This window comes from Armigeres subalbatus, chromosome 3 (assembly GCF_024139115.2).
Source record: "Armigeres subalbatus isolate Guangzhou_Male chromosome 3, GZ_Asu_2, whole genome shotgun sequence".
In the NCBI taxonomy this organism is placed as follows: domain Eukaryota; kingdom Metazoa; phylum Arthropoda; class Insecta; order Diptera; family Culicidae; genus Armigeres; species Armigeres subalbatus.
This window is the reverse complement of record NC_085141.1, coordinates 35,585,524-35,646,471: the sequence shown is the minus strand read 5'-3', so window position 1 is coordinate 35,646,471 and position 60,948 is coordinate 35,585,524. Positions and strand designations below refer to the sequence as shown.

The window sequence follows — 60,948 nt, the reverse complement described above, 5'->3', positions numbered from 1 at the left end:
GTACATAACTACTTTGCTTACAGACTCAACGACAGACGACATGAAACTGCTAAATGTTTGTAGTGTTGGTTGTGGAAAATTTACTAAATGCTGAGCCCATTGCATTTTCACACCGGTAGGTAGCTTCTCCACCAGTTCTTGTAAAAGAACGGGATTGGATAGATGGGTTCGCTGATCAGCGGCGATGAGATGGCTGACTAAATTTCTGACAGCCATACCGAAATCGATGAGGGTCTCTAACCGCTCCGACTTCGGGGCTGGGGCATCACGGGCAGTCTTGATTAGCTTACTAATTATCACTTCTGGACGCCCATAAAGTGTTTGCAACGTGCGAATAACCTCCGGTACCGAATCTGGATCAAGCAGGTTGTACCGCACCGATTTCAGTGCATTGCCTTTAATGCAGCGTTGCAGTCGTGCGAGGTTCTCCACTCGAGTGTATCCGCACGCAAACGTACTGTTCCGGAAATTACTAATGAATAACGGCCACTCTTCTGGGTCACCGTAGAAGTCCGGAAGGTCTCTGGGCATCACCTGTCTTGCCGCAAGTTGTTCTGGTGATGGTCGGTGTACCTCCAAAGGCAATTGATCTGCAACTTGACTGGGACAGTTTAACTGTTGTTGCTGTGGAGTACTGGCTAAACCAATATCAGCTGAGCGCGCGAATCTACTGCGCTGCTGCTCGTTTATACGCTGACCTTGGAAAGGGTCCGATGAATTGAAATCGTGAGTGTTACTAACCGGAATTGTTTTCTCAGGGACTCTAATCTGATTCCTGTCGGACTGGGCTAACGGTTCTGGACTGTCTCGCCCTACGCGATTAATTTTGGGAGCTGCTCCTTTCGACGCATCTCGCAATGGCCACAATGGATGTGGCTCTAAATTACGTTGCTGCAACTCCAAACGACATGTCCGAAGTTGATCTTGAAGATCCTGCATTGCCTGACGATCGTTTATTGACTCTTCTCGACATTTCTGAAGCTGCGATTTGAGTAGACTGATATCATCTGTTGCTAGTTTTCTTGCTTCAGCTTCTACTCGTTTCAGGTTTCGCTTGATAACAACTGCTCGCTTTGGTACAATCCTGTCCTTTAATTGGAAGTCATCAGCTGATCGATCTGTTGCTCCGATCGCTGGCATGGAGAGACTGAGTGGCTCTTTGGTTTTGATTGCATCTATAGCAGTTTGTTGTTCCCCAGGCAAACGATCGTCTCTGTTTACATTGGTAGGTATGTTCGCACGAACGGATGAAGTCTTCGTGCCAGTGAGCGTATTACGTTCAGGGAGCGACGCTGCTACTTGGCCTACCCACTCGGTTACGAGCTTCTCTCGATCTCGAGCTTCAATCTCCTCGATCCTGCTACGAACACTGCGAGTCTCAGCTTCTTCTTCCAACGCACACTGCTCCAGTAGATCATACTTAGCTTTTACGAATTCCTGTTCCATGTTGATCTCCAATTGCTTTTTACGTAGCTCTTTCTCTTCTGCCAACCGTTGAAGGCTGATCTCTAGCAGAGCTCTACGGTTCGAGGACGTCGTATGGTTTGAGGTAGATCGCGGCGGGGGAATGGGCAAACATTTGTTGCATATCCACCTAGAGTGATCTGCCACAGATGCGTCGACCTTAGCACACGAGAAATGCCACCAAGCAGTGCATTTATCACACTGTACGATATCGTCGGCCGTATCAGGACGATCGCATCCAGCGCAGGTGTAGGAGTCTTCATTAGATGAGCTTGTTTTCGACATTTGTGACGAAATTCTTAAAGTTTTGTTCGGGAATAACAAAACCGTTCTTTTAGCGTGATGCTTTAAGCTAGAATTTTATTATATTTTAGTAAATCTATTTTACTATCGAATGATTAACTCACAATTTCGGTTCGATTGTTTGGTAACTCTATCCCTCGAACAAACTTGCATTCACTGTAGGGTTATGATCTAATTCAATAACGAGTATAACTTTATGATACACTTTAAACGGCTCTTCAGATTTTACTGGGATTGCTATAGAAATATAGTATGATCTTTAGTAATTAACAGTTTCACTATGATCATCGTCTAACCTGCTCAGTTGGATACAACATGCAAAATATCTCCCTCTAATCTGATATTGAATTCAATTGATTGATCCTTCATCCGAATATTTAGCACTTGGATTATATCGATAACGGAAACTTTACTTTTATATAAAAATGCTATTTTAACTAGCTAATAAGATTTTCTCGAATAACATACACCATGCATGTGGTCACAGTATTGCTCGAACTATCTATCTGCCGTTGTCTGGATGTAGTTGTCTATCGCTACGCTTTCGTCCCTATCATAGTCTCGTAGTATTAGACATCAGTTGGCATGGTTGCCAGATGCGGGGTAACGTCTCCAACAGGTAAATTTAATTTTTGGTGACTTGGTTCAAGTTGATGCTGTAAAGTATCTCCTAAACATATATGTATGGGAAAATTAAATTTGACTAAATTTTTTATCGGGAAAGATTCGGAAAGAACTGATATCATGCATTGAAATATATATTTTATCTACTTAACAGTGGTCAGTTTGGCGAATTCCGCCTTGCTGCACCAAAGCGGATAATTTACTGTTTCAAGGTTAGAACTAAGACGCTACTGTGGCTGCAGATCCTAAGTCATGGGCTTCCGTAAGTCTTTGGATAGCATAGCATATGTCGGATAACTATTTAAATTTCAAAATGAATTCAGCGTTACAAAATTACTGTTGCTAAATTTTAAGCGCAATCGTAGGTTTAGTCGAGCATTTGTATGGGGGACCACCACTGCGCGACGGCACATTGCCATTCCTTCTTTTAAGGTTCCCCCAAACACACGCGACGCGACAGTAGCTATCGCTTGGCGACAGCGATTCTGTCGCCGTTGGTATGGAAGCGTATATAGAACATTGCTTGCAGCGACCAAACGATGGAATCGCGGCGACTAGTTGTCGCCGTCGCGGCGATGAAATCGCTTAGGTTTGGGGGAGCCTTTAGGCGCATTCGTACGGAAGAGCGTTGAACGTGTTGAACAATGCACGATGCTTTTTGAAATTGCTACATGAGGATTATTTACAGGCTGTTATATAGGGTATTTGTGCTTTTCTTAGCGCTTGATAGGGCAACCGTAACCTGAGGGTTTCTTATTAATATTTCACATTATTATACACATATGTTTATTTAAGTTTGGATGTAATTATGTTATTATAATTTTGCATTGATTTCCTCGCATAATAGTGAATCTACTTTTATCTCCAATAAATGAACAGCATATCCAAGCGATTTCAATAGTTTATATATTAGAGCATCATTACTGGGTGCGAGTGTTTTGATCACCCTCGCTGCCTCGCTGCTCTAGCATTTCAGTTTAGTCACTCTTTTTCGACCGGTGCCGCTATTTTCGGTTATCATTTTGGTGGCTGCATTCCGTACCGGTGACGTTTAATACAGTCAAACCTCCATGAGTCGATGTTCTATGACTCGATATCGACTCATGGAAGCAAATTATGCCATACTGAAAAATATTTTCTGGGTTACTGTGATCAGTGGTGCAATTTATCAACATTGCCTGCTGGGTGTGATTCTTTTGTTTTGTATTTTTCTCTGCTCCTCTTTGCCTATGACGGTGCCTTTCAGTCAGCAAGGCAAAGCAGGAGTAGCTTAGCAAACTCGGTTTGCCAACAGCGGGCTGAAGCTGATGATCATTCGGCACAAATTTCCTGTCATTGTCTTTCAAGTGATAGTATTCACCCATGCATTTATATAGGGCCGTCGCATTCACGCAGCAGCGAGTGAACTGAATGGACTGTCACTGCGGGCTACGTGTGCAATGAGAAGAGAGGTCTTTTGTTTAGTTTATCTTTGATTGTTGCTGCTAATCATTTTCAGTTTTCACTGCTAGGAAGTGAGTGTGAAGAGGAAATGGTATCAATATCCAACAAATTTCAGTCACTGAGACTGACAATTCGCACCACTGACTGTGATGGTCCCTTTAATAGGCTGACCATACGTACCGTATTTAACGGGACAGTCCCGTTTTTCAGACCTTTTTGTGCTGTCCCGCCGTAATCTAAAAAATCCTCAATTTGTCCCGTTTTTTCATTGATCCTTAGAATTTGGCTAATTTGGCAGTGGCTTGAAAGGAACCGGTAACTTGGTAGTGTCGGATCCACGAAATAATAAGAACTCAAATCATATTATTCAACTCGCACTTTATTCCGTACTAGCGCCTACGATGCTGTCGCAGTCGACTCTCGATTCCAACTCTTACTTGGCATGAATTGTTGCCAGTCTTCTTTATTTATCGTTCTACATTAATGTTGTTTCTTAAAGGGCCTAGTTGTCCCGACATCCCCCCTATTCTTTCAAGTCCCAAACTGCATCCGTGTGATACTCATTTAGATATGTCGGCCTCCTCTGCGTCCTTGTTGGTCGGGTATTGTTGCCAGAAGACTTGATGTCAATAGCCGCATCTTGGCTGAAAGCGTTTGTATTTTTCTCTGTCAACAGTTCCGCTGGACAACTTTTGGATGACGTGTTCCCTAGCAAACGTTTCAGGTGTGCAACATTTCGGTGTACTACGCGATTCGATTTCAGCGACCGTAAGGTGGCATCTGAACCATCCAACCCTGTAATTTCGTATTCCTCCGAGGCAAACGTGGAAGATAGTTTGTTTTCCTTAACCATTCGTTTACAAACAACCACGTCTCCCACTCTTAATTCAGATGGTTTAGCTTGACGACGTGTATTCGCATACTCCGCATCTTTGAGCTTTCTTTCCCAGTCTCGATCTCTAATCGCTTCTTGCTCTGTTCGTAGTGTAGCATCGTTGAATGTTGGAAGTTTGTCTCGCATTGTCCGTCCGAACATAAGCGTTGATGGCGCCACTCCTGTTGACGTATGAGGGGTTGAATTGTACATCAACAAAAACGTTCGTAAGTCCCAAATCCAATCCTGACTGTCAGTTTCTTGACTTATTTTGAGATGCTTAAGTATAGTTTTATTTGCCCTTTCAACCTCGCCGTTTGCTTGCGGCCAATAAGGTGTCGTCTTCAACAACGAAATGCCGTACTCTGCACAAAATGACTTGAACTCATCACTGGTAAACTGTGGTCCATTGTCGGATCTGATGCTTTCGGGCACCCCGAATCTACTGAATGTCTCATGTAAGACCTGAATAGTACGCTTGGCTGTTATTGTTCTCATGACAATTGCCTCTGTAAATCTACTATAATAGTCGACTATCACAAACAATGAATGACCGGAAGGTAGGGGCCCCATGAAATCGACAGCTATATCTGCCCAAGGCTTTTCCGGCATTTTTACACGTTTCAAGGGCTCCGGTGCTCCGAGGCAGGACACCAATGTGCATTCCTTGCATCGCTTCACGTAAGACTCGATCTGTTTGTCCATTTGCGGCCACCAAACCTTCTGTCGCAATCGTCGTTTCATCGCTGCCATTCCTGGGTGTGCCTCATGCGCCAAAGTAATAACACGATCTTGTAGCCGTATAGGGATGACTAGTCGATTACTCCTCAAGAGCACTCCGTCGACGGCGCATAACTCATTCATATAAGGCTTGAACTCCTTCGCGATGAGATCTCGATTTCCATCTTGTAATGCCTCCAGAACTTTTTGAACGGTTTCGTCGTCTTTCGACTCCTTAGTGACTTGTTCAAGCGTTACTGCAATTGGAACTCCCTCTGAAACAATGTTCCTAATGTACCCTTCGGTCGTATCATCAAACGTGGTATTCTCTTGTGCGCACAATCTTGATAGCGCGTCGGCTATATTGTCGGTTCCTGGAATGTGCTCTACTTTGAATGTATATGCTTGAATTCTGAGAACCCAACGCTCAATTCGGGCACAAGGTTTTGATCTAGGGCTGAATAGAAATTTCAAGGCTTTGCAGTCCGTCAATAACGTGAACTTTATGCCTAAAAGGTACAATCGAAATTTTTCTACTCCCCAGACTAACGATAATGCTTCGCGTTCTGTTTGGAAGTATTTTTTCTCTAATTCGGTCAGCGCTTTACTGGCATAGGCAATAACCCTGTGTCTTCCTTGGGAGTCTACTTGTGAAAGCACTGCTCCGAGTCCAGATGGACTAGCATCGGTAATTAGTCTAGTTTCGTCCTTCGGATTGAAAAATCCCAAATGATGCATTTGACTAATTTCATCTTTAATCTTCTGGAAAGCAGAGGATTGTTCAAGAGTCCACTCAAAGTTCCCTTTAGAGCGGAGTAGCTCCCTTAGCGATTCTGTTAAAGAGGCTAGATTTGGAACAAATCTTCCGACGTAGCAAACCAACCCAAGAAAGCTTCTTAGCTCGGATAAATTGTTTGGCTGCCGAAAATTTTGTATTGCTGCTATTCTACTTTCAGTTGGTTTTACACCTTGCGTGGACAGCTCATGACCGAGGAACTCCAAGCAATCAACGTTGTATAAGCATTTCTCTTCATTGAGTAGGATCCCGTATTCTGAAAATCTCTCAAGTAGGGCAGCCAGTCGTCGGTCATGCTCTTCATTCGTGCTGCCGTGAACAATTGCGTCGTCCAGATATACTATTACCCCATCTAAACCTGCAACAACAGACTCCATCACCTTCTGAAAGAGCTCTGGTGCACAACTTACTCCGAACATAAGCCGCTTATACCTAGATAAATAATACTGGTTAGGTGAATAGGTATATAAAGAACAAAAGATTTTTTTCTGACAGTCTATAACCGTTTGTGTGTTTCTTTTATTTAGTCAATATGTCTACCTGAAAAGTCCCTTCTTGGTAATAAACGTGGTGATTGGTGTTGAGCGCTCCGATATTTCGACCTGATGATAGGCGTCTTTGATGTCAATTTTTGAAAATCGTACGGCCCCGCACACAGATCCAAGCAGCTCGTCCACAAGGGGTAATGGGTGTGACTCGCGCAGCACAGCTTCGTTGGCTCTGCGCATGTCAATGCACAAACGAATTTCACCAGAGTCCTTCATCACTGGCACAACAGGTGATACCCAAGCGGATGGGCCTGGTTCCGGCTCAATGATGTCCATTTCCAATAGGGAACGCAGCTTTTCCTCTATTTTTGATTCCCAAGCAATCGGAGGCCTTCTGTACGATTGTTGTACTGGTTGGATGTTGTTATCGATTGGTATCTCGATAACCACCCCTCGGATTTTAGGGAATGGCGATGTTGCGATTGATTCGACTGTATCCACATTGTATCCAACTTTCAGTACATTCAGGGATTTCGCTGTGTGGTCTCCAAGTAAACAGCGTTGGCCATCTTCGACCACATAGAATTTGGCAATCGTCTTATTCTGACCTGCTTCTATCTCCGCATTGAATGTTCCGGTAATTTTCATGGGTTGCTTACTGGCATAACCAACGAGTGATCTGTCTGCTTTTGCAGTCATGTCTATTACATTTACCTTAGCTTCTTTCAATTGTTCCCATATGGTTTGAGTGATAATGTTCGCGTCCGAACCTGAGTCGATGGTCATGGGTACCTGAACTCCTCCAATTTTGAATGTAAAGACATTTCCTCCCATAGCGTAGAAAACATAATCCTTCGATTGACCTTTCTCAATTTCCTCAGATACCGCACGGACCTTCTTCGCCTTAGGACATGAAGCGGGAACGTCCAATCGACGCTTCAAACCCCCGTTGCTGTAACAACGTTTCGCCCAGTGCCCAATCTTCCCACAAGCAGCACACTTTGTCTGTTTAGCCGGGCATTCATTGCTTCCATGGGTATGCCCTCGACGTCCACAACCATAACAGATGAATCGATTGTTAGGCTGATGTCTGGGTTGATAGCCAGATTGGCGCTTGAATGATTGCGCTGTGTTTCGGAAAGATCGATTTAATACCGTATACACATTCTGTTCCTGACGCTCAATAGGCCGGCTCAATTTCTTCGATTGGTGGTATGACTCTGCCATGCTTGTACCCAAAGAGATCACTTCGTCCAATGTGCGATCCTTCTGCAACAATTTTGTGCGTAACTCTTCAGAAATACATCCCTGGGCAATCCTGTCGGCGATGAGCTCATCCACCACGACCGGATCGTAATTACATCTCGCAATCTGTTTTCGCAACCGCATGATAAAATCCGTGAATCTTTCACCAGATTGTTGCGTAATCTGATGAAACAGGTGTCGTTCATACGTCTTACGGCGGAAAGGCTCAAAGTATTCGTCAAGGCACCTTATGGCCACGTCGTAGTAAGGCGGGTCGATTGCAACGTGGGGTACTTGATCTATTCCTGGTAGGTGACGAATCAATCCTTGCAGACCTGGTCCACCGAGATAGGCCAGCTGCGCTCGTTTATCTGATTGTTTCTCTATGCCTTGGGCTACGAAAAACGACTCTAAATCCAGTTTCCAAACTTCCCACTCGGTTGGCAACTGGCTGGTGTCAGTAGTGACATCGAAAGGCTTAATCCTGCTTTGCAAAGCCATCCTGTGAAATTTATTATTTTTGTTTATCTCAACTCAAAGTATTATAATTCATCAACCTCTCAAATATTGTTTTGATGTGCATTACTCAAAGATATCCTTTAAAATTAATTACAATTTCATATTTTTCATAGATTTATTTATTTATACATGGCAGTTAATTCATATTGATATGTAGAATAATTGTGGGGGCAGCAGGGACTATGTCCAAGGGCTTGACGATCCCTCCCCAGGCCATCTGCGAGTTGTGGCGCCTGCCTAGGATGTGGTGGGGTTTGACAGTGGGCCCTGTTAAACCTCTATAAAAAGCTGCATGTATCCGCAAGTAGGCTCCGCCAAAGCGACCGTGTGCCGCTCAAAGCGCACAAGCCCAAGTCCTGGTGTTAGGTGGGACGCTAAACAGCCCTGACACGATGGCCCTCCGGCGAGACAGGAGGTTTGCGCAGGCCCAATAAGCCGCCTAGAAAACCAATAATTACGAACAATATAAGAGATAATGCGACTCGATATAATCGGCAAAGACCTAGGCGACGAATAAAGGATCACGATTGGAAGCTTGGAATATGGAACTGCAAGTCGCTAGGTTTCGCAGGTTGCGACAGGATGATCTACGATGAATTACATCCCCGCAACTTCGACGTCGTGGCGCTGCAGGAGATTTGCTGGACAGGACAGAAAGTGTGGAAAAGCGGGCATCGGGCGGCTACCTTCTACCAAAGCTGTGGCACCACCAACGAACTGGGAACCGGCTTCATAGTGCTGGGTAAGATGCGCCAACGCGTGATTGGGTGGCAGCCAATCAACGCAAGGATGTGCAAGCTGAGGATTAAAGGCCGTTTCTTCAACTATAGCATCATCAACGTGCACTGCCCACACGAAGGGAGACCCGACGACGAGAAAGAAGCGTTCTACGCACAGCTGGAGCAGACATACGATGGATGCCCACTGCGGGACGTCAAAATCGTCATCGGTGACATGAACGCGCAGGTAGGAAGGGAGGAAATGTTTAGACCGGTCATCGGACCGGATAGTCTGCACACCGTATCGAATGACAACGGCCAACGATGCATAAACTTCGCAGCCTCCCGCGGAATGGTAGTCCGAAGCACCTTCTTTCCCCGCAAAAATATCCACAAGGCCACATGGAGATCACCTAACCAAGAAACGGAAAACCAAATCGACCACGTTCTAATCGACGGTAAATTCTTCTCCGACATCACGAACGTCCGCACTTACCGCAGTGCGAATATTGGATCCGACCACTACCTCGTTGCAGTATGCCTGCGCTCAAAACTCTCGACGGTGTACAACACGCGCCGAAGTCGGACGCCACGGCTTAATATTGGGCGGCTACAAGACGGTAGACTAGCCCAAGAATACGCGCAGCAGCTGGAAGTGGCACTCCCAACGGAAGAGCAGTTAGGCGCAGCGTCTCTTGAAGATGGCTGGAGAGATATTCGATCCGCCATTGGTAGCACCGCAACCGCTGCACTTGGCACGGTGCCCCCGGATCAGAGAAACGACTGGTATGACGGCGAATGTGAGCAGTTAGTAGAAGAGAAGAATGCAGCATGGGCGAGATTGCTGCAACACCGCACGAGGGCGAACGAGGCACGATATAAACAGGCGCGGAACAGACAAAACTCGATTTTCCGGAGAAAAAAGCGTCAGCAGGAAAATCGAGACCGTGAAGGGACGGAGCAACTGTACCGCGCTAATAACACACGAAAGTTCTATGAGAAGTTAAACCGTTCACGTAAGGGCCACGTGCCACAGCCCGATATGTGTAAGGACATAAACGGGAACCTTCTTACGAACGAGCGTGAGGTGATCCAAAGGTGGCGGCAGCACTACGAAGAGCACCTGAATGGCGATGTGGCAGACGAAGATGGCGGTATGGTGATGGACCTGGGGGAACGCGCGCAGGACATAATTCTACCGGCTCCGGATCTCCAAGAAATCCAGGAGGAGATTGGCCGGCTGAAGAACAACAAAGCCCCTGGGGTTGACCAACTACCAGGAGAGCTATTTAAACACGGTGGTGAGGCACTGGCTAGAGCGCTGCACTGGGTCATTACCAAGATTTGGGAGGAAGAAGTTTTGCCGCAGGAGTGGATGGAAGGTGTCGTGTGTCCCATCTACAAAAGGGCGATAAGCTGGATTGCAGCAACTACCGCGCAATCACATTGCTAAACGCCGCCTACAAGGTACTCTCCCAAATTTTATGCCGTCGACTAGCACCAATTGCAAGGGAGTTCGTGGGGCAGTACCAGGCGGGTTTTATGGGCGAACGCTCCACCACGGACCAGGTGTTCGCCATTCGCCAAGTACTGCAGAAGTGCCGCGAATACAACGTGCCCACACATCATCTATTCATCGACTTCAAAGCCGCATATGATACAATCGATCGGGACCAGCTATGGCAACTTATGCACGAAAACGGATTTCCGGATAAACTGACACGGTTGATCATAGCGACGATGGATCGGGTGATGTGCGTAGTTCGAGTTTCAGGGGCATTCTCGAGTCCCTTCGAAACCCGCAGAGGGTTACGGCAAGGTGATGGTCTTTCGTGTCTGCTATTCAACATCGCTTTGGAAGGGGTAATACGAAGAGCAAGGATCAACACGAGTGGTACAATTTTCAATAAGTCCGTCCAGTTATTTGGCTTCGCCGACGACATAGATATTATGGCACGAAACTTTGAGAAGATGGAGGAAGCCTACATCAGACTGAAGAGGGAAGCCAAGCGGATCGGACTAGTCATCAACACGTCGAAGACGAAGTACATGATAGGAAGAGGTTCAAGAGAAGACAATGTGAGCCACCCACCGCGAGTTGGCATCGGTGGTGACGAAATCGAGGTGGTAGAAGAATTTGTGTACTTGGGCTCACTGGTGACTGCCGAAAATGATACCAGCAGAGAAATTCGGAGACGTATAGTGGCTGGAAATCGTACATACTCGAATAGATCGAATAGAGTTCGCCGCCGTACCAAACTGACAATCTACAAAACGCTCATTAGACCGGTAGTCCTCTACGGACACGAGACCTGGACGATGCTCGTGGAGGACCAACGCGCACTCGGAGTTTTCGAAAGGAAAGTGCTGCGTACCATCTATGGTGGGGTGCAGATGGCGGACGGTACGTGGAGGAGGCGAATGAACCACGAGTTGCATCAGCTGTTGGGAGAACCATCCATCGTTCACACCGCGAAAATCGGACGACTGCGGTGGGCCGGGCACGTAGCCAGAATGTCGGACAATAACCCGGTGAAAATGGTTCTCGACAACGATCCGACGGGTACAAGAAGGCGAGGTGCGCAGCGGGCAAGGTGGATCGATCAGGTGGAAGATGACTTGCGGACCCTCCGTAGACTGCGTGGCTGGCGACGGGTAGCCATGGACCGAGCCGAATGGAGAAGACTCTTATATACCGCACAGGCCACTTCGGCCTTAGTCTGAATAAATAAATAAAATGTAGAATAATTGTATTGGACTTACCCTTGAAAATCATGCAAATGCTCAAAAAAATCATTTGTGATACATTTGTACTGATGTACCTGCACCAACAACATCTATTGGAAATGCTCCAACTAGTCGATGCCAGTTTTATATACTTTACCGTGTTTACGTTTTAATAATACGCATTTTTATCCTAAGGGTACATAACCCCTATTTTGTGAGTACATAACTACCTAATGGCTCCCGGGTACACAACCTCTCAACATTTCACACTTGGTACATAACCATAAACACCTACAATTGGCTTACGCTCTTAGTTACTCCAGATACATAATCTCACTACTATATCTTTGTTCCACTTTTTTCAATTTGGTAACATAACCTCATTTTCTTTCTTTTAATCCACAATCCATTAGCATTTTTTTGTTCGGGTACATAACCTCTTTTTTTTTCATGTAGATATACACATTTTCATTTTACATTTGGAACACGATCTTATTCGTTCTCTAACCTCAACCCATTTTGCTTCTGGTACTACACGGTATCACGTTTTTTCCTATATGGTAACATAACCTCATTTGTTTTCGTTTGGTACACAACCATCAACATTTTTTCGCTTGGGTACATTATCCCATTCTCTTTTGTTCGAAACACAAACACTTCAGTATATATATACATATATATACATTTTGACTTTCACCTATCCCCATCACATCTCTCTATATTTCGCTCCTCTGTTTCAACATCGCAACACATTGTCTATCGCTGAACCTTCATTTTGTCAATTGGTACACAACCAATACTAGTACAATACTTTTGACGGCTTTGGGCACAAGACCATTCCACTGTATATAACCCGTATTCCTTTTCAATTTTGTAATGGTACATAACCTTACTTTTATTCCTCGATTCACTTGCTCATTTGGTACAAACCCCATATCTCTTTCGTTTTAACAGGAGTACACAACTACCGAAACATACTTTTTTCTTCATGAATTCTTGGCTGAATTCATTTTTTTTCTCGAAACACTACTACCAACACCATACATGCATTCCATATTCCAACTATTTTTGTACTTCACCTCCATTTTGTTTTCTTGATTATTTGAATATACTTCATTTCAACGTTGAGAATGCACATCAATAATATTTGTTATAGGAATATTTTTGTTCTCTTTTATTTCACTTACGTTCGCACTTCACGCCGTTCACCTTTGCTCCCAGATAATTTTCTTCCGCAATGCCAAAATGGCGTTCACTTCCAACCCAATGAAAACTGAGTACCGTCGCTAAATATGCACTGACTTTTACGAAACCGAATTACTTTCGCGATGTTTTATCCCGTCGTCGCCAAATATGTCGGATCCACGAAATAATAAGAACTCAAATCATATTATTCAACTCGCACTTTATTCCGTACTAGCGCCTACGATGCTGTCGCAGTCGACTCTCGATTCCAACTCTTACTTGGCATGAATTGTTGCCAGTCTTCTTTATTTATCGTTCTACATTAATGTTGTTTCTTAAAGGGCCTAGTTGTCCCCGACAGGTAGGCAAAAATATCCTGAAAATCAGGTCACGTCTCAACGTCAATAAAAATAAGCGCAAGGCCGACATTCTAAATCCCAGATTAAGTTTATTTTATTTATTTTTCAATCTTGAGAGGTAGGTAATTCTATTTTATTTTTTAAATCTGCTTTATCACATATTTTTTAATCCTTTGATACTTTTCGAAAGATTAAGAATTATTCAAAGTCTAAGGCGGTTTCAAACCAAGGGAAAACTCGGTCTTCCCGCACTTTAACCTTCCGGGACTCGCTCATGCAGTCCCGCTTCAATTGTAAACGAGGAGCGTGCTTTTTCGAAGGTTTTGTACTTTTTACAACGACGCGAGTCCCGAGGGTTAAGGCTGGTTTACAGATCAGAAGCTTGTCTGCAAATTTTGCTTCCATATGGGCGAGATTCATGGGATTCCGTTGGTAGAAAATTAGAATTTCGGCCTAATTTAAAACACAATCCGGTGGAAATCTCCAAGAGTCCGAGCTGCCCGTATAAAAATGTACCATAGAGCTTATCGAACAAACAATACATGTTCCATTTATTCTATGGTAAACAATAAATTCAATGGTATGCGTATTGTTTTGAAATTTAATATCAAAATTGTATTACTGTTTTACAGTGAGTTTATAGTACAATATATGGTAACAATTTATACTAATGTATTTCTAATGTATTGTAACAGATTTGCTTAGTATCTAATTTTGATGTTTTTAATTTAGTCTGATGTGTTACTAAAGAAAACTAGATCCAATATGTATTCCCGGTGAAGGCCGTTTAGTATATAATCCAAGCACAGATCCTCGCACAGATTCCCGCACAGAATAGTAATGAGATCAATATTATTACCATGTTTAAGTTATTCAAAAACTTTGGAAAATCTTTCTGTCGAATTTTGGTGTATTTTAAATAAGAGATTTTCATAACCATCCTTCCTCCCTCCCCGCGCATTGAAAGTTCATAGGAATATTTTCAGTATCTTAACATGTAAGCGCATACTCGTTTTGGCTAATATGTGCTTTAGAAAATTTCACACAGTTGTTATCTCTTTTTGAAATAATAATATCATCCGAAGCTATCATCGGAAAATGATATTTAAAGTAAGCTATTATCCCACCCAACTCATAGTTATTTTACAAGATCCAAAGTAATAGCGTGAATATTATCATGTTATTATTGTACCTAACATTTGTAAAAACGACATGTATTCCCTTCAGGCTCTTCAAATCCTTCTACAGAACATTATTGATTAGCTTTGTGCAAGCGCAATGATGAAGTTTTCTTCGAAATAGCATTGCAATAATTGGTTTTATGCCGAGAATAAGAGTCCCTGCCGGAATTGCCAATCGTTATCATTCGGTAGTGGTACCTATTCTCAAAGTATTATATGATGGAATAACTATGTCGTTATCTTTGCCGTCATCCTTGGAGTTTTTACTCATAATACAGATAATAAAAAAACACACCTTTACAGGAGAATTTTCGGAATCGTAAATCCACCTGACGGTTCGTCAGCATTTGGCCATCAGAAATAGTGATGGAATTAACATCCTACAATCGATTAAACATAATTTAATATTTTTATCTCTGACGCTCGATTGGGCAAGTGCATTGAACAAGTTCTTTGACTGGTACGTGAATTTAACATCTGAAAAACTCTATAATTCACTTCAATTGAACCAATATTAAAAACGTTCAACTTGGCTACTCAATTTAATTCAACAGAACTATTCAAATCACTTGCCCATTCTAAAACATTACATACCTGAGAAACATCTTCGCTGCCAACTCAATCCCCTCTAACGATCTCTCATGGACCAGTGAGGAAAGACACAGGGACACACACAACACTACAAACCATCATTGGTTCGAAACGCAAAATTTAAATAAATGCAAAAAAATAAAGAATGTAAACATGTCAAAATATTATTTTTGGCGGAATCAACTTTTAGTTCTGCTTTACCGACCTCGCATCCAACACTGGAAGAAAAATGTGAAATATGTCACACATTTTTTTCCAGCTTGTAATATTTCATACAATAGAAAAACATTATAGTCTATAGTTTTTCAAATAAAAATGTATGGAAAAATGCTAAATTTTGTATTGTTACGATGCTTAACCACCCGTATATTCTATTACGAAAACTTCGATTACGATTCATTGAATGGTTCATTACAATAAATCGTATTGTGATTCTACAGTTATGCCAACATTAAAATTTAATGGAAACCTATTGTTTTCAATAGTAATGTTACATTACGTTATATAGTTTTTGTATTATATTTTTTATTCGGGTGTAAAGCAGTCTACCAAATTAGCCAGGATCTGTTTTACTTTTAGCGACGAAATTGCATGAGTCTCGCCTTTTTGGAAGCACAAGGGGACAAAATAAACATTGGCGTAAATAAGGGGGGCCGGGGGGGGGGATTGGCCCTCTCCAGACCTACTTGTGGCCCTCCAGAAAATTTTGAATAGTAATTCCAACTTAGTCAGTTTTTATTTCATTTACATATTTCCTACATATTTCTTAATTTTGATTATGAATTCTATAAACATATTTTTTGTTGCGTTATCACATCTATGACCATTTATTCTGCAAAGCATCGAAATATTTAAGTTGGAGCTCCGGGAACATTTTCTCGATTTTTAAGCTAAAATCAATGCCGCTTCTATTTCAGTTGCTAGCTTAAAATAATAAATTTGTTCTGCATTCGTTTGACTAGTATCCTGGTCGCAGAAACATAAAAACATAATTGTATTAAGATATAAATATTCCTGTTCTATTAAACTACCATCCACTTCAAAAAAGACTGAAGCAACTACATCAAAATGAGCACATGTACATACACAAATCCGGTCAATGAAATTTCGAACGACCATTCTTTCGAAAATCTTCGAGTTAACCGCAAGGTATGCCGCAGTTGATCAAATTCCTATGGAGCTTTTTGCTCTCGCTATATAATTCTGGCACAGAAAAATATAAAATTATAAAACTTAAGAATCTTTGTTACAATGACATAAAAATCAATAACGCATTCCATTGAAAGTACAGTAGACGTTCGATAACTGCTAGTCATATAACTGCAATGCTTTTTAACTGCAATTCGATAGTTGCAACAGTTTTGCAGTTATCGGACCGCTAAACTTCAAACTGATGTCAGACTCAATAACAGTTGCATTGCGCTGCACATTTAGATGCACTTTTATTGCATCTGACGTCGATTAACAACCGTTTGACGTCTAGAATGCATTGCAGTTATCGAACGGCATTCGTTAACTGAAAAGTAAACATTTTGCAGTTATCGAACGGCTACTGTATTAGGACAAAACTTAGGCAACCTTCGCACTCACAACAGAGATTGCATTAAAGAAATATTTTTATAATCCTCAAAAGATCTTGTTCCATTTAATTTTTTGGCGATTTCATAAGGATCATCGGAAAACTCTTTTGTGCCTGCTTTAGTTAAAATTTGTCTTTTAGGATAAAAAAAAATAGATTTAGAAACCGTTCGTATCAGAAAACATTTCTTTTGCAGCACAATTCAGATCGATTTGATTGCTTCTCAAGTCTCTTTGATTTTTGCAGAGAAATCTCTCACCTATTCAGACTCTGACTAACTCTGACTCATGGAATTTATGACTCATAAAATTCCAAATTTGTGTTCATCTGTACTTAACTATTTCAGCACATAGCATACATTTTGGAATTGCATGAATACTTATATTGATTATGACAACATTTCGTGGAATTTATTCCATATCTAAAGAGTTCCAAAAAAAATCGAGATCTTTATGCATTAAGTAATCATGGAAATGCTTGAAAACTTTCAGAAATATACTCATATCGAATTTCATTTACAGATAATTTGAAGAAGATTCTTGAATCTTAGATTACACACTTAACCACATTTAGTAACATGGAGAAGACAAGTTGACACAGACACAGCGTTTTGAAGCAATCACAGCATCATTGGAAATCAATTGTATTATTCGCGATTTTTTTATGTTAGTTCTAGGACGAATGAGCGATAAACTTAGTCAAACAATTTCTATTGCAATCCATGCGCACAGTGCATCGCCTTTGAAAATTACATCCCACCAGCTGGTGCCATGGCCCCCCCTAGACCGAGACTCTAGTTACGCCTATGAAAATAAATGGACAAGATTCCCAAGATATGAGGCTACTACTTTTACCGTCATTTAAATCAATTTCGATCACACGGTTTTTTGACATGTCCCGTTCTGCAAGTGCGTTTGTCCCGTTTTTTCACCGAAATGATCTGGTCAGCCTACCCTTTAAAAAGTTTTCCAAAGATTTGCTATTCCTCATCTCGATATTTCCATGAGTCGATGGTCCCTTCAATATCGACTCATGGAGGTTTGACTGTAGTTCATCAAATAGCAGCGCTGTTATCGCGCTACCAAATTTGATCACCTGTCAGCTGCGCTACTGTTTTAGCAGCGCGTTTAGTAGCGACCGGTAAAGTGTCAAGTAATGATACTGCGCTGCCAAACGGCTTATACTCACCACGGCATTTTGTTCTAAGGTAATGTATTGAAACTGTATATTTTAATAACCAACGAGAAAAATTAATATTTTCTTTTCTCGATCCATTAATACTTCTAGTATAGGAAACGATACCCTAGCAGGATAAATTGTGTTGCTTATAGAGGCAATGAATATATGCCCAATTCGATGATTTATATCTGTACCTATCTTCTCACATGTTATGTGTATCGATGGTACAGTGGTATAGTAACCGCTTCCCGTTTCAGAGGTCACGAGTTCGAATCCAGAGCAGAGCATTTTGCTTTTTTTTTGCACGTTAAAACAGTTTTTTGGTCATAACTCCGAAACGCAAAGTTCGATCGATCTAATTTTAAATAGGAACCAATGGGACTGCATTCCGCGTCGAATGCAACTTGTTGCGAGCAAATCGGATGATGCTAAATGCCCAAAAACGTGTCTCACATTTTGTGGTTTTGCGGTTTTGGAGCAGTTATATAGCCTTTCCGTATACTTAGTATACGAGAAGGGCAAAAAACATCACCTTCATCCAGTGCTGCCGAAAATTTACAACCCTGAATGGCAGTGGCTAATTTTCTAACCGCCGCTTCCACATCCAGGCGCTACCGTATATGCGTAAATAGCCAGCATGAGTTAACCGCCAAAAATTTGTATGGCGAAGGACATCTAACGCGGGTTTTCTCAAAATTAGGAACTTTTATAAAAACTATTTGATACCGGTTATGAAGGATGGTTTTCGCTACTATGCCTACCAAATATTTTTTCGATTAAGGTACTTAATTTTGAGAAATCGAACTATAGATGCCTTTAGCCATACTGATTTCAGAAAGTTAACTCATAGTGTGCCGCTGTAAGCATGCTCAAAGCAGGAAATTCATTGAACCCTGCTTTCCTCAACTAGAACAGCAATGAAATCTTCTTCTTCTTCTTCTTCTTATTGGCATTACATCCCCACACTGGGACAGAGCCGCCTCGGAGCTTAGTGTTCGTTAAGCACTTCTACAGTTATTAACTGCGAGGTTTCTAAGCCAAGTTACCATTTTTGCATTCGTATATCATGAGGCTAACACGATGATACTTTTATGCCCAAGGAAGTCGAGACAATTTCCAATCCGAAAATTGCCTAGACCGGCACCGGGAATCGAACCCAGCCACCCTCAGCATGGTCTTGCTTTGAAGCCGCGCGTCTTACCGCACGGCTAAGGAGGGCCCCAGCAATGAAATCTACACTCTGAGAAAAATCTATACTAAATAGATTAAAAGTCATTCTAACTGGCTATTCGCCTGGTTGACCCCGTGTTAGTATAAATACAATATAAACGAGCTTAGTATAACTTTGAATTATGTTGACACAGTATACTTTCAAGCAATCCACATGCTTTAGGTGGATTCTGCTGTAGCATTTTTTTTTAGTTAAGTAAATGAAGACGTAACGAAAACACATACAAACACACCAAACAAATACTTTATTTTTAAATTTGATTACAATTGTAAATGAATGATTTAAAGCTTGCCAGTTGCTCGGCCAGTTGAGCCGTAAATATCCTGCAGGGGTAAACTCTGCTAGGAAACCATTTGGCACCGCACCTCAAAATTGTACACAAGCCAGCACAGGAGTCAAAGCAGCAATCGCCGTAGGTTTCTCCGGGTACTTCTAACTCCATCAGTGGTCGTCTTTCGGAAATTGCACTACTCAACATCGTTCTAGGATTCTTTCGTCTAAAAACCTGGAAGTATTTTTATTGAATAAAATTAATATTTATTTGTTGTCTAAGTTGTAAATACATACCAACTCAGTAGGATGATTGGGATATCAAAAACTGTTGCAGAACAATATTGCCTGCACATATCATAAAATGCATCTATGATCTTTTCCGCTTCGTGAGGACGTTTGGTTCATGGAGTTGCTCCCTCGGTTGCTCCATAGATATACACAATCTGAGACATATTTGCTTCCGTTGATCGCCATCTTCGGTGAATTTAGGCGGAACATGAGAGATGGAATAAATTCCAGCATTAGGTTAATACACTTGAAGCTTAGTAAATAATGTTACCTTTTTTCCGGTATAGCTATCCGGCGTCTTTTTAGTGTTCCTTTATAGAGAAATTACACAAGAAGTTTGCAGTAAATTTTATTTTCGTGATGCCATCTAGAACAAATCACGTTTTCACAAAATGATTGTTTTCAATCCACAATGATACATGACAAGATTTAAACTATGCAAATCATTAAAAGAATTTCTTTTAACCTCAGCTAGTATAAATTTTAATCTAATGATAGCTTAAAGTTGAAATATATCAAAAAAGTATTAAATCTAATCTAACTACGATTTTCTTTATTTCTGAGTGTACCTGATCTATACAAAATGTTGAATAATATGTTAGAAACATGCTTTTGAACTAAAATCTAGAATCTAAAGGTTTGGAAACCTTCGTTTGAGAGGCATGGCCTTTGTTTAGAATGAGAGGCATTTTTTTAGAAAAGCTCTATTGTTTCGTTGCAAGAGATTTAGAAGCAACTTTCTACGCTTCTCGGAAGGCTTCTTCAGAACAGCACGAATGCCTCCTTTCAAGATGTTCAGAAGTCTTCTTTCGAAAGGCCTGTGCTGTGTCTGTGTCTACCTTGTTTCAAAAAGCTCGAAAGGATCCTTTCAAGAGGTTCGGAAGCCTTCTTTTTAAAAAGCTCGGAAGCTTCCTTTCAAGAGGCTCGGATGCCTTCTTTCAAGAGGCTGGGAAGCCTCCTTTCAAGAGGCTCGGAAGCCTCCTTTCAAGAGGCTCGGAAGCCTCCTTTCAAGAGGCTCGGAAGCCTCCTTTCAAGAGGCTCGGAAGCCTCCTTTCAAGAGGCTCGAAGCCTCCTTTCAAGAGGCTCGAAGCCTCCTTTCAAGAGGCTCGGAAGCCTCCTTTCAAGAGGCTCGGAAGCCTCCTTTCAAGATGCAACGGAAGCCTTCTTTTAAGTGGCTCAAAAGCCGCCATTCAAGAGGCTAAGAAGCCTTTCATCAAGAGCTGCGGAAGCCTACTTTCGAGAGATTCAGAAGCTCCCTTCAAGAGGTTCGGAAGCCTCGCTTCAAAGGGCTCGGAATTATTCTTACAAAAGGCTTGGAAGCCTACTTTCAAGAGGGGGTACCTCAATTAATGTAAAAGTTTGAAGGGGTACCTCTCAAGAAAAAGGTTGAGAACCGCTGTATTAGTCGAAATTTTATATTTATTTCTTTATTGGCAATTTTCTATTTTTTTTTGAAAATTTTATACACCTTCTCTTGAATATTCCTCAGAGTGAACCAACCCTGGTTATCGGACCGTTAAGCTTCAAAACGGTGACAAAGTTGATGACAGCTGCATTCCGCTGCACAATTCGATGCACTTTTGTTGTATCTTACGTCGACAGACAATCGTTTGACGTCTAGAATGCATTGCAGTTATCGAACGTCTAGTGTATTTATTTGTTTAAATACACTTGGAGTAGCCTCACAAAACTTCAGTGAACTTTGTTAAATCATTCCCACAATCCACTGGAATAACGTGGTGGGGCCCTCCTTAGCCGTGCGGTAAGACGCGCGGCTACAAAGCAAGACCATGCTGAGCTCGATTCCCGCTGCCGGTCTAGACAATTTTTGGATTGGAAATTGTTTCGACTTCCCTGGGCATAAAAGTATCATCGTGTTAGCCTCATGATATACGAATGCAAAAATGGTAACTTGGCTTAGGAACCTCGCAGCTAATAACTGTGGAAGTACTTAATGAACACTAAGCTGCGAGGCGGCTCTGTCCCAGTGTGGGGATGTAATGCCAATAAGAAGAAGAAAAAGGACGGGTGATAATCGGTGGGTTAGATGTAAAGGTATCTTAAAAATCCGGTGTTCCTATAAATGTGAGACACAGATTCGTCAGATTCTATTCGCAATACATGCAAGACCTAACTGCTAAACATTATTCCTTTTTTTCAGATACATAATGGCCATGGAAAGTACGAAGGTTGGAACCTACGAAAGTAAGGATGACACAGGGGAACATGGGTTCCATTACCAACGTGGCCTTGCATATGGGTCACTTTTAAAGCTGATTCGTAAAAAATACAGCTTTGACTTTTATTACGAGAGGCAAGATGCAGACAAGTTTGACGACCTTACGGTTACAGTCAAACAAAGCGAAACCGTACAGGGGTACTTTGTACAAGTGAAGCATGCGTCTAAAGAAGGATCAACAATCGAGTACAGCCAGTTATTCCCCGACCATAATGATAAAAGCACTAACAGCGATTTCAGTATGTTCAAATATTTCAAATCATATCTCATATTGCAAAAAATGGATCCACGTGAGAAACAATTGATCATATTCACAAATAATACTTTGAGAGAGACGGTTGAACTAAAGAAATTGGTATCATTTTCCGTTGGCAACACTGACAAGATAATGAATGAAGTTCTGCAAATAGTTCCAGCTGGAAGACAGGCGACATTTAAGCCCACTGCAGAGGCCTGCAAGCTGCTCAAGGACTATATCAACAAGGAATTTCTGGCAATAAAGAAATTCATAGTCGATCTTTTCGGGAATGCAACAGATTTAGTTGTGTTGGATAATCATAAACACCTTCTGCATCGGATTCTCAGTCAGACGTTGAATTCTGTAGCCTTTATTGACGGTTTCGATGAGCATAACGCAAACGAAGACGTATTAAAAATTTTAATGCAATCAAACTAGATCTAGATGTCAGTAGTGTTAAGATCTCTCCGAAAAAAGAAATATTCAAGAAATGGCCCGACGTGGATAAAGATTTCTTACCGCTTAAAGAATCAATAACAGACTTATGCCTTAAGGGAAATGTGTCGAAGTTGTTGGTAAATTATAAAGCCGCCTTGATGAATATCATTGAAAAATCAAGACAAACACTGTGTTTTGCGAAATCTTTTATTGACCATAGTAATATATGCAAGACTCTGGAAGGCAAACTGAAATCATTGGAAGGTGTGGAAGTTAAACCAAATGAGATGTTTCTTAATGAGAAAAAGGTCAATCACAAAAACTTGCCTAAGGAAGAGAAAGAATTTACAAATCTCGTAGATGCTCTGGTGGAACTATTTGAGAAAGGAACTGTAAAAGATATTTTAAAACAGTATCGAATTCCACTGTGTCAAGTATTGGAAATATCTGGAAAAGATAAATACAAGTTCAAAAAATCTTTTATAATGTCAAGTATTTTGTGCCAGCAATTGGAAAAAATTCATGAACCTAAATGAAAAGGAAATTACTCTTGAAGAAGCTTTTTGATAATCGTAAAACAAAGATACGTATAATACCCGAGAATAAGGATGAGATTGAACATCTCGCAACCGCTATAGAAGAAGTATTTGAAACAGGAACTATTAATGAGACACTAAATAAATATAAAACTTTTCTTAAAAGCGTTCTAGCTGAAAAGAGGGCAACGAATCATTTCGATTTTCAAAATCCTTTTACGAACATTATGAACTATATAAAATATCTGAATACTTAACGCGAGTAGAAGTTATTCCGGAAGAGATGTTCCTAGATAAGAATTTTCCGGACAAAGGCAATGAGTTTGATTCACTCACAAATGCCATAACGCGATTTTTCAATGATAAAACTGTGGATTATGTACTAAAAAAATACAAATCTGAAATGACGTTGATTATTGAAAAGTCTGGAAATAATTTTAAGTTTACTTCATCATTCATAGCTGGTAGTAAATTATGCAGAGTTTTAGAAAGTGAGATGGGTGAATTGGACGGTGAGGAAGCGAAAAATTCAACAAAAATATTATTGGATGGAAAAGAATCGAAATTCAAAAGCATTCCGACTGATGAAGCCGAGTTCAACTCATTTAAAGATGCACTAAAAAAAATGTTTGAAACCGGTGCGGTGGCTGAAATTTTGGAAAAATATAAATCGGCGCTTTATCAAGTTTTGGAAAAGACGGATAATAAACATGGGCTGAAGTTCAGGAAAACATTCATTGCCAGCAATAGACTATGCAAGGCGTTAGAAAAACAGTTACGGAGTTTGGAGAAAATTTCTGTCACTACAGACACAGACCTTTTCGATGAGAACAGCTTGCCGTCTGAATCTAGGCAATTTGAAGACTTAAAGAATGCTATCGAGGATCTATTCAAAACAGGAAAGGTTGCTGATATATTGAAGGAATATAAAGTGGCACTAAATAATGTCCTTGAAAAAACCGAAGATGGAAAAAAACTGAGATTCAAAACAAATACGAACATCGTTTTATGCAAACTTCTTGAAATTGATCTGAAAAGCTTAAGTAAAGTTAGAATCACTGTACCGTTATCGCTGTTGGATGCCAAGAACTCCAAATTGAAAATTTTTCCAACTGTTGACAGCAACATTATTTCACTCCGAAACGCTGTTCAAAGTTTATGGAAAAATGGCAGCGTTGGTAAAGTTTTGCTCAAGTATCAAACTCCTTTGCAAGAAATTTTGGTAAAAAATTATGATGGATCAATAAAGCTTGCCTCAAGTTTTAAAAATCGAAATGATAATCAAAGCATCAGATTATTGTTCGAATTATTGAAGGCGGATTCTATCGACATGAATTTGGAAGTTAAGCCACAAAGACTATTATTCAAAACTTTGCCTTCTTCTCTCGACCATGTAAATCGACTTAAAAATTCTCTCGTGGAGTTTTTCAAAACAGGCGCCGTAGACGATGTGCTGATCGATTACCAAGTCGGTTTGAAAGATATTCTGAAGCCTTGTTATGAAATTAAATTTTCAAAATCTTTCTCTGAACCCAGCGAAGAATTTGAATTGCTTCACAAACAGTTGCAGAATGACAATATTGATTATTTGGATAGAAGTTTGTCAGTATTTGTGAAAAATCGAATATTAGATGAAAAACTTCTGGTCTAAGAAAAATGCCGTTTTTTGCGGAGAAATCAGACATAGAATCTTTTTTCAAACAGTTTGTCTTGTTGCACAGTCAACCACATGATCTGAACCCGTTCGTGGTTGATGAACTTTTCTTATGTATGAAACCATGGATGAGAACGGACGTGTTTGGAAACTTAAGAAAAGAGGACGGAGAGCGAGCATTCAAAACATTTGAAGAAAGTTTCAAGGAAGCATTAAAAAATGGAACAGAAAAAAATGAAAACAATGTTTTGAGCGAGAGATCGCTTGATGTTTTCCAAAAGCAGTTACAAGATGACTTTGAGAAAGTATATCCGGAGTTGAAAGCACATAAACAGTTGTACATCACCAGACAAGTTACTTACAACTACCCGCGTTCTTTAGGGAGAACGGACGCAGAAACCGAAATCGTAAGTGATCAGTCATTGAAGACATATAAAATCAAATTTAACAACATATTAGATACTTTTTTAAAATCGAATATGAAATATATCGAAATTGCTGATAAACAACTGGTGATCGATTTGAACGACAAGCTTAAAGAATATCAGTGCTTTATTTTGACAGCTGAACCTGGAATGGGGAAAACGATGTTTCTGCATTACGTCGCTCTCGAAATGCAGAAAGAGAACAACATGGGAACGGTACTTCTCGTTGATTTGAATAAAATACAAAACTTGAGTGAAAAAGCAAAAGATAATGTGCTGAATATACTCGAACCAATTTTATCTCCTACAAACTTCAAACGTATTCGGAATGTCATGAATGAATCAACGAAAAACGAACCAATCACGATTTTTTTTGATGCCTTCGATGAAATCCATGAAGTCAACAGGGATATTGTCATAGACCTGTTCAAAGCTCTTTTTCAATCGAAGAGCTTACGACTAATAATCTGTGGAAGAAAACATATTGAGCAGATTCTGACAGAAGGATTCAACACATTTGAATGGAAACCAGTTATGTTATCAATACGTCCTATGGGAGATGAAACCCGAAAACTTATGATGAAAAAAATCTGGAATGTGTCTGACGATAATCTGTTTAACGAATATTCTGAAAGATTGCTTGGCAAAACTAAAGTCCTTATTCCGCTGTGTAACTACCAATGACGCCCATGCGTCTGTGGCATGGACGTCCTTACGTCCCGAGCCAGCTCACCTCTTATAACCTCTCAGGGTCGGCACAACGTGCTGGGGAAAGACTCACCTGTATAAATTTTCGCTCTCAACCTGAAAATAACTTTTCTTTCGGCGCATGCAATAACTTAATCGTTAAATTTGAGATTAACACCAAACCCAAGAAAAAGCTATATTTATTCTCAATCTAGTGATTTTATTTAAGAACAGAACTAATTCGACTCACTCACTGCCCGAAGATTTCACCTACTTGTATCGTTGTCGTCGTCACCAAGACTGTCACGGTTCCGGCCACCGTTCTTCCGTCGCGCTCTGGAACACTGCTTCTCTGGATCGCTTCAACCGTCGCAGGGCTGGTGTTCGATTATCGAACTCGGTGGTGCCAGGTCGTTTGTTAACGTACGACCAGTTCAGCGCATCTGGGAAGGCTTCACAATTCACTTCACTTTTCTTCGGGAGGAATTAAACCTAGCATGCAGTGCGACACCTTGTCTAACCGGTCAAAACTCGCGGACAATTCCCACTCGTGTCGACTTAAACGTACAAACCGGAAGACGACCTCTTCGACTAACTGGCCTCAACGTTAGCTATTAGGAGGACCAGGAATGCCACTAGGTGGCCACTAAAAGCACAACTTGCACTACACTTTTAATGTCTGTGGCATGCTAGGTATTTTAGAAGTAGTCACACTACTAAAACGTCTTTTGTGAATCTACTATCTATATATTTCACTATCGGATAAAACTTTCCGAGCGAGTAAACGTGGGTCAATAATCACCGGTAAAGAAAACGGATTCACACTTGCTGAACACTGTATATTAAAATACTTGGCACCGTATATCTTGGCTTCCCAGGATCTAAGAGCTCCATGTGGGGGACGCTTGTCCCTTATATAGCTTCTAGGTACCACTATCAGCTCATCAGTATCGATCATGCGATTTTTTGGGTTCTTTCCATCCATATCATTTTGGGTAGGGTGTGATAGTGAGGCGCGTGAGCTTGCCTCCACGAATACTCTCGTGGTCCAGTGGGGTGGCTGTGCTTGGATACATATCGAGCAGTGGAGCCTATCTACGAGAGCAATATTCAATCTTCTCTAACGATATCTCTCAATCTAGTACTTCAATTAAATTCTGGTTAGGGTCGTTGGTGAAATTGTGGCAATAAAGCAAAATTTTATTATATAATACAAGTGTAGTTATTGCATGTAATTTACATTTACTGTCACTAGTATATTTCTTTAGGCAAAACTTACACCAAAATAAAGTATTTTGGGTTGTAGCATTTTGAAAATGTTACAGCTGTTGGACAAAATCTTGGCTGAACTTTTTAGAGAGAGGTTCAAAAAGTTTTGTGGCAAAGCCAAGGAGGATCAGGAAAAAGAATTAAACGAACTCGAACGAAATCGATTTGATCAGGTAACAATTTATGAAATGTTCTTTAACACGATTTTTAGAACGAATGCACCAGTTGCAATATATGATGAAATCAGCTCTTTATATGATTCATGCGTTCATGGCAGCTTCGATGAACATTTATTACTGGCAATCAAAACACTTGACGTAACGGAACTGGATAAGAAGTTCAAAAATGTTGGAAACCGAAGAAAATATGACAATTTCCGCCAAAAATGTTTCAAAGCCTCTGAGAAGTCCATTCTCATAGAAATTGTCAACAAAGAAATTAAATTTACTCATCAGTCTTTTGGAGAATTTTTGATTGCAAAATATTTATTCGACAATCTTTACGATCACAAGACCTTCTTGTCAGATATATTTCGCCGGAACGAAAATATAAAAACCTATACCATGATGATGATTGAAAATCATACTGTTAGAAGTATCGACAAAAACGATCAAGAGAAACAAATATGGTTCCAAGATCTTGGCGAGCTTTTCGAAGAATGTAATCAAATAGCATTATTTGCGTGTGAGAGCAGTTGCTTTGAGTTGGTGAAATTTTTTCCTTGGAAAATATAAAACACAATCAGAGAATTTTGTCGGATACGATGAAATGCTTCATGTGGCGATTGGCAATGGAAGCTTAGGCATTTGCAGCCTTCTAATAAATGATTACAAGTTTGATGTCGACAAACCACTAAATGGTAACCCTCCAATCTGTGTATTCAACGTACTTGAAAGAATTATTGATCTGAATTTAGGAAAGGAAGTCAAACCTTTGTATCCTTTGTTCCTTGCCGCTGTGAAAGGTCAAAATGAAATTGTGGAGTTGTTGATCGAAAAAGGTACAAACATTGAACTATCGACGAATAAAGGCCATACGGCAATGCATGTCGCGGCCCTAAGTGGAAAAGTGGATGTTTTGAGAACTTTGATTGATAAAAAAGCCAAAATTGATGTACATGATGAAATCGGTGTGACGCCTCTGCACTGTGCCACTCAAGAAGGTCACAACGATGCAGTGGTATTGTTGATCCGCGAAGGTGCTAACATCGAGCTATCGAGGAAAGATGGCAGAACGGCAATGCATGTCGCTGCCTTCAATGGAAAAGTGGATGTTTTGAGCACTTTGATTGATAAAAAGGCAAAAATTGATGCACATGATGAAAATGGTGTGACGCCTCTGCACTGTGCCGCTCAAGAAGGTCACAACGATGCAGTGGTATTGTTGATCCGCGAAGGTGCTAACATCGAGCTATCGACGAAAGAAGGCGGAACGGCAATGCATGTCGCTGCCCTAAGTGGAAACGTGGATGTTTTGAGAACTCTGATTGATAAAAAAGCCAAAATTGATGCACAAACTGAAAATGGTGGTACGCCTCTGCACTGTGCCGCTCAAGAAGGTCACAACGATGCAGTGGTATTGTTGATCCGCGAAGGTGCTAACATCGAGCTATCGACGAAAGATGGCAGAACGGCAATGCATGTCGCTGCTTTCAAAGGAAGAGTGGATGTTTTGAGCACTTTGATTGATAAAAAGGCAAAAATTGATGCACAAACTGAAAATGGTGTGACGCCTCTGCACTTTGCCGCTCAAGAAGGTCACAACGATGCAGTGGTATTGTTGATCCGCGAAGGTGCTAGCATCGAGCTATCGACGAAAGATGGCAGAACGGCAATGCATGTCGCTGCTTTCAAAGGAAGAGTGGATGTTTTGAGCACTTTGATTGAAAAAAAGGCAAAAATTTATGCACAAACTGAAAATGGTGTGACGCCTCTGCACTTTGCCGCTCAAAAAGGTCACAACGATGCAGTGGTATTGTTGATCCGCAAAGGTGCTAACATCGAGCTATCGGGGAAAGATGGCAGAACGGCAATGCATTCCGCTGCCTTCAATGGAAGAGTGGATGTTTTGAGCACTTTGATTGATAAAAAGGCAAAAATTGATGCACATGATGAAAATGGTTGGACGCCTCTGCACTGTGCCGCTCAAGAAGGTCACAACGATGCAGTGGTATTGTTGATCCGCGAAGGTGCTAACATCGAGCTATCAGCGAAAGATGGCGGAACGGCAATGCATTCCGCTGCCTTCCATGGAAGAGTGGATGTCTTGAGCACTTTGATTGATAAAAAGGCAAAAATTGATGCACATGATGAAAATGGTGTGACGCCTCTGCACTGTGCCGCTCAAGAAGGTCACAACGATGCAGTGGTATTGTTGATCCGCGAAGGTGCTAACATCGAGCTATCGACGAAAGATGGCAGAACGGCAATGCATGTCGCTGCTTATAAAGGAAGAGTGGATGTTTTGAGCACTTTGATTGATAAAAAGCAAAAATTGATGCACAAACTGAAAATGGTGTGACGCCTCTGCACTTTGCCGCTCAAAAATGTCACAACGATGCAGTGGTATTGTTGATCCGCAAAGGTGCTAACATCGAGCTATCGGGGAAAGATGGCAGAACGGCAATGTTTTTCGCTGCTTTCAAAGGAATAGTGGATGTTTTGAGCACTTTGATTGATAAAAAGGCAAAAATTGATGCACAAACTGAAAATGGTGTGACGCCTCTGCACTTTGCCGCTCAAGAAGGTCACAACGATGCAGCGGTATTGTTGATCCGCAAAGGTGCTAACATCGAGCTATCGGCGAAAGATGGCGGAACGGCAATGCATGTCGCTGCCTCCGATGGAAGAGTGGATGTTTTGAGACCTGTGCTTGACTATAAAGCCAAACGTGGTGCTCATGATGAAAATGGTGGGACGCCTCTGCACTGTGCCGCTCAAGAAGGTCACAACGATGCAGTGGTATTGTTGATCCGCGAAGGTGCTAACATCGAGCTATCGACGAAAGATGGCGGAACGGCAATGCATGTCGCTGCCCTAAGTGGAAACGTGGATGTTTTGAGAACTCTGATTGATAAAAAAGCCAAAATTGATGCACAAACTGAAAATGGTGTGACGCCTCTGCACTGTGCCGCTCAAGAAGGTCACAACGATGCAGTGGTATTGTTGATCCGCAAAGGTGCTAACATCGAGCTATCGGCGAAAGATGGCGGAACGGCAATGCATTTCGCTGCCTTCAATGGAAAAGTGGTTGTTTTGAGCACTTTGATTGATAAAAAGGCAAAAATTGATGCACATGATGAAAATGGTGTGACGCCTCTGCACTGTGCCGCTCAAGAAGGTCACAACGATGCAGTGGTATTGTTGATCCGCGAAGGTGCTAACATCGAGCTATCGACGAAAGATGGCGGAACGGCAATGCATGTCGCTGCCCTAAGTGGAAACGTGGATGTTTTGAGAACTCTGATTGATAAAAAGGCCAAAATTGATGCACAAACTGAAAATGGTGTGACGCCTCTGCACTGTGCCGCTCAAGAAGGTCACAACGATGCAGTGGTATTGTTAAATCGCGAGGGCGCCGACAAGGAGCAGAGGGCGGAAAACGGCGGAACGGCAATGCATGTCGCTGCTTTCAAAGGAAGAGTGGATGTTTTGAGCACTTTGATTGATAGAAAGGCAAAAATTTATGCACAAACTGAAAATGGTGTGACGCCTCTGCACTGTGCCGCTCAAGAAGGTCACAACGATGCAGTGGTATTGTTGATCCGCAAAGGTGCTAACATCGAGCTATCGAGGAAAAATGGCAGAACGGCAATGCATGACGCTGCCTTCAATGGAAGAGTGGATGTTTTGAGCACTTTGATTGATAAAAAGGCCAAAATTGATGCACAAAATGAAAATGGTTGGACGCCTCTGCACTGTGCCGCTCAAGAAGGTCACAACGATGCAGTGGTATTGTTGATCCGCAAAGGTGCTAACATCGAGCTATCGAGGAAAGATGGCAGAACGGCAATGCATGTCGCTGCTTTCAAAGGAAGAGTGGATGTTTTGAGCACTTTGATTGATAAAAAGGCCAAAATTGATGCACATGATGAAAATGGTGTGACGCCTCTGCACTGTGCCGCTCAAGAAGGTCACAACGATGCAGTGGTATTGTTGATCCGCAAAGGTGCTAACATCGAGCTATCGGCGAAAGATGGCGGAACGGCAATGCATTACGCTGCCTTCAATGGAAGAGTGGATGTTTTGAGCACTTTGATTGACAAAAAGGCAAAAATTGATGCACATGATGAAAATGGTGTGACGCCTCTGCACTGTGCCGCTCAAGAAGGTCACAACGATGCAGTGGTATTGTTGATCCGCGAAGGTGCTAACATCGAGCTTGCGACGAAAAATGGCAGAACGGCAATGCATGTCGCTGCTTTCAAAGGAAGAGTGGATGTTTTGAGCACTTTGATTGATAAAAAGGCAAAAATTGATGCACAAACTGAAAATGGTGTGACGCCTCTGCACTTTGCCGCTCAAAAAGGTCACAACGATGCAGTGGTATTGTTGATCCGCAAAGGTGCTAACATCGAGCTATCGAGGAAAGATGGCAGAACGGCAATGCATTCCGCTGCCTTCAATGGAAGAGTGGATGTTTTGAGCACTTTGATTGATAAAAAGGCAAAAATTGATGCACATGATGAAAATGGTTGGACGCCTCTGCACTATGCCGCTCAAGAAGGTCACAACGATGCAGTGGTATTGTTGATCCGCAAAGGTGCTAACATCGAGCTATCGGCGAAAGATGGCGGAACGGCAATGCATGTCGCTGCCTCCGATGGAAGAGTGGATGTTTTGAGCACTTTGATTGATAAAAAGGCCAAAATTGATGCACATGATGAAAATGGTGTGACGCCTCTGCACTTTGCCGCTCAAGAAGGTCACAACGATGCAGTGGTATTGTTGATCCGCGAAGGTGCTAACATCGAGCTATCGATGAAAAATGGCGGAACTGCAATGCATGTCGCTGCCTTCAATGGATGAGTGGATGTTTTGAGCACTTTGATTGTTAAAAAAGCCAAAATTGATGCACATGATGAAAATGGTGTGACGCCTCTGCATTGTGCCGCTCAAGAAGGTCACAACGATGCAGTGGTATTGTTGATCCGCAAAGGTGCTAACATCGAGCTATCGGCGAAAGATGGCGGAACGGCAATGCATGTCGCTGCCTCCGATGGAAGAGTGGATGTTTTGAGCACTTTGATTGATAAAAAGGCCAAAATTGATGCACAAAATGAAAATGGTTGGACGCCTCTGCACTGTGCCGCTCAAGAAGGTCACAACGATGCAGTGGTATTGTTGATCCTCAAAGGTGCTAACATCGAGCTATCGAGGAAAGATGGCAGAACGGCAATGCATTTCGCTGCCTTCAATGGAAGAGTGGATGTTTTGTGCACGTTGATTGATGAAAAAGCCAAAATTGATGCACATGATGAAGATGGTTGGACGCCTCTGCACTGTGCCGCTCAAGAAGGTCACAACGATGCAGTGGTATTGTTGATCCGCAAAGGTGCTAACATCGAGCTATCGAGGAAAGATGGCAGAACGGCAATGCATTCCGCTGCCTTCAATGGAAGAGTGGATGTTTTGAGCACTTTGATTGATAAAAGGCCAAAATTGATGCACATGATGAAAATGGTTGACGCCTCTGCACTATGCCGTTCAAGAAGGTCACAACGATGCAGTGGTATTGTTGATCCGCAAAGGTGCTAACATCGAGCTATCGGCGAAAGATGGCGGAACGGCAATGCATGTCGCTGCCTCCGATGGAAGAGTGGATGTTTTGAGCACTTTGATTGATAAAAAGGCCAAAATTGATGCACAAAATGAAAATGGTTGGACGCCTCTGCACTGTGCCGCTCAAGAAGGTCACAACGATGCAGTGGTATTGTTGATCCGCAAAGGTGCTAACATCGAGCTATCGAGGAAAGATGGCAGAACGGCAATGCATTTCGCTGCCTTCAATGGAAGAGTGGATGTTTTGTGCACTTTGATTGATGAAAAAGCCAAAATTGATGCACATGATGAAGATGGTTGGACGCCTCTGCACTGTGCCGCTCAAGAAGGTCACAACGATGCAGTGGTATTGTTGATCCGCAAAGGTGCTAATATCGAGCTATCGAGGAAAGCTGGCAGAACGGCAATGCATTCCGCTGCCTTCAATAGAAGAGTGGATGTTTTGAGCACTTTGATTGATAAAAAGGCAAAAATTGATGCACATGATGAAAATGGTTGACGCCTCTGCACTGTGCCGCTCAAGAAGGTCACAACGATGCAGTGGTATTGTTGATCCGCAAAGGTGCTAACATCGAGCTATCGACGAAATATGGCAGAACGGCAATGCATGTCGCTGCCTTCAATGGAAGAGTGGATGTTTTGTGCACTTTGATTGATGAAAAAGCCAAAATTGATGCACATGATGAAGATGGTTGGACGCCTCTGCACTTTGCCGCTCAACAAGGAAACAACGATGCAGTGGTATTGTTGATCCGCAAAGGTGCTAACATCGAGCTATCGAGGAAAGATGGCAGAACGGCAATGCATTCCGCTGCCTTCAATAGAAGAGTGGATGTTTTGAGCACTTTGATTGATAAAAAGGCAAAAATTGATGCACATGCTGAAAATGGTTGGACGCCTCTGCACTGTGCCGCTCAAGAAGGTCACAACGATGCAGTGGTATTGTTGATCCGCAAAGGTGCTAACATCGAGCTATCGATGAAAGACGGCAGAACGGTAATGCATGTCGCTGCCTCCGATGGAAGAGTGGATGTTTTGAGCACTTTGATTGATAAAAAGGCCAAAATTGATGCACAAACTGAAAATGGTGTGACGCCTCTGCACTTTGCCGCTCAAGAAGGTCACAACGATGCAGTGGTATTGTTGATCCGCGAAGGTGCTAACATCGAGCTATCGCTGAAAGATGGTAGAACGGCAATGCATGTCGCTGCCTTCAATGGAAAAGTGGATGTTTTGAGCACTTTGATTGATAAAAAGGCCAAAATTGATGCACATGATGAAAATGGTGTGACGCCTCTGCACTTTGCCGCTCAAGAAGGTCACAACGATGCAGTGGTATTGTTGATCCGCGAAGGTGCTAACATCGAGCTATCGACAAAAGATGGTAGAACTGCAATGCATGTCGCTGCCTTCAATGGAAGAGTGGATGTTTTGAGCACTTTGATTGTTAAAAAAGCCAAAATTGATGCACATGATGAAAATGGTGTGACGCCTCTGCATTGTGCCGCTCAAGAAGGTCACAACGATGCAGTGATATTGTTGATCCGCAAAGGTGCTAACATCGAGCTATCGAGGAAAGATGGCAGAACGGCAATGCATTCCGCTGCCTTCAATAGAAGAGTGGATGTTTTGAGCACTTTGATTGATAAAAAGGCAAAAATTGATGCACATGATGAAAATGGTTGGACGCCTCTGCACTGTGCCGCTCAAGGAGGTCACAACGATGCAGTGGTATTGTTGATCCGCGAAGGTGCTAACATCGAGCTATCGATGAAAGATGGCGGAACGGCAATGCATGTCGCTGCCCTAAGTGGAAAAGTGGATGTTTTGAGAACTCTGATTGATAAAAAAGCCAAAATTGATCCAAAAACAGCAAATGGTTTGACGCCTCTGCACTGTGCCGCTCAAGAAGGTCACAACGATGCAGTGATATTGTTGATCCGCAAAGGTGCTAACATCGAGCTATCGAGGAAAGATGGCAGAACGGCAATGCATTCCGCTGCCTTCAATGGAAGAGTGGATGTTTTTAGCACTTTGATTGATAAAAGGCAAAATTGATGCACATGCTGAAAATGGTTGACGCCTCTGCACTGTGCCGCTCAAGAAGGTCCCAAAGATGCAGTGGTATTGTTGACCCGCAAAGGAGACAACATCGCGCTCTCGAGGAAAGATGGCAGAACGGCAATGCATTCCGCTGCCTTCAATGGAAGAGTGGATGTTTTGAGCACTTTGATTGATAAAAGGCAAAAATTGATGCACATGCTGAAAATGGTTGGACGCCTCTGCACTGTGCCGCTCAAGAAGGTCACAACGATGCAGTGGTATTGTTGATCCGCGAAGGTGCTAACATCGAGCTATCGACAAAAGATGGTAGAACTGCAATGCATGTCGCTGCCTTCAATGGAAGAGTGGATGTTTTGAGCACTTTGATTGTTAAAAAAGCCAAAATTGATGCACATGATGAAAATGGTGTGACGCCTCTGCATTGTGCCGCTCAAGATGGTCACAACGATGCAGTGGTATTGTTGATCCGCAAAGGTGCTAACATCGAGCTATCGAGGAAAGATGGCAGAACGGCAATGCATTCCGCTGCCTTCAATGGAAGAGTGGATGTTTTGAGCACTTTGATTGATAAAAAGGCAAAAATTGATGCACATGATGAAAATGGTTGGACGCCTCTGCACTGTGCCGCTCAAGGAGGTCACAACGATGCAGTGGTATTGTTGATCCGCAAAGGTGCTAACATCGAGCTATCGAGGAAAGATGGCAGAACGCCACATACCCCTACAAAGGTTTGAGCAAGACGATTTATCTTTAAGATAATTAATAATGACCAATTTTAATCAGATTTGGCAAACAATAAACGATCCGATTATTTCCACAGATATAAATAACATTAACATATACAGTGACCGGCATAATAAAAAGCCCACTAGCCGTTTTTCATTCAAAATGGTCAACTTTGGAGGTCTAGATCTCGGTTGCGAGTGAACCAATTTTGCTGAAAATTTTACCAGATCCCAGAAATAATTTAAATTTTACCACACCTAACCATATTGATTCATAGGGTAAAAAAATATTTGCAGTAATATCAAAATGAATTTTTCGGCAAAAAATTGGTTTTTAAATATCTTAAATTCTGTAGGTCTTCTTCTTCTTCTTCTTCTTATTGGCATTACATCCCCACACTGGGACAGAGCCGCCTCACAGCTTAGTGTTCAGCACTTCCACAGTTTTTAACTGCGAGGTTTCTAAGCCAAGTTTCTCTTTTTTGCACTCGTATATCATGAGGCTAACACGATGATACTTTTATCCCCAGGGAAATCGAGACAATTTCCAATTCGAAAATTGCCTAGACCGACACCGGGAATCGAACCCAGCCACCCTCAGCATGGTCTTGCTTTGTGTGTGCGGCGAGACAGCCCTGTTGTATACCACTCTATATTATATGCTGTTTATGCCGTCTTGGTGTTGGTGACGAGCAAGCAGCCAAGCATCGTTCTCGCTCAGTCAGAGTCCAACAGTGATCCGAGTAAGGCGATACCTTCGCCGAGTGCAATAATGCGCAATGGGTGATTTCCTGGCGCAGCAGCAAGCTACACATTTGGCGACAGTGACAGGTTTTACTGCTCATTTTTTGTTAGTATCAAGAGGTATCAAGTGGAATAATGTTAAAACTAATATGCCTGATAAAAATACTGCGTCATGGAAATCACCCACTGCGCATTCTCAGAAGAAAAGTTAAATTCCTGAACCAAGAAGGATGTTTGCTTTTTACAGTGTTTACGTGGGGACCGGTGCTCCAAATTGGGGAAGACGCGTGTCGTAACCTTACAAATCCTCGCTCTTCAATCAGCGGAAAATTTGTCTTCAACTCCTAAAATTGGAAAGCGTGCTTACGCTCCAAGAAATGAACACTGAATGACCATCGTTTATTTTCATTCGAACAATATAGAATTCCTTGTCAGCCTACTGAGATTGAATTTCAAATGTCTTCTCATTAGCTTCTTAGTATGCTGGCATTTCAAATGCCTACTACGATTGTATTTCAAATACGTTATCATTTTTTTATTATTGTCATTTTAAAATAGTTTTGTTTATTTATGAATCCAATGTAACCAAAAATACGAATGCTTTTTTCCGACTCACTTTATTCCCCACAACGCGGTTGCGTAAGTAAGTAAAACGGAGAAGATTCGACATTGTTTGCGTGTCTTGAGGACCGCAATGGCGTGTTTGGAGGACCACCAAGAAAAGATGAAATGATTGGCGAGTTTTGAGGACCGCAATGGCGAGTTTAGTGGACCGTCAAGAAAAGATTAATTGTTTTGCGATTTTTGAGGACCACAATGGCGTGTTTGGAGGACCGCCAAGAAAAGTTTAAATGACTGGCAAGTTTTGAGGACCGCAATAACGTGTTTAGAGGACGCCAAATGAAGATGGAATGATTTGCGAGTTTTGAGGACCGCAATGGCGTGTTTGGAGCACCGCCTAGTAAAGATGATTTTTTTGCGGGTTTTGAGGGCCGCTGTGAAATGTTGGGAAGACCACCAAGTAGAGATGAAATCATTTGCGTATTTTAAGAATTGCTGTGGGATGTTTGGAGAACCGCCAAGTAAAGATGAAAGAATTTGCGTGTTTTAGTACCGCGATTGCGTGTTTAGTGAACAGCCAAGTAAAGATTAAATGACTTGCGTGTTTTGAAGACCGCCAAGCAAAGTGAAAATGATTAGCGTCGTCGAGTCAAGTACGAAATACTGAAGACGACCACACAGTTATGGTCGAAATATGTATCTGCAAAGATATCGAAATAATTGGTGAAATTAAATGGAGTTACTTAACTCGTCTTAGACGGTTGATGATTAGCGTGTTTTAAGGACCATAATGGCGTATTGGTAAGCTTGCTAAGTGGAGCTTAAATGATTTGCGTGTGAAAGAACTTAAATGTCGTGTTAGGTGGACCGCCAAGAAAAGTTGAGATTTTTTACGTGTTTTGAGAACCGTAATGGCGTGTTGGGAAGACCACCAAGTAAAGTTGGAATGATATGCGGCTTATGATGACAGCCAGATAAATTGAATAGCAGAAGGTTTGCGAGTTGGAACACAGTTCAAAGCATGTCGTGGGCGATTTGAAAGGTCCGTTCGTAGTTGAAATGATTTGATGACGAAAAACACAAAGGTGTGTTAAAAGCACTAGAAAACACAAAACAAGTTTCTGAGGAAACAACAATGGGGCGTTGATCCTAAAGTATCATGCTATGTTTTAACCGAGGTTTTGACAAGGCAAGTAATTTGATCATTTCAGTAAAATTCATTTGACTTGCCAAAGGTTGAACATGTTCAACTTTCTTTTCGTGCAAGTGAGTTGAACGGAGGAGCTTAGACGTTCAAGTCAAGCGACTTGCTCAATTCACTTGCGTAATCTAAGCTTAGTTCAAGATTGCCAATGACTCACCTGGTCACGTATCAAAAATCTAGTTTACCTCAGCCTAGCAGCCAAAGTACCAGTACCATAAGTGCCAAATCGCTGTTGGTGATAAAACAAAACACACACTACAACATAATGCATAATAATCTGCCAAATTCAGCTTGTTGTAGCATGGTTCTACTGAAGCACCGAATTAAAAAAAACTGCAAAGGCACGTTGTAAGAAAGTAATATTGAAGTTGTGGATGCCGCAATGACGCTTTTGAAGAGCCTTGATAATAATAATTGCAAAATAAAGTAATGTTTAGCAATTGTGATATCCCATCTATGGCTCTGCATTTCAACTTCGTATTCTATAAGCAGTGGCAATCCTACGTTTTTGCTCACAAGGCTAACTGGAGACCCCAACTTGGTGCAGCTAATAACGAATGTCAGGAAGAATATTGAATGTATCTCCAAACATGGTGGTTAAATAATACCCAGATTCCTGCCCAGATCTTAATATTGGAGTCCTAATGTTTTGGAAAACTTGCTCGCAAATTTGAAGAAATGGATTATGCTTGAGTTTTAATTCATGCGAAATCACGATGTTTCGCTCCAAAAGCGAATAGAATTAGTCAAGGTTCTTGTCTTATGAGAAGAACACTGCATTAACAAAGTAGAGCCTGAGCATAATAACCTTACATGTCGTAGTTGCTACTCCGTGATTTACCAGAAAAATCGCAATTGCATAGAGAGCCAATGGCTAGGGCATGGGATTTGCACTGAGCACCTCAATGTGCTCAGTTCAAAAGCTCTAGAGGGGTTAACAAACGGCGCTGGCCACGTCCTTTCGGGCTACCGTAGATGTAAAGGAATTGATAAAAGATGCAGTCACTCGCCACATTGTAAACCAAGAACACTTCTGCACTCGCCACGAGAATATTATTGGAATCTAGGTGATAGGTTCTATGGAAGAGGCCCATCTTGATTAACAGGTTGCAATGGATGCCAAAACGAGCTTTCTTTCGCTCTTTTCGATTTCTTACAGTTACGGCTAGAATTAGTCAAGTTGTAGATAAAGAATAAAAGATGGAACCGGTATTCAGTTTTTGCCTTTCTCGTACAACAAAGTTGTACCGAGAAGGCTATCATTTCACTCCGAAAACGAACTTTTTATAGAGGACTCGTAGACCTATAGTGTTATATACCAATCGACTCAGTTCGACGAACTGAGCAAATGTCTGTCTGTCCGTGTGTGTGTCCGTGTGTGTGTGTGTGTATGTGTGCACACTGAAACATTAGACAACTTTTCTAGTACTAAACCTTATTCAATTTTACCGCAGCAAGTTGCATTCGATGGAGAATGTTTTCTTTTGTTCACTATTGAATTTCAAAACGGTTGAACTTCGCAAAAAATAGTAAATATTCAAATAGTTATAACATATGATTATTTCGGTATAAAATGCTCTCGGATGAAAAGGTTATGTTCTCCCAAGACGCACAATTCGAAACTGACAGCATTCAGTTTTTTAACAAGTTCAGGCTCAGCATCATGATGTCACATGAAAAGGCCTTTTCCATCGTACACGGAAGAATAAGTAGCTACACAGAAAAACATAAACCCATAATGAGATATAAAATACCCATTTTAAAGTTTTATACACGGTAAAATTGGAATACTAATTTTCGGAGTAATACTTTTAAATCAATTTAGAGAATATTGCTCATATCTAAAAAATGCGATCCTTAATAATATTTATTATTACCGAGGGGTATTTTTCACGTTTTCGAAAATGTATACTTGACATTTTGACAAATGCATAAAAAGTAGCTTTTTACGAGGGAAGACATTTCCAGTCTAGTGTCATTGCCAAAATGGGATTTCACAATTGTTCTTAATTTAATGGACTTAAAATGTCTAATATTCACTCAGATTTCCCCTGAATTTTCCGAAGTATTTTTCATTTACACTAATAGAAATCCACACATTTTTATTGGCAAAAATCTAAAGAAATTTACAACTAAATTTGATGTGTGCGTTAATAACCACCCGCTATTGGAAAATGCACATAAAGGTTATTAGTTAACAAGGTTTATGAGTGTTTCCACATATATGCTATGCAAACTCATATAGCTGTTATGTGGGAAATGCTATAGTCAAAATTTATGTGTGCTAGGGTCTGTTCACAAATTACGTAACGCTTTTGGAGGTAGGGGGAGGTCCAACTTGCGTTATACTTTGTTACACCAAAAGGTGGGGGAGGGGGTGGGTACTACCACATAACATATAGGCATCTTTGCTGTGGAATGCCCAAGTAACCATGAAGCTATATATGCTTGTAAAAAACACAGCCCTAAAAGTTGACTTGAAGTGGAAAAGGGCAATTATAAGACCGAAATAATGGTTCATTACTTTGGCATGTTGAAATAAAGCACCAGTAATGCATCGCTGCATCCGTACTGCTGATTTAGAGTATCGTTGTCTGACAGTTGATAAATAAATGCAACAACACATCGTTAAAACAGATCTAATGCAATTAGCATTTAGCATGCCGATTTGTGATTGATATACGTGCAATATTGTAATGCTTGGTGTTACTTGGGTGTGGTCCTTCCATGATTTTGGAACGCTAGCGAACCTAGCGGTGGAAGTCAAGCTTTACTGAAAAACGCGCATTAGACAGAGTAGCATCGCATGCTTTGCTGTCTCTATCTTTCGCCTTGGATATACGGGAGTGCTGTTCTTCGATTGTTGCTACACAAAAAGCCTACTTTGAAATTTGCAATTTGTTCTATGATACCTATCTGTTTTGTGGTACTACCAAATGTTACGCATAACGCGAATGAAAATCTATTTGAATGTTTTGCCTTTCTCGTACAATAAAGTTGTACCAGGAAGGCTTTCATTTCACTCCCAAAACGTACTTTTTATAGAGCGCTTGTAGACCCATAGTATTATATACCATTCGATTCAGCTCGACAAACTGAGCAAATGTCTGTCTGTCCGTGTGTGTGTGTGTGCGTATGTGTGTGCACATTGAAACATTAGACAATTTTCTAGTTCTAAACCTGAATCGATTTTGCTACAACAAGTTGCATTCGATGGGGAATGTTTTTTTTCATGTTCGCTATTGAATTACATAATGATGGCACGTCTCAAAAAATAGTAAATATTCAAAGAGTTATGAGACATCATTATTTCGTAACAAATAAGCTATCGATTTTCTACACACTTAAAATAAATCGCCGAATTCGGTAAAATTTTACCGAAATCTCAACAGCAGAACTGTTCGGTAAATAATTTAACTGATTTTCGGTGATTTTGACAGTTGAGCAATGGAGAAAATTTCAAAAAAAATTACCGAACAGTTCAGCTGTTGAGATTTCGGTAAAATTTACCGAATACGGTGAAATGCAGCCCGGTGGCATCCCTATCTCTCACAATAGGATTGTTTTGCAGCCAACATTGCGCGACCGTATCCCACTGACAGTTCTGTATCCTAATGTGAATCAAATGTGATGTTTGTAAACAAAACATATACTATCATGAATTTTACACTGAGATGTTGGCTGCAAAAACATGGCGTCGTGCCACGTGCCACCCACCTGGTGAATGAGGTAATAAACACAATTGATACGTTTGCGTGCGTTTTGACAGATTTCATGAGAAAACTGTCAAAACGCACGCAAACGTATCCATTGTGTTTGGCCCATAAGCAGGAACTAATAATCGGGACCAGACACTGGATTTTCCCGTGTTGCGTTCAAGTTTCAATCGGTGTGTAGGAGTCCTATCACGCTTACTTCAGTTCACCCAAATATGGGTGAAGAGTACCTAAAATCACCAAAAAGTGCACATACCTTGATATGGGTGATTTATGGTTTACCCATATTTGGGTGTTTCAGTATATGAACAGTTTATAGGTGAATATTACCCAAATTTGGGTACTTTTTCAAGCTTTGATCTGCGGGTATTTTCTATTAGAACCTCAGAATTAAATTTTATTCCGATTTCTCAAAACATCAAACAAAAATAGTTATAGAAATATGTGATGAAAATCATTTTTATTCATACAAATTATATTTATTTACGGTGCACTATAATGTTCCCATACGGCAGATTGATGATTGGTGACCGGTAACATGAATGTGGATATGTGATCCACCGTACTTTTGGATTGACATCTCTCGCATCATTCTGGCCGTCGCCTTAAATCCACTTTCCATCCAAATTTCCTGTGTTGCATGCAGTAGGACGAATTTTCCCTGATGGTTGATTCCATTTCTGCCAGCTACAGTTTCCCGGTGGTCAAAGCTGAACGGAAACAAAATTTGTAATTACGAAAGAATATGATCGTGGAAGCATAAATAAAGTGCCTCCGGTCATAGATATTAATTATTTAGTTGAATACTCACCAGTAAAGAAGAAAACTATCTTCAAATTCAAGCATTTCGAGCAAGAGAGAAATTAATAACGCGACCGAGGAGCACACGGTGTCCATGGTGTTCTCGACTGAATGAAAATGTTTTGTTTTTCATCCAAATATGGGTGAATTGATTTACCCATATATAGGTAAAGCTGGTTTGACAAACATTATGAGTGAAGTTTACTGATATTATTGGTATATTTCACCCATAACTATGGTGTACCCAAATATGGGTGAACTGGTACCCATAAATAGGTAAAGTGAACTAAGCGTAGGTATACAACTGAAAAGACACTAACCAGATGCTGTCAGTCATCATTTTCCGCATGATTATTTTTCCGTGCACGCATAACTGACAGCATCGATGTTTTGTTTTTGTTTTTTTGTCTGCTCTGATCATAAATAAGTTCTTTTAAAATTATAAAGTGAGATGAACTTGATGGTTCTTAGTTCCTGCTAGTGCCACCGTGAAGCTAATCGTTGAGATGGAGATTAGTAAAACTACCATCGGGATTGCAGCTGGCGTGACCGGAACGCTGTTCCTGGGCTACTGCATCTACTTCGATCACAAGCGCCGCAAAGATCCGAACTTCAAAAAGAAGCTGCGAGTGAGGCGGTTAGAAGTTCATTTCGTGGAGAAAAGCAGGAAAATTTCTTCGCTTTTCGACCTCTCTCTCGTTCGGAATTAACGTGCTAGTGCCACCGTGAAGCTCGGGTCCGGAATCGTTGAGATGGAGATTAGTAAAACTACTATCGGGATTGCAGCCGACGTGGCCGGAACGCTGTTCCTGAGCTACTGCATCTACTTCTGATCAAAAGCGCCGCAAAGATCCGGACTTCAAAAGAAGCTGAGAGAGGAGGAAAGCGACGAAGGCTGTTTCGGCTGCTGGAGGGCCACGGACGACGATGCCCAACATGGCAGACCATGAAGAAGTGCAAGATTTTTCCTCCAGGAAATTCAGATGGGCAAGGCCATCATCTCTTCCGGTGACATCGAGAACGGTGTCGAGCATCGGCACAGCTTCTCCAAGTCCTCCAACAGACCTTTGCCAGCCCAAGTGTTCACACTACTGATCAATCGTATGCGTCAGTAAGGCGGCGGACAGGGCGGAAGCGATAGCGAGAGGGCCAGATTGCAAGAAATGAACGACGATCTGGAATAGCTTGGAGTGTTATAGAATTCATAGTAGTAGCAACAGACGGAGACTGGAGATACCAAATACAAACAGAGAAATCCTAGAGTACAGCTTCGTCTGCGGTTATCGCCCACGCAGTTTGATGTATCGAATCACACAATAATTATAGAAAGAAGTAAACTAAATCCTACATATGTTACAAGAAGCTTCTCGAAAGAAAGACACTGTTCAGCTGTCCGTGAATTATTTTTTTGCACCGCGTTCAAGTTTTGGCATGTCAAGCGGAATCACTATCCCGTAATCCACATTGTTCGAACTAAAGTGTACTAGGTATGAATGAACATATAAATATTAATATATAACCCATCTGAATTGGTCTATAGAATTGAACTGACTTATTTCTTTATAATTTTCAATTTCTTTTCGGGATTCCGAAGAGAATGCTTTCGGGAATTATTTTCGAAATCCGAAGGGAATCCTTCTGGAGTCCCGCAGCGAATTATTCCGGAATCACGCAGCAAATCCGTCTGGAATTCCGCAGGGAGCCTTGCTGAGATTCCACAAAGAATCATTCCGCAGTCCTTCCGATATTCCATAAGGGATCCCGCAGGGAATCCTTCCGAGATTCTACAGCGTATCCTTCCGGGATTCTCATGGAATCCTTCCAAAACTGCAAGGAAACCTTCCGAGATTCTGCTGAAAATCCTTCCGAGATTCGGGAGGAAATCCTGCGGAGATTCTGCAGTCCATCCTTCCGAGATTCTGCAGGGAATCCTTCAGAGATTCTGCGCGGAATATTTCCTATTTTGCCTATCTATCATTCCTGGCTTATCCAGGGAATCCTTCCGAGATCCTGGTAGGTTATTTGGTTGATTGGTTGCTTGACTGATTGATTGATTGATTGGTCGGCTGATTAGTTGATTAGTTGTTTTGTTGGATGCTTGAATGGTTGATTGGTTGGTTGCTTATTTGGTTGATTAGCTTGTTGGTTGATTTGGTTGATTAGTTTGTTGTTTGATTGGTAGCTTGCTTGGTTGGTTGGTTGCTCAATTAGTTGGTTGGTTGCTTGATTGCTTGGTTGATTATTTGGTTGATTGCTGCTTGATTTGTTAGTTGGTAGTATGGTTGATTGGTTGGTTGCTTGACAGGTTGATTAGTTGATTGGTTGATTAGTTGGTTGGTTGCTTGATTGCTTGGTAGATTGGTAGCTTGTTTGACTGGTTGGTTACTTGATTGGTTGGTTGATTATTTGGTTGGCTGCTGCTTGATTTGTTAGTTGGTAGTATGGTATGATTGATTGGTTGGTTGCTTGACAGGTTGATTGATTGTTTAGTAGGCTGGTTAGTTGATTAGTTGTTTTGTTGGCTGCTTGGTTGGTTATTGGCTGGATGGGTTGGTTATTTAGTTGTTTGATTGGTGATTGGTTAATTGCTTGATTGGTTGATTAGCTGGTTGGTTGTTTGATTGCTTGGTTGATTGGTAGCTTGCTTGAATTGTTGGTTGCTTGATTGTTGGTTGGTTGCTTGACTGGTTGATTGGTTGGTTGCTTGATTGGTTAGTCGGCTAATTAGTTGATTAGTTGTTTTGTTGGTAGCTTGCTTGAATTATTGGTTGTTTGATTATTTAGTTGATTGATTCGTTGGTTATTTGGTTAGTTGGTTGCTGCTTGATTTGTTAGTTGGAAGAATGGTTGATTGGTTGGTTGCTTTTTTTTATTGATTCCTTGATTGGTTGGTAATTTGGTTGATTGGTTGCTTGACTGGTTGATTGATTGTTTGGTCGGCTCGTTAGTTCATATGTTGTTTTGTTGGTTGCTTGATTGGTTGAATGATTGCTTGGATGATTGGTAGCTTGCTTTAAAGGTTGATTATTTGATTGATTGATGCTTGATTCGTTAGTTGGTAGAATGGTTGATTGCTTGATTGTAGGGATTGTAGGGTAAAAGTACACATTATCCTTCTATTTTCGGAGTAAAATGATGCATTTTTATCTTGTATAAAAGGAGTAAAAGTATGCTTTGTTTGACGTATAAGCTATATACTCATAAATGAGTAAACGAAATATACTCCTTTTAGGCGTAGTTCCATTTTTCCAAGATTATGCGTACTTTATAGTGCTAAAAGAGTATAATCGGTTTACCGTGTAGCTCAGGGGGTATGGGCAAAATACCATTTCTTATAAAAAATTGAATAAAGTATTGTCACTCATTTCAAGCACTTATTCTCTAACCGATGCAACAAGTTGCATTCGATGTGGAAACCTATCTCATTGAACGAGAAAGGCATCATCACCGCTAGGTGGATTAATCTGGGTTTTTTCTAATCTTAGCGATTGCTGAAACATGAGAAATATATGGAGAGAAAAAAGTAGGAGAATTGAACTTGGGATTGATCCCACGACCAGCTGCGTATGAGGCAGAAGTAATTATCATATCATTACCTTCCCTTACATGTTATGACAACACTACAGAATAGAATACTAAAAATATATCTGTATCGTTTTGTTATGTTCGTTTGCTATGGCATATAATGCACGAATGTGAACTTTCGGATAAACTAACAAGATTAATTAAGGCGACGTTGGAAAGGGGAAAAACGAGTATTTCAAATTACACGAACGCTTTCGATCCTTTCGGGAACATTCAGAGAGTTACGCTTTGGTATGGAATAACTCTATTAGTATGATTTGTATAAGGACCGTTTAGCAATGTCGAAATTGGTGCTTTGACACGGAACGACAAGATAGAGGAAACCTGCTACAGACATGACCACCCGGAAAACGATGTTCATGACAGGAAAAGACATAAAAGAAGACAATGTAGCTGCACCATGAGTTTGCATCGATGGTGATCAGTCTTGTCTTGAGATGTATTTATCATTCAGATACAGTTTCATATAAAAAGAATTTGATATTTCGCTAGCTCTGATGCTCCCTAAATATCGTGTCAAATTTGATCAGTATTCGGAATATGGCACATATAGTGATTTCGATCACTACTTTTAGAGAGTGTGCGTGTGATTGAAAAAAAAAGTGCGGATAATAAATGCAGAATTTGCTTATCTGCTATATGTGGCCGATAATTTTGCTTGTGTAAGGAATGAAGGCTTTTGAACGAATGCGAAGATGCACAAGATAGTGGTACACTGCTAGCGTGTTTTGTCGATGCGAGATAGCTGGTGTTTATGCCATCATAGCTTGCAAGATATAGGCTAGAAACCCAACTTCGGACGAAGTGCGTTAGATTCTCATTAAATTGCACTAAAAACGCATCATTTAGTTTGACAGATCAAATTCCGAGAGAAAGTTCGTTTCAGAAGAAGTTTGGAGCTGAAACTAGGGCGGTTATTGTGTTCGCGTACTTCAATTGACTGCAGATCTACGGAATCAATACCAGCGATGACAGATCCAGTCAATTTGTTTGTTTCGCGGATGACATGGACATTGTTGGCCGAACATTTGCAAAGGTGGCAGAACACCTACCTGAAACGTGAAGCAACAACTGGTGGTGAATGCATCGTAGACAAAGTACATGCTTGTGGGCGGAACCGAGTGCGACAGGGCCCGCCTGGGAAGCAGTGTTACGATAGACGGGGATACCTTCGAGGTGGTCTAGGTATTTGTCTACCTTGGATCCTTGCTAACGGCTGATAACAATGTTAGTCGTGAAATACGAAGGCGCATCATCTGTGGAAGTCGGGCCTACTACGGACTCCAGAAGAAACTGCGGTCGAAAAAGATTCGCCACCGCACCAAATGTGTCATGTACAAGACGTTAATAAGACCGGTAGTCCTCTACGGACATGAAACATGGACAATGCTCGAGGAGGACTTGCAAGCACTCGGATTATTCGAGAGACGGGTGCTTAGGACCATCTTTGGCGGTGTGCAAGAAGACGATATCTTCTTCTTCTTCTTATTGGCATTACATTCCCACACTGGGACAGAGCCGCCTCGCAGCTTAGTGTTCATTAAGCACTTCCACAGTTAATAACTGCGATGTTTCTAAGCCAGGTTACCATTTTTGCATTCGTATATCATGAGGCTAGCACGATGATACTTTTATGCCCAAGGAAGTCGAGACAATTTCCAATCCGAAAATTGCCTAGACCGGCACCGGGAATCGAACCCAGCCACCCTCAGCATGGTCTCGCTTTGTAGCCGCGCGTCTTACCGCACGGCTAAAGAGGCCCAAAGAGGGCTAAAGAGAAGACGATATGTGGCGGCGAAGAATGAACCACGAGCTCACCCAGCTCTACGGCGAACCCAGTATCCAGAAGTTAGCTAAAGCCGCAAGGGTACGATGGCAGGACATGTTGCAAGAATGCCGGACAGCAACCCTGCAAAGATGGTGTTCGCTTCCGATCCGGCAGGAATGAGACGGGGTAGAGCACAGCGGGCGAGGTGGGCAGACCAGGTGCAGGCCTCGAACCGTGTATTATAGCGTCAAATTGTTGATTCAGTGTTGTCTGTTTAGATGTAAACTGAATAAAAGAAATGAATAAACCAGCGACGAGATTCGGAGACGCATCTGTAGGGATTGAGACGGGTATGGAAAATGACATAAACCAAATAAAGGGGATATATATTAGCCATTAGCATTAGCCCTAGATGGGAAAGTGACAGATGAGAGAGTGGAATATTTGGTAGGAGGTCGTGGTGATGAGTTGATGTGCTTCGCTCAGCAGCTGGAGATTGACGCGCCAAAATTGTAGTAGAAAATCGTACTGCCAACCACCTACAAAGTGCGATGGCCCTCTATGGGTTGAAGACCAGGAAGACCAACGTACAAATTGAATCTTGGAGCATATGAATGAGGTGAATGAACAACTGTTGGAGGAAACTTCATCTATTCAAACCGGAAATATCTGTTCGTTGCCTGCACGGACAGAAATTTGAATCCATTGAACCAATAAAAACGTTTGTTACATTTATAGAACAGAAATCATTTGAATTTATGTTGATTATTATTGTTTATATAATATAAACATCCATTGCTTATAATTGAAAATATGTTTGTTTTCATAAGCAGGTTTTATCAATATTATTGTGGAAACAATAAGAAATCATTTTGACTTAATAAAAAATATTATTGTATTTAACGTACAATCATCTGTCCATACCCTCGTCCGTTCTAGACACACACACCGACCGTAACATAGCATAACGAACATAACGCTCAACTGCAGCAAAAACACTGCCTACCACTCCCTCGTTGTAATGTCAGCCAAATATTCACAAATAAAAAAAAACACAAACAGTGCTCCTCGATATGCAATGTTTTTTTCGCTGAAACTCGAAGGTTTCCATCATTTTATAACTAAAAACTACATGTAAGTAAAAACCGAGATAAAAGCATTATGGGTTTCTCATTATAAGTTCAACAAATAGTGTTATACTTCCTAAATATTAGTATATTGCTACCGTCGGCAAAATTAGCAGTGGTATCGAATATCGACATTTTAAAAATAAAACTTATCTTTCAGGTTTTTTTGTGCATTGGTTCGGTATTTCCCAGAGTTCCCTATTCCCAGAAAACGGCACCAGCTCCACACGAGGCCCAACTCCACAACACTGTGACCACGATCGTGGGCATCATAGACAATTTGCTCTCGCAGTGGTGGCAGAATTTTCCGGCTGAAGGTACGATACCCAGAACGTACCTATTGGGGATGGTAGCGGAAGTTGATCCGGTATTGGAAACCGTTTTAACCAGATTTGCAGCACACGGACAACGAATCACCGATGATGCTGATTATGATGGAACGCTTAACGGGTTCACGAAACAGCATAGCGGACCAAAAGGAGTAAACTCTCGATTTCAAGTGCTATGTGTTGGCGGACGATGATGATGTGCGCTGATAGTGATCAACGCAAATGAATCGGGAGGTAAATTGTCACCACAAACAACAGCAATCCATCGGTCGTTTGATCACCAACATAAAAAAACGAAAATGATTAACAATAAAAATGTATCACATGAAAATTTGTCTAAACTGACTGTGTGGACCAAATAATAATTGAGAAAAATGCCAAATCCAATAATAATACTATAATTTCAAGTGAAACAATTTATTATTTCAATAAAAATGATTATAAAAACAACAATATTCTAATATTTTTTTCTATTCCATTTATCATTGAATCAATAAAAAATATATTATAAAAACAACAATATTATTTTAATCAGCCGTGGCGAAATGACTACGTTACTATTTTAGCCAAGATCTAAACCCATTTAAATTCAAAGGCATTTTCTTTTTGTTTCAACAATACTCGATACGGCTTGATTTTAAAAATAATAATAGATTCTTGTTACCGCCAAAACAATGTGAAATTCTTTTCAAATTTATGTCAAATCTTATTGTTATTACAATATATTTTTCTGCGTGTGAATATAAGACAATATTCCATAGAAAATGGTTTTCGATTTCCTTGGCCTTTGAATGGTGCCTTCGGCAAATAAATCTTCCCGCATAATCATGGACCATACGTAGACCGCATCTGTTATAATTGAAGAGAATAAGTGTTATTGTAGCGATGGTCTCACTAATAATAGTTAACTATAAATGTACAGTCTCATATACTGTTTCAACAGCAGCTCAGATGGTAAACGGCCAAACGACTATATGAGTAATGGGCGGTTAAGTATAATTAACATTTAAATTCGGTCGTTTTTTCGAACAAAATTTTCGATGTACCATACATCAGTTGGTAGATGTACAATTGTAGAACTATATAATTACACATCGACAGTATGTTATGTATTAACAGTGAGTGTTGATGTAGGGTTGGAATGGTGAATCAAGCTTAAAATTGTACGCCAACAATGAAGTGAAAAGTGACAATATATCTTATAACGCATATGTAATTTTGACTGCATGGTATGTCGTTTTTCATTATGCGGGTTTGTAGTCGTATTTTTACCGAGTGTTTAATTAAATATAAGCTCAACAATACATTTACAATAAAAGAGAAAACCAAGGACAAGTTATAATTGCAAGAGACTAATAAAAAAGCCGGAGAGAAAGGGGGATGTGTGCGGCGAGACAGCCCTGTTGTATACCACTCTATATTATATGCTGTTTATGCCGTCTTGGTGTTGGTGACGAGCAAGCAGCCAAGCATCGTTCTTGCTCAGTCAGAGTCCAACAGTGATCCGAGTAAGGCGATACCTTCGCCGAGTGCAATAATGCGCAATGGGTGATTTCCTGGCGCAGCAGCAAGCTACACACTTTGTAGCCGCGCGTCTTACCGCACGGCTAAGGAGGGCCCCTCTGTAGGTTGTAAACTAATTACTTATTCGGCAAAAACGCGTATTTTGGCAATACAAAAAAGCTTGCGGAATATACTTGTACACTAAGAGTTGTAGATTTCAAGATATCATAAAATAATTTTTTTTCCAAAAAAAATCGTTTTGGTATTACCGCGATAATTTTTTACCCTATGAATCAATATGGTCGAAGCTTAGGTGTGGTAAAAATCAAGTTATATCTGAGCTCTGGTCAAATTTTCAACAAAATTGGTTCACACGCAATCGAGATCTAGATCTCCAAAGTTGACCATTTTGTATGAGAAACGGCAAGTAAGCTTTTTATTATGCAGGTCACTGTAACATCGCTATACAGCAAAAAACATAAGTTAGTAAAAAGAAACAGTTGAATTCCACCACAGAGTTTTGCAAGCATCATCAGTGGTACAACGAGTCCGATTAAGATACAAAACTTGTGATACCTCTCGCATGATGCCAAAAGTTTCGTCAAGAAGCGTGTACTCAAACTATTCTCGCTAGTACCAATCAATTTAATTTACTCGAAAAAAATTCAAAACTTGTGTTACCTCTCCGTAGATACCAAAAGTCTCGATAAAATCGCGTTCTATCCGAGAGCTCACTACTTTTCATAGTATCCTTCAAACAGTTCCAAATGTTTCAAGTATTGATTATAAAATCGTAAAAAGTCATTTATACCTGTATTTCGCGCGCGATTCTCAAATATTTGTAGACCACACAAAAGAATGTAAAAATACACTCAATAAATAAAATACCATCATCATCATCGAGGCAAACAAAATAGTCTATAAGCGCCCTATTGAAATAACAAATAATTTATATTTTCAAGAAAAGATATCCGTTATCACAAACTTCGTCAAGATTGTAAGTGTTGGTTATGTTATGCCGAGAGTGTTACCGAGAAATCCGTGTTTAGTGTAGTGTATTTCGTGGAATAAATGTTGCAAATGCAGGTAATACTCGTGTCTCAGTGTAGGTTTTTCCCAGTTAGCCCCTGTAGTAGGCTAGGTCCTAAATTGAGCTTCACCACCACCCTACGCAGTCAACCACCCACTGAACTACAGTGTCCCACCACCAGAGGACCGATTTATTTATTTATTTATTGTTGTATCCATCTGACATCATGGTCTTAATGTATTATACTTAATTAAATTATACTAAACAATTAATTGAATATACGTGATGTACGCAAACGTTGTCGAAATGCTTCCGTAGATAAATTAAAGTCAAATAAAGAATATGCTTCTCGAAATGCTCTGCAAATAGAGGCTCCATAAATAGTGTTCCTAGCTGATAGTTGTATCAGTTGCCTCGATCGTAGGATACGTTCTGGGGCATAAAAACGAACACGTTCCAGCAGAGCAGGGCAGTCGACTTCACTATGTATTAATTTGGCGCCATAAACTGCCCGGTTAGTTTTACGACGTACATGTAGTGGTTCAATTCCTAGTAAGGCACAACGGTGTTCATACGGAGGCAAATTTAACGGGTCACGCCACGGCAGATTGGCTGGATACAAATCCCATGCGTATGACAAAAGAGCATCAAGAACAGTTAAAATAGAGATAGTAGATAACACGAAAAGTGTCGTAGGCTTCGTGGTAGGCCGTGTACACGATAGCTTATGCAGCTTTATGATACTCCATTTGGCGTAGGCTCACCAAGAAGAGGCAACTCATTATCTATCAAGTATCAAGCAAATAAATATGAAAAAAAATATACTCTTGAGGGTTACGAAAATACTCTAGGCTTCATTTGAAATTATTTCATAAAAAGTAAAATTTTGATATTAATTAAAATCCAATATGTGAATACAAGAAGCAAAAATGTCTGTACCTAAGGATATCTTTCGATAATTATTGGTATGTACCTAGGTGAAAGAAGAGAAGACAAGACAAGAGAAGAAAATTTACATGACGTTTTCATTCGTGCTATGAACTCGTCGGATCCTTTGATAAGCTCCCTCAACTTAGGTAAGCGACTTCAAAATAAATCTAATCTGGAATATCCAGAAGATGTTCAAAGTTTTTAGTGACTGAAACTTCTTGCAATACAACAGATTCGAGTACAGAAAAATATACCATAGCAGATATTTTAATCGATCTTGAAGAAATAAATGATGATTTTGTTGAGGATGTTCATGTACATAATGAATAAATAAATGTTGTTGCAGTATACTTATATATCTTGAAGCTTTTATTGCATGGAGTTCGTTTAGCTTTAATAGAGCTTTATATTGTATTCCCTTTACTTGTTTTACGGGTTAAGAGCCTGAACCAATCTGAAAAATCCTACAAAGACAACCTGTTACGTATGTAGATGCAATGGCCTGTATTTGACGGAGTCCTTGTGCAACTTAGAACATCTGTACAACTCAATTCACATAAAAGCAGTACACTGGATTTTGTTTTTACACGATTTACATTTTCTCAATTTTCCACTCATCCTAAATGTTTAACGCTTATTAATTATCATGTGATTTTTCTTCGATTTATTCTGGATTTTTTGAAACATGTTGCGAAGAGTTTGGTGGTAAATTGAAGTCACACGATCAAAAATACGAGTGAAAAAAAATCGTGTAAAAATAAAATCCTGTGTATACAATTTTCTAGTTTGAACTCTACAGGTCTGCGCTGCAATAAAATACACATCTATAGACTGCTGTGTACATGAGACATTCGTAGATAAAAGGGATATATTCCTTAGAGATCAAAGGTCTGTATTCCAGGGAGTTTGGAGACCTTAGAAGTAATAACGACCTGCAAAACAAGTATTTCACATCTTTTAGACAATAATCTACGATATAAGTGGGAAATATTGCAGAAATGAAATGAAAATATTTTCGGCCACCTACTTGTATGGAGCCGCCCCATAGTGCACCGACGCAAATTCCAAAATGGATCTGACCAAAGAACAGTATAGGGCGCGCAGGCATATTGGGTCGTTAAACTCTTTAGCAATCTTGAGGATGAATCCTAGTTGACGATTGGCTTTTACTACTACATAAGAGTAATGCAGCTTAAATGTTAGTTGGTAATCCAACAACACTCCAAGATCCTTCAGTTTATCCACACGTTCAATTTGTTGACCATTTATGCTGTAATCATATAATCATATAATATATATATGTAATATAATAATATAATAATGTAATCATATAATATCGGAGACTTCCGTCGACGATATGAGATAACGCAACATTTGGAAACGCAAACTTGAAGGTAGTTCATGAGACACCAACGTGCTAAGATATCCAAAAGCTTTTGAAGTTCCCTACAATCTGCGTCACTTTGAACGATGAGGAAGATTTTCAAATCGTCAGCGTAAATTAGTAAAACACCGTCGGCCAGGAGAATACTAACATCGTTAAAGAATAACGTAAACAGTAGAGGTCCTAAATTGCTTCCTTGTGGCACTCCAGAGCCAGGCGTAAAGGAAAGTGATTCGGTTGCACCAATTTTTACACATAGACATCTATCTTTAAGATACGACTGTAGCCAATGAATCGCCTGCTTTGAGCGTGCTTACAGCGGCACACTAGGAGTTAACTTTTGGAAATCAGTATGGCGAAAAGCATCTAATGTTTAATATCACGAAAATGAGCACCTTAATCAAAAAAATATTTGGTAGGCATGGTAGCGGACACTTTCCTACATAACTGGTACCAAATAGTTTTTCGTTGAAAGTTCCAACTGTTGAGAAAACCCGGGTTAGATGCCTTTTGCCATACAAACTTCGGATGGTTAACTCATGCTGGCTATTTTCACATATACGTTAGCGCCTGGTGCTGGCAGCGGCGGGTAGGAAACCAGCCACTGTATTTGATTCATTGCAAACTCTTTCCGTAAACCCGAGACGACGTAGTTTAGCCAACAGAATTCCATGATGCACTGTGTCAAATGCAGCCTTGATATCGGTGTATATTGCATCTACTTGTGCGCCACTGTCCATGGCACTGATGCAGGTTGATGTAAAGTCACAAAGGTTACTTTCCACAGATCGCCTAGGATAAAAGCCGTGTTGTGCTTTACTGATGTAAGTGCGACACGATCCAAACATAACATCATTCACAATTGTTTCCAAGCATTTTGAACCAGCTGAGAGTGAAGTAATCCCACGATAGTTAGCAACATTTGACTTGTCACCTTTTTTGAAAACTGGCCGCATATGAGACGTTTTCCAAACAGTCGGGAACTTTTGCTGTTGCAAAGATTGGTTGAAAATGTACAGTAGAGGTTCCGCTAGTACGGGCCCACATTTCTTGAATATGCACGATGGGATACCATCTGGTCCTGGACAAAACGACAACTTAAGCTTTTTAAGCGCCAACTCGATCATCAGTGTAGTCACTTGGAAAATGTCTAGATCAATCAAATCACGTGGTACTGTATGGGTTGCTGCGTTCGTTTCTTCGGCGGTAAGAATATTATTCGTAAAAACGCTAGAGAACTGCTCTGCGAATAGCGCGCACTTTTCATCCAAATTGTTTGCCAAGCCGTCACCTAGATACATCGATGTAGGGAGACCATTTTCCTGTCGTTTAGAATTGACAAAAGACCAAAAAATTTTTCGGATTTCTGCGAAGATCGTCCTGTTTCCGCCTCACATACTGTTTGTACAGAAAACGGTTATATCCACGATATATGCGACTCGCTTCATCAAATTGTTGTTTCGAGAAATAGCATCTTTGACGACAGTACTGCTGCAGCATCTTGAAACGACGACGTCGTAATGCACGAAGCCGCGAGTTGTCCCAAGCTGGTTTCTTAGGAGGTCGGATGAGTGGGACAGTCTGGGCAATGCAATTGCGCAAAATAGTGTTGAATGCAGAAACAGCAGAATCCACGTCAGTACTTCGCGTCACTTCGATCCGATAGCAGACCGCACATTGTATCAAAATCACCTCGGCGGAAATCGCGTGCGGAGAGGTCAATTTCATCAGAAAATGATATCACAGACTGGAATGTTACGCAGAAATCGAGTGGTGGATGAAAGCTGTCGATAGGGACAACCTCCTCCGCAGCTAGAGATGTAAATTTATTGGTAGTATCAGAGTCGCTGCTAAATACAAGGTCCAATATGCGTTCATTGCAATTCCTGATCATATTTCGTTGATGTAATCCGTGAAATGCCATGTTGTCGAGCATAATCTGGCTGGCCATGGAGATATGTGACTGCAAAGCATCGACGAATGCGTGGTCACTATACGCTTGCTTCCATACTAAACGTGGTTGATTGAAATCTCCGAAAAGCACCATGGAGTCTGAATCCTTCCGTAAGCTACAGATCTCAGATGCAGTGTCGATGTGATACTGCATAAATGTTCTGTCTTGACTTTTATCGGGGGGATGTACAAAGCGCCAACGAATAGATCAATTGCCCGAACAGACACTTTAACCCACAGCTGTTCGATATTCGCACCGTTGCGAAGAGTAACGAGTGATGACCCGATTTTTTTGCTTACCGCTATCAAAACACCGCCTCCACGTCGGCGAGAGCTATTGGTAACACAACGATCGACACGGAACACTGCATAGTTGCTGCAAAACAACTGCGACGATTGTATTCAATCGTCCAGCCATGTTTCCGTGAAAACGTAGATATCATACTCCAACTCAGATGTAGACAGGAAGACATCATCTACTTTCGTCCTTAAGCCTCGAACATTTTGGTAATAAAACCGCAAATCAGATAAACTGTCCTTGATTACCGAAGGGACCGGTCTAGAGAGTGCTTTCACAATAGGTCCGAGTGAGCTGGAACTGGAAGGTTTGTCAGGCAGGGATGAGCTACTGCAAAACGAATACTTGCCTGATATCACAGGCTGGAAGACCCCTTTGCTGACCTCGACCACAGGGCCAGGACGACTGTGATGACTTGGAACTGCTTCTTGCACGACTGGGCCGAGGGGCGCCGGGGCTTCCAATATGCTGTATACTGTGCGTCCTGGTGATGAAGTACTATCATCTGATTGCCGTTTGTCGAAACGATGTAATGGAGTGCAATATATTTCGCTGGAACATGGGGAGGAATTAGGCAGGAAAACGGTTCTATCACACGCATACTTGCCTGGGGGATGCCGTCGGGAGATCCCATCACAAACCTCGACCACAGGGCCAGGACGACTTTGACGACAGGAACAAGCGGCAGACTGGGTCGAGTAGATTAGGATCTCCCTCAGAGCTGTAGGCAATGCGTCCTGGTAAAGATGTATTGTAGAGGGTAGGAAGATTATTTAGCGATGTCATTGATGAGTCTGGAGTTCCATTGGAGAAGCCTGCGTTGTACCAGAATCTTTCGGTGGAGCAACGTGATCCATGTTGATTTTCACAATCTGTGGCAAGTTTTTTGGACGATCTTCGAATTCCCTGAAGTACACATTTTCAGGCCACGATTCAGCGCTTAGAGCGATTTCAGTCAATGATCTAGAGAGCCCAAATTTGAACGAAACGAACCGCATGGTTGATATATCCTTTCCTCTTGACACTAGCTTCACCACTTTTGGATTAGGAAGCTCATTTCCCATGCCAAGACAGTTTTGAACAAATTCTATTATTTCCTGTTCGGTGGTACTTGGATGGAAAGCCGAGAGATTGGATTGTTTGCACCGTCTCACATAATGCCTTACTTGTACCACGGTTCTTAGCGGGTCTGAAGGCGATCTGAGGCTAGTGATTCTCTGAGACGCGCCTGCGTTTTGGAGAGTACGTAGTTTTAAGCACATCATTGTACCGAAACTTTAATGAATCCACCGGTGTTTTTGGCTGACAATCAACTTTTGCCGACAATGAATTCACAGCATCATTTAATCTCGCCAGACCGTCTTTCAACGAGTTAATTGCCTCGGATTCATTAGAGGCTTTTTGTTGTCCGTCGTCATAACGCATCGCCAGATTCCGAAAATGTCCACTAGCAAATAAGGCTGCACATCCAAAAAACATTATTTACATGCTGGCCCTTTGGACGGCCATTAAGGGGTGGCGTAATGTGGCCATTGGGTCACATGGAAGGTCACTGACCGAGGGACGAGGTCATGAACCCCAACACATTAAATAAACATCTCCCTGTCCAAATTTCTCGACTAAAGAAAAAGCATTCGATCGAGAAAGTTTATAATCCCGAGCTAGCAAGTTATTGGAAGTGGAGAAGTTAGTTAGAGAAAAGTGGACAGTGGAAATAGAGAAGGTGTTGTGGGCTTCAGAACCCCGCCGTTTTGAGTTTCAAGTTCCGAAGAAAGCCGTAGTGTGCCGTCCTCGACTGATACCGGCATCGTACCCGCTGAAGGCCAATCCGTCACCATATTGGCAGGTCGAGTGTGTGCGTGTTCGTACCGAAAACTACGACGGACTTCCAAGCCAACCCGGAAGACATTGTGTCGCCATCGCTGGGTGCCGGATTTCTAGAATTAGCCGCCGTTGAAGCCTTGTAAGCAGAGGAGCAGAGTAAGCAGTGGTGGAGAAAGGGAAGGAGTGGTGGAGCTGTGGAAGGAAGTAGGGGCCCCGAAGTAAAGGTTAGAGTAGCGAATAAGGAAGTGGGACGAAAAGGGTTAGGAAGTGTTACGAAGGGATAAGAAGAAAGAGAAGCCAAATAAAGTGTCCTGTTGTAGAAATACTGTGGTTTTCCTACTATGTGAGTGCGAGAAGTACCTGTCCGCGAGTTTCTTGAGGTGAGCGTGCCAACCCTGAGGCCGTTTCATTCAGGGAGTCTCTGTACTTCTCAAGGGATACTTACCCATTAATTACAAGATACACAATTAGTCAATACGAAAAACTTAAATATGTGACCGTTTAAAAAACAGCTTTTACGTGTGAAATACAAAGTCTCTTGAACTGTAATAGTGTCCTTGCACGCTTGATGTGTATAGGCATCGAATTGAATACGTTTATTCCTTTATAAAACAATGAATTTTGTGAAGCTCCATACAAAAAATAAGGTGTTCTTATTTCATCCGCGTTTCTAGTATTATATCTATGAATGTCACTGTAGGGTTTGGGAGCACTGAAATAGATGTGAGAAGGAAGACGGGTTGCTCGATTGAGCAACACACTACACGCACGCTTAAAGTAAATTACACATCGCATGAATAATTTTCACACATGACGACGATGACACGAGAGAATAGCAAATCTGTGTGAAAATTATGTGTAAGACATGCACAGTCGCTGTGTAATGTCTTTTATTCTTTTAATATGTGTAAGAAACTTTGCTTCGAACTGTCAAGTCTTGATTGATCGCCATGATGGCGGTTGCGTCCGGCATGCACCGCAACGAAAATGACTTTTTCTGTGGATTTTCGTTATGTTTCGATACGATACAACTAAAATGTGCGACTATAAACATCGCACTTTAGTTTGGTCATATCGAAACAAATGGGGACTCCTCTGAAATAGTATAAAAATGTTGCGATAATTTTCAATTTACATGAAAAAATATAATTGAGGTTAGGTCCGTTTTCCGAGTGCTCTCTCACTGTGTGAAATCAACTCATCGGAAATCGTTAATCGTCAATTACACTAAAATGAGTAACATGGCAGTTACTCATAATATGTGTTGTTCCAGGTTAGGCCCGTTTTGTGTGAACGAAACACAAAATTGTGTGAATGACTTTAAGCGTGCGATGGCTGCGAAGAGAAGAGAGGAAGGAACTGAAGGGAGAGTGGAGAGGGGAAGAAGTTTGGGGAGTGACGGAAGAAAGACGCGAATAAAGGTGATCTGGAAAATATATTCCGTGTATAGTAGAAAATCGAAAATTTGTTTTCAATAAAATGAAATATTTGCAGTTATCAGACGTCGCAACTCATTTCTGATTAGTGCGCATGATAGTACATCTATGCGTGCATGATGCGCACTACTAATGACATATTTCAAATTGTCGCGACTCGCGTTGCAGCGCGAGTGCTCAATCGCGCGGTCCGGTTTGGTGGCGGCCCGACAATATGTATTGCTGTGGAATTCTGTGACAATCCCGAAAGATATCGACGACTCTACAGTCACTTCCTCTTTCAATTCGATTACACAAATATCGGGGTAGCAATCCATTTATTATTTTGAAAATGAACACCATAGTCAAATAAACAATTCTCTGCTTCACTGATAACCATTGTAAAGCGTCCAACAAAAAGGAGGAGGAAGTGAATCTATTACATCTCAAAATCAAACGCATAACTTTATTTTGTAACCTCGATATTTGTGCTTCATTGGCCAGAAATAAAATGAAGGTGAAAAAGTCCAGGTGAGGAGCGATGATTGATTTGTACAACTGTATTTTACTCGCAACAGTTAATTCGTTTTTTAATCGACATAAAATTCCATACTTCTTGGCTATTTTCTTGATGACATTGTTGATATGGGAATCAAATTTCAATTTATCATCAATAATCACGCAGAGATATTTAATTTCCCGAACGCAAACAAGTATTTCATCATCAATTCTACCAGAAACATTATCAATGAATCGATTTCGCGAAATTACCATGTATTTAGTTTTACTTATATTCAACTCCAACTGTTTGTACTTCAACCATCTACTTAGAGAATGCAAATCTGTATTCAAGCGTGAAACAACATCATCGATATTTTTAGCTGCAATGAATAATACTGTGTCATCCGCGAAAAGATTAATGTTGCAAAAACG

The 60,948-nt window shown here is 41.1% G+C and overlaps 2 protein-coding genes, 1 long non-coding RNA gene and 1 pseudogene across 3 annotated transcripts; 2 read left to right on the top strand and 2 right to left on the bottom strand.

Annotated features, from left to right (window-relative positions):
- Nucleotides 1-6,760: 6,760 nt before the first annotated feature.
- On the bottom strand, nucleotides 6,761-8,458 carry LOC134221569 (uncharacterized protein K02A2.6-like). Its single transcript, XM_062700760.1, has one exon. It carries the CDS (start codon nucleotides 8,456-8,458, stop codon nucleotides 6,761-6,763), a length of 1,698 nt encoding a protein of 565 aa, XP_062556744.1.
- Nucleotides 8,459-19,291: 10,833 nt separating this feature from the next.
- LOC134227902 (uncharacterized) lies at nucleotides 19,292-20,310 on the bottom strand. The gene is made up of 3 exons (XR_009983786.1): nucleotides 20,060-20,310; nucleotides 19,795-19,974; nucleotides 19,292-19,732 (listed from the first exon to the last, which is right to left on the bottom strand). It is a non-coding gene; the product is annotated as an uncharacterized LOC134227902 (long non-coding RNA).
- Nucleotides 20,311-21,950: 1,640 nt separating this feature from the next.
- On the top strand, nucleotides 21,951-35,112 carry LOC134221568 (uncharacterized). The gene is given in 8 exon segments (XM_062700759.1): nucleotides 21,951-22,644; nucleotides 23,503-24,841; nucleotides 27,363-27,934; nucleotides 28,239-29,660; nucleotides 29,762-32,263; nucleotides 32,336-32,827; nucleotides 32,985-33,539; nucleotides 33,542-35,112. Coding segments are annotated over 8 exon segments (9,141 nt in total). The 5' UTR covers nucleotides 21,951-21,956.
- An 8,150-nt stretch (nucleotides 35,113-43,262) lies between these two features.
- LOC134221010 (mitochondrial import receptor subunit TOM20 homolog) lies at nucleotides 43,263-44,534 on the top strand (annotated as a pseudogene).
- Nucleotides 44,535-60,948: the final 16,414 nt, after the last annotated feature.

Excerpts from the sequence above, each read along its gene's own strand:
- LOC134221569 (XM_062700760.1), bottom strand. The coding sequence starts at position 8,458 with ATGGCTTTGCAAAGCAGGATTAAGCCTTTCGATGTCACTACTGACACC.